At 33.7% G+C, this 72,089-nt stretch overlaps 2 protein-coding genes across 2 annotated transcripts in view; one reads left to right on the top strand and one right to left on the bottom strand.

Annotated features, from left to right (window-relative positions):
- The window catches only part of LOC115718560 (uncharacterized), a 1,472-nt gene extending 1,201 nt beyond the window's left edge, over window positions 1-271 (top strand). The window contains exon 1 of the mRNA XM_030647361.2: window positions 1-271. This exon is cut by the window's left edge and continues 1,201 nt beyond it. The gene's annotated coding sequence lies outside the window, so the exon portion shown is untranslated.
- Window positions 272-44,265: 43,994 nt separating this feature from the next.
- On the bottom strand, window positions 44,266-48,823 carry LOC133032900 (F-box protein At2g26850-like). Its single transcript, XM_061107364.1, has 5 exons — window positions 47,024-48,823; window positions 46,750-46,829; window positions 46,380-46,558; window positions 45,775-45,849; window positions 44,266-44,751 (listed from the first exon to the last, which is right to left on the bottom strand). The coding sequence occupies exons 1-5, from the start codon at window positions 47,711-47,713 to the stop codon at window positions 44,564-44,566; spliced, it is 1,212 nt and encodes a 403-aa protein (XP_060963347.1). The 5' UTR covers window positions 47,714-48,823; the 3' UTR covers window positions 44,266-44,563.
- Between the last annotated feature and the right edge of the window lie 23,266 nt (window positions 48,824-72,089).

Here is a 72,089-nt window from a genome sequence, read left to right as displayed (position 1 = left end):
GTAGATTTTATTCAATTGTGCAAAATAGTGTTTTTATTTTCATGATTTTAGGAAAGAAAAAGGTCATGTAATGGTGGTGTAGTGTGAGTGTTTTTATTGTTTGAAATGAATATATAGCGGCTCCATAATCTAGTCTTATTTGTGGATAATAAGACTTGGAAATGGCCCAAATTTCTCTGTAGTTTTTAGCGATTCATTCGAATCATTCCATGTTTGAATTGTTTTTCTATAACTGTGAAGATTTCTAAATCAACCAAATTACACTTTTCCAAATCAAAAAAAAAAAAAAAAAAACCAAATTACACTTTCTGTGTTTAAGTTATCTTTTTTTTTTTTCTTTCCTTTCCCGAATACATTAAATTAAGGAAATATACCAAAAAGAAGGATGGACAATTATGTCACGTTCAAACTCTCCCATAAAGAAATAAGCATCCTATTAATGAGTTAAGATTATTATTGTGGACTAATATAAATATAGCTTTAATACTATACACAATTATTAATTAGGTGCCTAATGTTAAGATTTATAAAACACTTAAAATCATAAATATGTCTTTGCTAAAATAAAGAAGAAAAAGATGATAAAAGATAAACAGAAACACTAACCTGAAGTCATTGTTGGAGATTGCGGGGAAAATTTTGATCTTCCAAGAATACACTATTTTCTTAGGTATTTTTTATGATGAAGGAGAGAATACATAAACCTAAGTGTTTCTTGGAGACCACTACTTATTTATAGACTCATCTTAGAATGAGTTTTGGATATTTATAATTTGGCCCCTCAACAAATTATAAATTAACTTATAGTATCTACACATTATTTTCATGACAATTTATTACTCCTTTGATACTCATAACATAATTGGTCACTTAATTTTGTATCACACTTTATAATAGCATATACATTATACATATGTGCCCACAATAAGATTTTAATCCAATAATCTCCCAGTTGAGCAACATATGTTACCTTATAAATGTATAACCTTATGAGCTCAAAATTTGCTATTATGTAAAGGTATTCACAACAATCTTATTCATTAACTATACCCATATAGGATCAAAGCGATTTTCGTCATATCAATCATGACTAAACCCATCAGTGGTCACATATATAAATATAGCCAAATGACATAAATCAATCATAAATGTGTAGCATGGAAATTACATGCAATGTGAACTGAACATGCCTATTTCCAGCTGGTTCTCCTTAAAATAAAGTGAGGTCAGACTTAAACATAACAAAACAAAGATCAGAAAATAACCAAATACATAAATGTCTTAAACAAACATAAAGCAAAGAAAATACAAAATCCTACTAAATCATGATATCCTCAAGCAATACTACACCCATATGGGCAGTGTGCCCATGAAAGACCTTGGGTGGTAATTGTTTTGTGAGCGGATCCGCGATCATGGAGTTTGTCCCAATGTGCTCTATGGATATCTGTCCACTCTGCACTCTTTCTTTCACAACTAGGATCATCATGTCAATATGCTTTGACTTGGATGAGCTTCTATTGTTATTGGAATACAACACTGCTGATTTATTGTCACAAAATATCTTGAGTGGTCTTTCTATATTCTCCAAAATACGTAGCCTAGTGATAAAGTTTCTCAGCCATATTCCTTGATTTGATGTCTCATAACATGCTACAAATTCTGTTGCCATAGTGGAAGAAGCTATAAGTGTTTGTTTGACACTTTTCCAGGATATAGCTCCTCCAGCTAACAGGAAAATGTAGCCTGATGTAGACCTTCTGCTCTCTTGGCATCCAACGAAATCAGAATCAGAATACCCTATGACCTCCAAATGGTCTTGATGGAAATTATTTTACCAGGATCTTAGATCTACTCACAAGTATGTTGATTAACACCCTAAATATGAACTTCTAAAACGATTACGAAATAAACACATATAAAGTTTAGTAAACCTTACACTGGGTGCAGCGGAATATAATGACTCCTTCTGTTCAGATCTCTAACCCTTGTATCCTTTCTGTCGCAGAGTATTATCAAGATCTGAACCTGGATCTCTTTCTCTCCTTCTTTACTGTTGAAACTCCTTCTTGCTGAAAGTCTTTCTTCACGATCTTCCTCACTATGATTGAGGTATCACTTGCTGTGTGTGGGCACTACTCTAATCACTAAGTGGTTCGAAATTTCAAGGAAGAAGAGAGAGAAGAAGGTGGCGGCTAGGTATAGAGAGAGAAGGCTCGGGTTTTTCTCTGAATGAAAAGTAGAAAGTTAAGTGTAAATTTCCTGAAGCCTTCACTATCTATTTATAGCATTCCACTAGGATTAGGTTTGAATTATTTGGCATTAAAATAATGAAAATATCAGATGAAAAACCCTATAAAAGTGGCCGGCCCTAAGCAATGTGGATTTGGGCCTCACTTTTTGCAATTTTACAGTTTTATCATTCTACATCTCATTTTCTCAAAAACGTCAATTTTCAAATTCAACCATTTAAATGCCAATTCTAATTATTTAATAACTATAAATAATTATTAAATAATATTGTCATTTATCATATTTATTAATTGAACCATACAAAGTATCATAATTAACAAATATGCCCCTAAAACTCTTTCTTTATAATTTCGCCCTTACTTAGTGAAAAATTCACAAATAGACATAGTCTAAATTGAGAATTATAATTGATTAATCAAAACCAATTATATGAGTCTTACAAGCAATATTATCTCAACTAGTGGGGGGACCATGGGTCTATATAACCGAGCTTCCAATAAGCAGATCAAGAATTTATAACCTAAATTCACTGACTTATTAATTTTTCGTTGAATCCACGCATAGAACTTAGAATTGCACTCTCAGTATATAGAATGCTCTATATGTTCCACCATATAGACACATCATTAGTTATCCATTGTTATAATCCTAATTTGATCAATGATCCTCTATATGAATGATCTACACTGTAAAGGGATTAGATTACCGTTACACCCTACAATGTATTTTATCCTTAAAACACTTAACCCCGTATAAATGATATTTCAGCTTATGTGAAATGAGTACTCCACCATTTATTTTCGTTTGGTCAAGCTCGAAGGAGATCATCCTTTACTTACTATTCGCTAGGTAGAAGCTATAGATTCCATGTTTATGTTAGCGCTCCCACTCAATTGCACTACCGTGTTCCCAAAATGTACGTATCACCCTGACCCAAAAGTAGGCTTAACTAACAAATCAAAGAGCACGAATAGCCTCTTGAGATTGAGCCTAATCATAACAGGATTAAGATCATTTGATCTAGGATCAACTAGGCGATATTGACTTGAATAGATATTACGGTAAGTTTAATAAATCTAAGTCAAAGTTCAATATCGGTCCCTTCCGATGCATACTCCATGCACCCAACCTGAGCTTTACTTTAACCAATGCTCTGGAAAGAACATAGCATTTCTCCAAATGCAAGTAAACTCTGTTGTAGATTATCATATCAGTAAAACCCTGTGTCTGATAAATCTAGGAAACTTTATTCACATAGTCATGTTTACTTTCCAATGTGTTGACAACACAATAAACAGGATCAAGTATGTGAAAAGGGTTTCAGATGAATTCATACATTATGTACATATAATCATGAAATAAATCATGTGAACCATGCAACGTTAAATGTTATTTCTGATCTATATTAATAAGTAAATCTGATTATATTGAAATGAGTTTTATTTAGGGCATAAAACCCAACAAACTCCCACTTGCACTAATATAAAACAAAAAGTGCATTTCAAATAATCTCAACATCTTGATATACAAATCAAGTGTAGTAGTAGTAAACTCCTCGTAATAGGATCTGAAAGGTTGAATTAAACACAACCTTTTCTCCACCATTACTCTTCCTTAATCACAAAATCATTGATAATGTGAAATTCCTCTCTATATGTCTACTCTTTTTGGGATACTGGATTCTATATCTTTGGCAACTACTTTTGGTTAATCAGGAAATAACACTAGTAGTTAAGGCAATTTGGAATGGTGCCAAAAATGTATAGAACTTTCCTTAGACTGAATAAGTACCTTTCCTGCAACTTTAACATTCAGTCCCTTTCTGGTAGATCTAGAGACTTCAGATAGGTTTTTACACTTCTCCAAAATTACTATTCCACCCCCAGAGTAATCACCATCTTATCAGAAAGATTTTTTAGCACAAAGGCAAATCTCGAAATCTGATGTAGTGTAGTCTAAGAGTTTTAAATACACCCTTATTAACTAACATATAGTTCCTCTTCTTAATCTTAAGATTTACTTGACTGTCTTCCAATGTTCTTCTCCTGGATTAATCTGATACCTACTCATTACTCCCACTCAACAGCAGGTGTCTGGTCTAAGGCATACTAAAGCATATCTGAGACCTCTCACTGTTGATGACTTTATCTTTTCAGGAATAGTTGAGGCTTTTCCTTAGATAAATAAAATATATGCCTAGAAGTCGAGAAGCTTCTATAGATTGCCATTAGAAAGAAAATGCTTCAGCATCTTACTAAAGTAAGTTGCTTGCATTAGAGTAAGTAATTACCAGGTATACCACAAGCCATAGGTTTAGATAAACTCAAACCTATACTACTAGGAACAGGAAGTTTTGTTAAGTCCATTGAATAGACTTATACACGAAATTTCCTTTTATGTCCTTGTAATAGAAAGTTTAGGTTACTCCATGTGAATGGATTAAACCATAGTTCTATTGGCTTTTCTTCTTAGTTTCTTATCTTGACAATCTATTACTTGTTTAAACTCACAATGGATTTTAATCACTAGTGTCTTCCAAGTCATAAGAAGGTGAGTTCCTAGAAACTCTCCCACTACGACAAGGTACCGTGAATTATGTCTAAGAAAACTAAATGGTATTAACCTCTTCAGTTGTGACAAGACAACAGAGGCAGTGGGATCATCATATGTCATATAAGATGATAGAACACTTTTTGAATCAAGAAAAATATCTCCTTTATTTTCTACTTTATTTTCAGACTTAGTCATTATCTTGGAAAAGTAGTATTTGTTTAAACAAACACTTTCTTATCTATTGACTATGGGATGGTCCACCCCTAATCACTTAGAATAGCTAACAAACATGCAAACCATGGTTAACAGTTCTAGCTTTTCTTAAGATTTTGATTAGGTCATCCATGAATCTAGTAATGATTTACATTAAGTATACAACCATTACATCATTCTGAAATTGTATTACCATAGAAGGTCTTAGGCAACAACTAGTAACTAATCATCAATATGCAAATTGAAATTTCTGGGGAGGTAAGTTTGGATATAGTTCAAAAATCAATTTAATGATCTTTGAACTACATATCTACTAACTATTTCTGCACGCCTATCAGTTCAGAAGATCTTTAACCACTTACCTTAATGGTTTCTACCATTGCTAGAGATCAGAAATTTTTCAAACATTTCAAATTTCTTTGCATAAGGTATAATCTAGAGTTATCGTTTTAAGAATACAACGAAAAACTCATATCCACCCCTGAATGCACATCCATCTACGAATGAGATGAACAACTTTCAGTGGATAAAGGCATATTAACTCTTTGCAGAGATTGATCGTGTCAAAACCACTATGAACAAGATACAAATGCCATAGATTAAAAAAATGTGGTTGTGTCTTTTTGATGACTTATGTTTAGTTACATTAAAAAGTTCTTAAAATAATGCAAGTGGATCCTGGTCACAGAATACTAAACTCATATTCCATACAGTTTGAATCCATTGATAGAAAAATGGTTATTAAACACTTGTGAAAGTGTAACTGTATTGTATTCTGGAAATAGAAATATAAGAAAATTTCTGTTTGGAATCTAAAATTAAAGTCAAATACTTAAATTTATACCAAATATAATGAGTAATTCTTCTTGGACCACCACTACTAATTTAAACTCTAAGTCAGATTTGCCCATACAAGTAGGATATTTCTAAGATTGAGGACTTATATCATTGTGGGATAGAATTTCGGGAAAATAATCAAAAATGTCATTCAATTTCTTAAGAGAAAAAATAGAATGACATGAAATGATATATATGTTGGAATATTTTTACCAGGATCTTAGATCTACTCACAAGTATGTTGTTTAAACACCCTAAATATGAACTTTCTAAAACGATAAATTAAACACATATAAAGTTAAGAAAACCTTACATTGATGCATCGGAATTAATGTCTCCTTCTACTCAGATCTCTAACCCTTGTATCCTTTCTGTAGCAGAGTATAATCAAGATCTGAGCCCGAATGTCCTTCTTCTTCAAGTTTGATCCTTCACAGTCTTCCAATCTATGATTGAGTTACTGCTTGTTGTGTGTGGGCACTTACTCTTTCACTAGGGTCGAAATTGATGAAGGGAAAAGAGAAGAGAGAGGGTTTCGGCCAGGTATAGAAAGTGGGGAAGGCTCAGTTTTTCTGAAGAGAGAAATTTCCGTCAGAAAAGGTTATTGAAAACTTGTGAAAGCATGTGTTGTGACTGAGCCATCACTTTCTATTTATAGCCAACTACTAGGTTTAGGTTAGGAATTATTTGACATTAAAATAATGAAAATATTAATTTGAAAAACCTATTTAAGTGGCCGACCATGGTGTGTTATTGGGCCTCACTTAATTTTGCAGTTTTATCAAATTTTATCTCTATTTTCTCAAAAACGCCAATTTTCCAATTCTAACCTTTTAAATGCCAAAACTAATTATTTAATAACTAAAATAGATTATTAAATAATATTGTCATTTAATTTAATTATTAATTAGACATATAAAGTCCATTAATAAATAAATAAACCTAGAAACTCTTTTCTTTACAATTTCACCCCTGCTTAGTGAAAATTCATAAAATTAGACATAGTCTAACTTTAGAATTATAATTGATCAATCACGAATCAATTAATGAGTCTTACAAGCAGAATGTTCTCAACTAGAATGGGGACCATGGATCTATATGCTGAGCTTCCAATAAGTGAACCAAATTTACCAAGTAAATTCCTACTTATTAATTCTTCGTTGAATCCACTCTTAGAACTTAGAATTGCACTCTCAGACTTATATAGAGCATATTGTATGTTCCACGATATCAATATGCTATCTCATTTAACCATTGTTATAATCTTATTGTGATTTAAAGATCCTCTATATAGATGATCTACATCGAGATGGGATGTCTTTACCGTTCTCACCCCTCAATGTATTTTGCCCCTTAAAACACTTAGCTACCTGTAAATGGTGTTTAGTGATCTAATAATTAGTCAGTTAAACAAGAGCTCATCCATTTACTTCTATTTGCTAAGCTCGAAGGGAATCATCACTTGACTTCTATACACCAGTAGAAGCTATAGATTCCATATTTATGTTCAGCACTCCCACTCAATCATACTATCATGTTCTCAAAATATACGTATCACCCTGACCCAAAAGTAGGCTTAACTAATAAATCAAAGAACATGAATAACACTCCTGAGTTGAGCCCAAGCATATCAGGATTTAGATTCTTTTAATCTTAAGATCAACTACTGATATTGACTTGGAAAGATATGTATAACGGTAAGTTTGTAATATCTTAACTTAGTTGCAATATCGGTCCAGTCCAATGTATACTCCATACATTCGAAACTAGTATACTTTACTAATGTCCTGGAAAGAACATAACACTTACTCCAAGTGTAAGTATACATCATCGCTGATTATCACATTAGTGTAAATCCAATAACACTGATGAAACAGGGACCAAAACTTTTGATTCATATGATCACAATCACATTCCACTGTGTTGACGATACTGTAATTGTGAATAATCATATGATCTGGATTTAACTGATTTTGTGTGTATGAATGTAATAAACATATTAAACCATTAGCATGTAGAATTCATGCAAACATCAATCACTTCAAATTTCTTATATTGATAACTAATCAGATTGCAAAGTGTTTTATTTAGGACATAAAACCCAACAATATAGACCATTCATCCAATGATATGTTATTGAGCTAATTCGAAATGAATAAGCTAAGAGGAATTAGGATAATTTCGTTTATAAATAAGAATCCAATGATGCTTCGATTAGCGAAAGTCAAATTAATCTTATTTATACAATCTTCTTGTTTCATATCGTAAAAATACTAGTCTAAGGTGTCATCAATTGATGAACAGCTAGATGTCGCATATACAATATTTATCTTTCGAGATCTAACACTATTATGTATGTCTAATGGTGAAAATCCATTAGGAATTTATCTCATTAGATAAACAAACCAAGTTAGACCAACAATGAAGATTCGAAATTAAACTACAATATAATAACAGAAAATAACATGGTTCAATATAAATTCATACACAATTCAGAAATTATTAAACATATAGCAAGTAGGAATGACAAGTGAAAATACTAAAACATACAATCCTAAATAATTTCCAAGGTTTCCAACAAACTGATACAGTGTCCCGTTTAGGCGAGAGTCAAAGATACCATCCATTGAATAGAGTTGTCAGCTCATCTAAAATGTTAAACATTCTAGCAACCTTTTATTCGATCAAGATTGGAATTCAGTGTTGTCCGGTTTAGGCGAGAGTCAAGGCAATTCTATCTTATGAGCTTCTACCATTGTTTCATATTTTGTAAGTCAAATATGGTCGCAACCATTAGGGTGATCCATACCATATAAAACACTTACAAAGCTACTTATCTTTCGAGATTAAACGGTGTGAACTTGCTAATGAACGTTCCTCCATTAGGGAGGATTACTCACTAAAACAAACGCTATGTAAAACCAACAATGGAGATCGAATATCTTAATAATAAAGCTCATTCTTTGAAAATGTATTTTCATTATTATTTATAATAAAATATATTCATTAAATATCGAATTTAGAATTACAATTCTAAATTAGAATTTAATTTAATATCTATAAAATTATACTTAGATGGTGACTGAAATAAATTGAATTATTTCCATCTCAGTAGTAATTTTGATATATAAATATTAAGAAAATTATTTAAGTTGTATTAATTTAAATTAATTTGCAACTCAAAATAAATTTTCATGAGAATATATTTATTGTATTTTGAAAAAAAAAGTATAAAATTATACTAATTTTTTGAAAATACTAAAAATAATAAATACTTAGAAAAATACTTCAAGCAAAAATATCACCTATCTAGATTTTCCTTTGACTAATTAATTCAATTTCTAATAATATACTTTAATTCATTTATTTTAAATTAATCAATAAATGAAAAAATCATTGATTTAAGTTGGTCCAAGAATTAATTAAAATAAATAATTAATTTACAACTTAATCTATTTTTGAAGATAAATTCAAAATCATCTTGCATTATGAAATGCAATTTCAAAAATTGATTAATAAAATAAAGAATAAATATATTTTGAAAATTATTTAAATTTAAGTTGAAAAAATAAATTTCAACTAAAAATAATTTTTTATTTAATTAAGTGTCATGAAAAAGAAATATTTAAGTATCATGATGAAAATCAACTTAGATATTTAATTTTCAATTTAATTAAATGTATTAAATTCAAGAAATAAATAATTAAGTGTAGAGAAGGCTTAATTATTAATCTCTAGTTTAATACTAGGAAAAAATATACTTAAAATAAATTGTACCAAAATTAATTATTTAAATAATTAATTTCACAATGTATAATATTTTCCTATTTAATATTTGAAATAATAAGTAGTTTAGAAATAACTATCTAGAAAATATCTTATTTGACTAAGTATCATTTCCACAAAATTTGAAAAAATATCTAATTTAAGTTGTATTAGAAAAAATATAGAACTTAAATATTTTCAAATTTAAATTTAACTAAATATCAAAAATTAAGTTGTAACCACTTAATTTGAAAATATTCCATTTTAATTTAATATTTGAAAAAATATCAACTTTAAAAAATATCTAAAGAGTCTTAATAACGAATTCCTAAAATTCCTCAACTTAATTTTGAAATTTTAAATCTAAAAGATATTCAGGTTTAAGTTGATTAGTTAGAGATAACTAAATATCAACTTAAATAGGAATATTTAATGAAAAATTTAAATTAAGCTTCAGAAAGAATCTAGATGGTTATAATTCTATATTTAATTAAATACAAGAAAATACATATATTTTAGCTTAGAATAAAATTCTTTAAACTATGGTTTTCTTAAATTAATTTCAAAATAAATGAAATTAATTATGTTTCTAATCAATTTTATTAGGTTAAACTAATTTAATTAACCTAGTACAGTTATTCAAATCAGGCAAATGGGCCTTCACAATTGGGGTGGTTCATGTGAGGGGGTGCTGGGTTCAGTATGTCGTACCCACTTCTATGGCTCCCAACTCTCACACAAGGCCCAAAAGAGAAGAATTTAACCTTAAAATGAACAACTGTTATTAATTGAATAGGCACAAAACTAAATGGGCCTAAATAAAATCTATCAAAAACTATGATTATTTTATTTAGCAACAACAACCTATATGCATCTATAACAAAATTAAACATATAGGCTCACACAGGCACAGAATTTGGATGGATCCTATCATGTTGCTAGGTCATACACAGATGAAAGAAGATTGTGAAAATTACCTGTTACAAATTATTTACTTGACCAAGGGAACCATGAGTTAAAATCAGATCATTGGATCTGTCAACAAGTTAACCATGGCTATTTGCAATCAAGCAATAATAGGTTTTATAAAACTTACAAGCAAGCTAAAATACATACTCCTGCAACAAGGTTAGCTGGATAGTTGGATGTAAGATTTATTGAATTTTAAATAATTAAATTTCAAAAAATAATTAAATAAAAAAATATTAATTTTCGAAAAAATATAATAAAAAATATATATATTTTCGAAATTAATAAAATAATATTTAAAATTAAACCTACAATTTTGAAAAATTAGGTTTCAACTAACCTAAATATCATTTCAAAATTTGCTAACTACTTTTAAAAAATTTAATGTTATTTTATAAATTAAATATTCAATAAAAATAAAAAAGATAAATAAATATCTTTTTCAGATTTTATGATTTAATTTAAATAAATAAAATAACAAAATTTAAAAGTTAGCAAAATATCTTACTTCTATTTAAAATTACATGATTATAGTTATCTTATTTTAAATTTAAATAAGGTCAAATTATTTAAAAAAATATTTAATTTAAAATTTAAAATCTGACCTTAAATTTAAAAATAAGATAAGATATAATCAAATTTAAAAATAAGATAGATAATTAAGCAAAAAAGATAGATATTTACTATTTTCAAATTCAAATTACACTAATATCATGAATTAATTTTAAAAAAAAAATAATTAATTTAATTATGATATTTAGAATTGAATTAGGAATAGTAAATGTCTAAATACAAAACTACACAAAAAATCGGAAGTTAAATCCAAGAAATAGCATGAAAAATCGAAGAAAAACGAAAAAATTGCGAGCTGTATGGACAGTATGCATTGCATACTGTCCATGGGCGCGAATGGGAGTGCTTGGGCGAGGAAACACGGCGCAGCAAGGGTGCTGCATGATTTCCACGCGCGCGTGGTGCAGTGACACCACCCCGATATTTTCGAAATTTCAAAAAATCATAATTAATTCAAATTAAATCGAAATTGAAGTCTGTAAAAAAGTAAATTGCTTAATTTTTTCCATACTATCCAATAAAAATAATTCCAGAAACAGAATTTCAATTATTTTTCACGAAAATTCACAAACATCAATCAATCATCATATAACACTCAACACAACATGATACCATCCAAAACATCAAACAAATCGTTTTAAGTCCAAATTTCTTGTAAGCAAATCAATTACCATGGCTCTGAGGCCAGTTGATGGAAATTATTTTACCAGGATCTTAGATCTACTCACAAGTATGTTGATTAACACCCTAAATATGAACTTCTAAAACGATTACGAAATAAACACATATAAAGTTTAGTAAACCTTACATTGTGTGCAGCGGAATATAATGACTCCTTCCGTTCAGATCTTTGACCCTTGTATCCTTTCTGTCGCAGAGTATTATCAAGATCTGAACCTGGATCTCTTTCTCTCCTTCTTTAGTGTTGAAACTCCTTCTTGCTGAAAGTCTTTCTTCACGATCTTCCTCACTATGATTGAGATATCACTTGCTGTGTGTGGGCACTACTCTAATCACTAAGTGGTTCGAAATTTCAAGGAAGAAGAGAGAGAAGAAGGTGGCAGCTAGGTATAGAGAGAGAAGGCTCAGGTTTTTCTCTGAATGAAAAGTAGAAAGTTAAGTGTAAATTTCTTGAAGCCTTCACTATCTATTTATAGCATTCCACTAGGGTTAGGTTTGAATTATTTGGCATTAAAATAATGAAAATATCAGTTTAAATTCCCTAAAAAAGTGGCCGGCCCTATACAAGTGGATTTGGGCCTCACTTTTTGCAATTTTGCAGTTTTATCTTTTCTGCATCTGATTTTCTCAAAAACGCCAATTTTCTAATTCAACTATTTAAATGCCAATTCTAACTATTTAATAACTATAAATAATTATTAAATAATATTTTCATTTATCATATTTATTAATTGAACCATACAAAGTATCATAATTAACAAATATGCCCCTAAAACTCTTTCTTTACAATTTCGCCCTTACTTAGTGAAAAATTCACAAATAGACATAGTCTAAATTATGAATTATAATTGATTAATCAAAACTAATTATATGAGTCTTACAAGCAATATTATCTCAACTAGTGGGGGGACCATGGGTCTATATAACCGAGCTTCCAATAAGCAGATCAAGAATTTATAACCTAAATTCACTGACTTATTAATTCTTCGTTGAATCCACGCATAGAACTTAGAATTGCACTCTCAGTATATAGAATGCTCTATATGTTCCACCATATAGACACATCATTAGTTATCCATTGTTATAATCCTAATTTGATCAATGATTCTCTATATGAATGATCTACAGTGTAAAGGGATTTAATTACCGTAACACCCTACAATGTATTTTATCCTTAAAACACTTAACCCTGTATAAAAGATATTTCAGCTAAGTGAAATGAGTACTCCACCATTTCTCTTCGTTTGGTTAAGCTCGAAGGAAATCATCCTTTGCTTACTATTCGCCAGATAGAAGCTATAGATTCCATGTTTATGTTAGCGCTCCCACTCAATTGCACTACCGTGTTCCCAAAATGTACGTATCACCCTGACCCAAAAGTAGGCTTAACTAACAAATCAAAGAACACGAATAGCCTCTTGAGATTGAGCCTAATCATAACAGGATTAAGATCATTTGATCTAGGATCAACTAGGCGATATTGACTTGAATAGATATTACGGTAAGTTTAATAAATCTAAGTCAAAGTTCAATATCGGTCCCTTCCGATGCATACTCCATGCACCCAACCTGAGCTTTACTTTAACCAATGCTCTAGAAAGAACATAGCATTTCTCAAAATGCAAGTAAACTCTGTTGTAGATTATCATATCAGTAAAACCCTGTGTCTGATAAATCTAGGAAACTTTATTCACATAGTCATGTTTACTTTCCAATGTGTTGACAACACAATAAACAGGATCAAGTATGTGAAAAGGGTTTCAGATGAATTCATACATTATGTACATATAATCATGAAATAAATCATGTGAACCATGCAACATTAAATGTTATTTCTAATCTATATTAATAAGTAAATATGATTATATTGAAATGAGTTTTATTTAGGGCATAAAACCCAACAGATCTGACTTCCTGTATGTGAGCATGTAATCTCTTCTTCTCTAAAGATACCTCATAATCCTCTTAGCTGCTATCCAATGGTCCATACCAGGGTTGCTTAAATATCTGCCTAACATCCCAACAATGTACGCAATTTGGATGCGTACATACCTGAAGATACATTAGACTCCCTACAACTGATGCATCGGGAATCTTTTTCATTTCTTGAATTTCAAGGCTACTTTTTACCCATTGACTAAGACAGAATTTGTCCCCTTTAGCAACAAGGGTATCACCTAGTCTACAATCTTACATGCCAAACATTTTAAGTGCTTTATCGATATAGCTCTTTTGTGATAATCCAAGAATACCCTGAGAACGATCTCGACGTATTTGAATTCTTAAAATAAAAGAGGCGTCGCCAAGATCTTTCATGTCAAATTGGTTAGATATAAATCTCTTGGTTTCGTTCAATAAGCCTATATCATTAGTGGCAAGTAATATGTCATTAACATATAGAACCAGAAATATGTATTTACTCCCACTGAACTTGTGATATACACAATCATCAGTAATATTCATCTCAAAACCAAATGAGATAATTACTTGATGAAACTTATGATAGCATTGATGTAACACCCTAACTATCTTAGGCGTATTACGTGATTTTTAAACGTACTGTGCAGCTCGTTGCTAGTCAACGAGGTTTATGGAAAAACGTGATTAATTAAAATTTTGCTTTTTCATTAAACTTATAAACCATTTTGCAAAAAGTCTCGGGATCCCGATTTATAAAAATATTTACAAACGTTTTTACTGTTCAACTTTTACATCAAAATTAAGTCGTCTAACGACAGTTACAAAATCTCAGCCCTGCTGTCCCGAGGATCGTACGCTCCAGGCCTAACCGCCCCGACATGTACAATCTCATATGCTCGATCACGGTCCATCAGCTACAGCCTTGCCTTTACCTACACATGAACGTAAACTGTGAGTCGACAGACTCAGTAAGAAAAGCATAATAATATCATACATAAAACTGACTGCCGTGTCCAACACGATACTGAGTCCCGCTACTGCCATGTCCAACATGGTACTGAGCACTACTGCCATGTCCAACATGGTACCGAGTTTTGAACGTTCGGGGGACGTACTATTGACAAGTATCCTCCCGATCGGTCGAACCGGTCATACTCCGCTGCTGGTCATACTCCGGCCTGTACCGACGGGATAGGTCAACAAAGCACCGAACCACCAACCAAGTGTCACTGACGGCCGCAAACCTGGCCATACTCCCATCGCGGTCATGCTCCAATCGTACCGACGTGACAGGGTTGGATGGTTCGAAGCCTAAATACATATCTAATGTAATCTAGCAGGCTTCCTACATGCACGCTAAACATGTAATCTACATATGCATACTGTTATACTAATCTTACCTGGATTCCGATTTCAGGTGTGCCGGTCAACCTGACTGGAACTGAAGCTGAACGGCGGATTACTGGCTCCTAAACCATAAAAATCACAACGCTATAAGTGACATGCTAAATCACTTCCCGGGGACTAAAACTTGAAACTAAAAGTTTCCCTATCGATAAAAAGCATGGCAATACCCCTAAAAACCCAAAAACGAGGAAAACTAGGGTTCTGAAAAATCCCCAACCCGCAGACCGGTTGCCCAACCGGAATTCCGGTTCTGGGAAATTCTGAACCCCCCATCCGAATCGGATGCTCAACCGAATCGGTTCCTCGCAGGCAGCAACCACAAAATCTCATAACTTGACCAATTCGACCCCAATTGGTCCCAAACTTTCCAGACCTGTTCTAAATACCCTAAAGAACAAATCCAAGGCAACAAACCTACCCAGAAACCACAATTACAAAATTTGCCATTGGAGCTCAAGCTTTGAGTTCCAAACTCAAGCTTGAGCAAACCACCTAAACAAGCAATCAAACTAGCTTAAAACCTCTTAAACTAGCATATTATAACCTCTGAAAACAAACCACAACATCCAGCAATTCACAGAAACAAAACATCACATTTTCTTTCAAATTTCATAACTTTTAACAAAGAAACTAAAAGCTTGGAACACCCTATATGTTAGTCTATAAGGGTGTGTTTAAAACTCTTAGACTACACCATATCAGATTTCGAAATTTGCCTATGTGCTAGTAAATATTTCTGATAAGATGGTGGTTACTCTGGGGGTGGAATAGTGATTTTGGAGAAGTGTAAAAACCTATCTGAAGTCTCTAGGTCTACCAGAGATAGACTGAATGTTAAAGCTGCAGGAAAGTTACTTATTCAGTCTAAGGAAAGTTCTATACATCTTTGGCACCATTCCAAATTGCCTTAAACTACTAGTGTTAATTTCCTGATTAACCAAAAGTAGTTGCCAAAGGTATAGAATCCAGTATCCCAAGAGAGTAGACATATAGAGAGGAATTTCACATTATCAATGATTTTGTGATTAAAGGAAGAGTAATGGTGGAGAAAAGGTAGTGGTTAATTCAACCTTTCAGATCCTATTACGAGGAGTTTACTACTACTACACTTGATTTGTATATCAAGGTGTTGAGATTATTTGAAACGCACTTTTTGTTTTATATTAGTGCAAGTGGGAGTTTGTTGGGTTTTATGCCCTAAATAAAACTCATTTCAATATAATCAGATTTACTTATTAATATAGATCAGAAATAACATTTAATGTTGCATGGTTCACATGATTTATTTCATGATTATATGTACATAATGTATGAATTCATCTGAAACCCTTTTCACATACTTGATCCTGTTTATTGTGTCGTCAACACATTGGAAAGTAAACATGACTATGTGAATAAAGTTTCCTAGATTTATCAGACACAGGGTTTTACTGATATGATAATCTACAACAAGAGTTTACTTGTATTTGGAGAAATACTATGTTCTTTCCAGAACATTGGTTAAAGTAAAGCTCAGGTTGGATGCATGGAGTATGCATCGGAAGGGACCGATATTGAACTTTGACTTAGATTTATTAAACTTACCGTAATATCTATTCAAGTCAATATCGCCTAGTTGATCCTAGATCAAATGATCTTAATCCTGATATGATTAGGCTCAATCTCGAGAGGCTATTCGTGTTCTTTGATTTGTTAGTTAAGCCTACTTTTAGGTCAGGGTGATACGTACATTTTGGGAACACGGTAGTGCAATTGAGTGGGAGCGCTAGCATAAACATGGAATCTATAGCTTCTATATGGCGAATAGTAAGCAAAGGATGATCTCCTTCGAGCTTGACCAAACGAACATAAATGGTGGAGTACTCATTTCACATAAGCTGAAATATCATTTATACGGGGTCAAGTGTTTTAAGGAATAAATACATTGTAGGGTGTAACGGTAATTTAATCCCTTTTACAGTGTAGATCATTCATATAGAGGATCATTGATCACATTAGGATTATAACAATGGATAACTAATGATGTGTCTATATGGTGGAACATATAGAGCATTCTATATACTGAGAGTGCAATTCTAAGTTCTATGCGTGGATTCAACGAAGAATTAATAAGTTAGTGAATTTTAGTGCTAAATTCTTGATCTACTTATTGGAAGCTCGGTTATATAGACCCATGGTCCCCCCACTAGTTGAGATAATATTGCTTGTAAGACTCATGTAATTGGTTTTGATTAATCAATTATAATTCTCAAATTAGACTATGTCTATTTGTGAATTTTTCACTAAGTAAGGGCGAAATTGTAAAGAAAGAGTTTATAGGGGCATATTTGTTAATTATGATACTTTGTATGGTTCAATTAATAAATATGATAAATGACAATATTATTTAATAATTATTTATAGTTATTAAATAGTTAGAATTGGCATTTAAATGGTTGAATTAGGAAATTGGCATTTTTGAGAAAATCAGATACAAAAGGTGTTAAAATTGCAAAATTGCAAAAAGCAAGGCCCAATCCACTAAGTGTAGGGCCAGCCACTTTTGTAGGAAATTTAAACTGATTTTTTCATTATTTTAATGACAAATAATTCAAACCTAACCCTAGTGGAATGCTATAAATAGATAGTGAAGGCTTCAGGAAAATTACACTTAAATTTTCTATTTTTCCTTCAGAGAAAAACCTGAGCCTTCTCTCTCCCTATCTTTAGCTGTCACTTCTTCTCTTCCCTCTTGAGAATTTCGAAATCCTTAGTGATTAGAGTAGTGTCCACACACATCAAGTGATACCTCAATCATAGTGAGGAAGATCGTGAAGAAAGATCATCAGCAAAGGAGTTTCAGCATCAAAGATTCGGAGAAAGAGATCCGAAGTTCGGATATTGATAATGCTCTGCTACAGAAAGGAATCAAGGGCTAGATATCTGAACGGAAGGAGTCATTATATTCCGCTGCACCCAATGTAAGGTTTCCTAAACTTTATATGTGTTTAATTTATCGTTTTAGAAAGTTCATATTTAGGATGTTAATAAACATACTTGTGAGTAGATCTAAGATCCTGGTAAAATAATTTCCAACAACTGGCCTCAGAGCCATGGTAATTGATTTACTTGCAAGAAATTTAGACTTTAAAACGATTGTTTGTATGTTCTTTGGATGGTATCATGTTGTATTGAGTGTTATTTGATGATTGATTGATGTTTGTGAAATTTTCGTGAAAAATAATTGCGATTTTATCTCTGGAATTATTTTTATTGGATAGTATGAAAAAAATTAAGCAAGTTAGCCTTTTACAGAACTCAATTTGGATTTTATTTGAATTAGTTATGATTTTTTGAAGATTTGACAAAATCGGGGCTGTGTCTTGATAGTTTCTCGCGATCGCAACTGTCCGTACAGTTTCGAATTTTTCCTATTTTCTTCAATTTTTCATACTTTTTCATGGAATTAGCTTCCAATTTTTTGTATGGTTTTGTATATATACTATTACTATTCCTAATTCAATTCTAATTATCATTTTGAATTAATTTAATTTTTTTTTAATTTAATTCAAGATATTAGTGTAATTTGAATTTGAATAGAATTAGTATTTATCTTTTTGCTTAAAAATCTATCTTATTTTTAAATTTGATTATATTTTTTTTAAATTTAAGGTCAGATATTTTAAGATATTTTAAAAATATTTTATTTTTTAAGATTTTTTAATTAAATCTTTTTAGATATTTTGACCTTATTTAAATTTAAAATAAGATATTTATAATCATGTAATTTTAAATAGATGTAAGATATTTTGCTAATTTTTTTTTAAATTTTGTTATTTTATTTATTTAAATTACATTTAAAATTTGAAAAAGATATTTATTTATCTTTTCTAATTTTTTATTTAATTTTTATTTATAAAATAATATTTAAAATTTAAAAGTAGTTAGCAAATTTTTGAAATGATATTTAGGTTGGTTGAAACCTAATTTTTCAAAATTGTAGGTTTAATTTTAAATTTAAATATTTAATTAATTTTCGAATTTTTTTTTTAAATTTTTTTTATTTTTTTTCGAAAATCTTTTTTAATAATATTTCGAAATTAATTATTTAATTTAAAATTAAATAAATCCTACATCCAACTATCCAGCTAACCCTGTTGCAGGAGTATGTGTTTTAGCTTGTTTGTAAGTTTTTAAAACCTATTATTACTTGATTGCAAATAGCCATGGTTACCTTTTGCCAGATCTAATGATCTGATGGCTCCCTTGGTCAAGATAATAATTTGTAACAGGTATATTTACAATCTTCTTTCATCTGTGTATGACCTAGTAACATGATAGGACCCATCCAAAGTGTGCCTGTGTGAGCCTATGTGTTTAATTTTATTATAGATGCATATAGGTTAATGTTGCTAAAATAAATTATCATAGTTATTGATAGAATTTATTTAGGCCCATTTAGTTTTTGGGCCTTATTCAATTAATAACAATTGTTCTTATTAAGGTTAAATTCCTCTCTTTTGGGCCTTGTGTGAGAGTTGGGAGCCATAGAAGTGGGTACGACATACTGAACCCAGCACCCCCTCACACAAACCACCCCAATTGTGAAGGCCCATTTGCCTAATTTGAATGACTGTACTAGGTTAATTACACTAGTTTAACCTAATTAAAATTGATTAGCAACATAATTAATTTCATTTATTTTGAAATTAATTTAAGAAAAATATAGTTTAAAGAATTATTTTTTATTCTAAGCTAAACTATATGTATTTTCTTGTATTTAATTAAATATAGAATTATAACCATCTAGATTCTTTCTGGAACTTAATTTAAATTTTTCATTAAATATTCTTATTTAAGTTGATATTTAGTTATCTACAACTAACCAACTTAAATCTGAATATCTTTTGAATTCAAAATTTCAAAATTAAGTTGAGGAATTTTAGGCATTGGTTATTAAGATTCTTTAGATATTTTTTAAGTTAATATCTTTTCGAATATTAACTTAAAATGGAATATTTTCAAATTAAGTGGTTACAACTTAATTTTTGATATTTAATTAAATTTAAATTTGAAAAATATTTAAGTTCTAGATTTTTTCTAATACAACTTAAATTAGATATTTTTTCAAATTTTGTGGAAAAGATACTTAGTCAAATAAGATATTTTCTAGATAGTTATTTCTAGACTACTTATTATTTCTAATATTAAATAGGAAAATATTATAAATTGTGAAATTAATTATTTAATTAATTTTGGTACAATTTATTTTAAGTATATTTTTCCTAGTATTAAACTAGAGATTAATAATTAAGCCTTCTCTAAACTTAATTATTTATTTCTTGAATTTAATACATTTAATTAATTTGAAAATTAAATATCTAAGTTGATTTTTATCATCATACTTAAATATTTTTTTTTCATGACATTTAATTAAATAGAAAATTATTTTTAGTTGAAATTTATTTTTTCAACTAAATTTAAATAATTTTCAAAATATTTTTTTTATTTTATTAATCAAATTTCGAAATTGCATTTCTTAAATGCTGGAATTTCGAATTTTATTTAAAAAATAGATTAAGTTGTAAATTAATTATTTTAATTAATTCTTGGATCAACTTAAATCAATGATTTTTTCATTTATTGATTAATTTAAAATAAATTGAATTAAAGTATATTATTAGAAATTGAATTAATTAGTCAAAGGAAAATCTAGATAGATGATATTTTTGCTTGAAGTATTTTTCTAGTGTATTTAATTAAATAGAAAATTAATATTTAAGTTGATTTTCATCATCATACTTAAATATTTGAAATTTTTCTTATATATTTAATTAAATAGGAAAATTATATTTTTTTGTTGTAAATTAATTTTATTAATTAATTTTGGGCCAACTTTAAATTAGAATAATTTTTCCAGGATTTATTTTTTATTTTAATATGCATTTTTCGAAAATTGTATTCTTAAATACTTTAATTTTTCGAAATGCAATGTATATTTATAGAAAATTAAATTTGAGTTGTAAATTAATTTATATTAATTTTGTAACAACTTAAATTGAATATTTTTCTAAATATTTATTGGAAATTATTACTAAGATGGAAATAATTCATGTTATTTTCATATCCATCTAAGTAAAATTTATAAATATTAAATTAAAATTTATATTTAGAATTTTTCATTCTAAATTGGAAATTTTAAATAAATATATATTTAAAATAAATAAATTAAATAAAGAGAATCAAAGAAAATACAACTCACTTTAAATAATGAGCTTGATTATTATTAAGATATTCGATCTCCATTGTTGGTCTTACAAAAGTTAAATGTTTTCAATATAACCTCGAGACGCTAGACTTCGTCCCCCTATGGATGGTTATTCGTTGAATGCATTTAACACCGTAAGATTTCATTTGATAAGTGTTTTGTAAGTTTTCGTCTCTATTAGACTCTCCCCTACGGTGACTACTTAGAGATAAACTTATGAAACATGAAACAATGGTGGAAGCTCATAAAATGAGAATAACCTTGACTCTCGCCTACCGGGACAACGTTGGATTCTTATTTTGATCGAATAAAAGGTTCTTTGGAATGGTTTCTATTTTAGATGAAGTGACAACTCTATTCAATAAATGATGCTTTGACTCTCGCCTACGGGACCTTTGTATCAGTTTATTGAAAACCTTGGAAATTATTTAGGATTGTATGTTTTAGTATTTTCACTAGTCATTCCTACTTGCTATATGTTTATAATTTCTGAATTGTGTATGAATTTATATTGAACCATGTTAATTTCTGTTATTAAGTTGTAGTTTAATTTCGAATCTTCATTGTTGGTCTAACTTGGCTTGTTTATCTAATGAGATAAATCCCTAGTGGATTTTCACCATTAGACATACATAATAGTGTTAGATTTCGAAAGATAAATATTGTACATGCGACATCTAGCTGTTCATCAATTGATGACACCTTAGACTAGTATTTTTACGATATGAAACAAGAAGATTATATAAATAAGATTACTTTGACTTTCGCTAATCGAAGCATCGTTGGATTCTTATTTTAAACGAAATTATCCTAATTCCTCTTAGCTTATTCATTTCGAATTAGCTTTCAAAACATATCATTGGATGAATGGTCTATAAATCATTTCATGTCATTTTATATGACGCATATGATTATAATCCCGAAATTCTATTCCCAATTGATATAAATCCTCAATCTTAGAAATCTCCTACTTGTATGGGCAAATCTGACTTAGAGTTTGTATTAGTAATCTTTGGTCCAAGATAGAATTACTCATTATATTTGGTATAAATTTAAGTCTTTGACTTTAATTTTAGATTCCAAATAGAAATTTTCTTAAATTTCTAATTCCGAATACAATACGGTTACACTTTCTCAAGTGTTTAATATCCATCTTTTATTAATGGATTAAAGCTTGTATGGAATGTGAGTTAGGTATTCCGTGACCGGGATCCACTTGAAGTATTCTAAGAACTCTTTGATGTAACGAAACCTATATCATCCAAAGACACTACCACATTTTTTTAATCTATGGCATTTGTATCTTGTTCATAGTGGTTTTGACAAGATCAATCTGCAAAGAGTTAATATGCCTATATCCACGAAAGTAGTTCATCTCATTCGCAGATGGATGTACATTCAGGGGTGGATATGATTTTTTCGTTGTATTCTTAAAACGATAACTCTAGATTATACCTTATGCAAAGAAATTTGAAATGTTTGAAAAATTTCATCAATTTCTAGCAATGGTTAAACACCATTAAGGTATGTGGTTAAAGATCTTGCGAATCGATAGGGGTGGAGAAATAGTTAGTAGATATGCGGTTCAAAGATCATTACATTGATTTTTGAATTATATCCAAACTTACCTCCCGTAAATTTCGATTTGCATATTGATGATTAGTTACTAGTCGTTGCCTAAGTCCTTCTATGGTAATACAATTTCAGAATGATGTAATGGTTGTATACTTAATGTAAATCATTACTAGATTCATGGATGACCTAATCATAATCTTAAGAAAGGCTAGAGCTTGTTAACCATGGTTTGTTAGCTTTTCTAAATGATTAGGGGTGGACCATCCCATTGTCAATAGATAAGAAAGTGTTTGTTCAAACAAATACTACTTTTCTAAGAAAATGACTAAGTCTGAAAAACAAGTAGCAAATAAAGGAGATATTTATTCTTGATTCCAAAAGTGTTCTATCATCTTATATAACATATGATGATCCCACTGCCTCTGTTGTCTTGTCACAACCGAAGAGATCAATACCATTTAGTTTTCTTCGACATAATTCACGGTACCTTGTCGTAGTGGGAGAGTTTCTAGGAACTCACCTTCTTATGACTTGGGAGACACAAGTGATTAAAATCCATTGTGAGTTTAAACAAGTAATGGATTGTCAAGATAAGAAACTAAGAAGAAAGCCAATAGAACTATGGTTTAATCCATTCACATGGAATGACCTAAAGTTTTCTATTACAAGGACATAAAAGGAAATTTTCGTTAATAAGTCTATTCTATGGACTTAACAAAACTTCTGTTCCTAGTATTATAGGTTTGAGATTATCTAAACCTATGGCTTGTGGTATACACAGTAATTACTTACTCTAATGCAAGCAACTTACTTTAGTAAGATCTTTGAAGCATTTTCTTTCTAATGGCAATCTATAGAAGCTTCACAACTTCTTAGGTATAGATTTTATTTATCTAAGGAAAAGTCTTAACTATTCCGGAAAAGATAAAGCCATGAAAGAATTTCTTACATCAACGGTGAGAGGTCTTAGATATGCTTTTGTATGCCTTAGACCGGACACTGCTGTTGAGTGGGAGTAATGAGTAGGTATCAGATTAATCCAGGAGAAGAACATTGGAAGACAATCAAGTAAATCTTAAGATAAAGAAGAGGAACTATATGTTAGTCTATAAGGGTGTGTTTAAAACTCTTAGACTACACCATATCAGATTTCGAAATTTGCCTATGTGCTAGTAAATATTTCTGATAAGATGGTGGTTACTCTGGGGGTGGAATAGTGATTTTGGAGAAGTGTAAAAACCTATCTGAAGTCTCTAGGTCTACCAGAGATAGACTGAATGTTAAAGCTGCAGGAAAGTTACTTATTCAGTCTAAGGAAAGTTCTATACATCTTTGGCACCATTCCAAATTGCCTTAAACTACTAGTGTTAATTTCCTGATTAACCAAAAGTAGTTGCCAAAGGTATAGAATCCAGTATCCCAAGAGAGTAGACATATAGAGAGGAATTTCACATTATCAATGATTTTGTGATTAAAGGAAGAGTAATGGTGGAGAAAAGGTAGTGGTTAATTCAACCTTTCAGATCCTATTACGAGGAGTTTACTACTACTACACTTGATTTGTATATCAAGGTGTTGAGATTATTTGAAACACACTTTTTGTTTTATATTAGTGCAAGTGGGAGTTTGTTGGGTTTTATGCCCTAAATAAAACTCATTTCAATATAATCAGATTTACTTATTAATATAGATCAGAAATAACATTTAATGTTGCATGGTTCACATGATTTATTTCATGATTATATGTACATAATGTATGAATTCATCTGAAACCCTTTTCACATACTTGATCCTGTTTATTGTGTCGTCAACACATTGGAAAGTAAACATGACTATGTGAATAAAGTTTCCTAGATTTATCAGACACAGGGTTTTACTGATATGATAATCTACAACAAGAGTTTACTTGTATTTGGAGAAATACTATGTTCTTTCCAGAACATTGGTTAAAGTAAAGCTCAGGTTGGATGCATGGAGTATGCATCGGAAGGGACCGATATTGAACTTTGACTTAGATTTATTAAACTTACCGTAATATCTATTCAAGTCAATATCGCCTAGTTGATCCTAGATCAAATGATCTTAATCATGATATGATTAGGCTCAATCTCGAGAGGCTATTCGTGTTCTTTGATTTGTTAGTTAAGCCTACTTTTAGGTCAGGGTGATACGTACATTTTGGGAACACGGTAGTGCAATTGAGTGGGAGCGCTAGCATAAACATGGAATCTATAGCTTCTATCTGGCGAATAGTAAGCAAAGGATGATCTCCTTCGAGCTTGACCAAACGAACATAAATGGTGGAGTACTCATTTCACATAAGCTGAAATATCATTTATACGGGGTCAAGTGTTTTAAGGAATAAATACATTGTAGGGTGTAACGGTAATTTAATCCCTTTACAGTGTAGATCATTCATATAGAGGATCATTGATCACATTAGGATTATAACAATGGATAACTAATGATGTGTCTATATGGTGGAACATATAGAGCATTCTATATACTGAGAGTGCAATTCTAAGTTCTATGCGTGGATTCAACGAAGAATTAATAAGTTAGTGAATTTTAGTGCTAAATTCTTGATCTACTTATTGGAAGCTCGGTTATATAGACCCATGGTCCCCCCACTAGTTGAGATAATATTGCTTGTAAGACTCATGTAATTGGTTTTGATTAATCAATTATAATTCTCAAATTAGACTATGTCTATTTGTGAATTTTTCACTAAGTAAGGGCGAAATTGTAAAGAAAGAGTTTATAGGGGCATATTTGTTAATTATGATACTTTGTATGGTTCAATTAATAAATATGATAAATGACAATATTATTTAATAATTATTTATAGTTATTAAATAGTTAGAATTGGCATTTAAATGGTTGAATTAGGAAATTGGCATTTTTGAGAAAATCAGATACAAAAGGTGTTAAAATTGCAAAATTGCAAAAAGCAAGGCCCAATCCACTAAGTGTAGGGCCAGCCACTTTTGTAGGAAATTTAAACTGATTTTTTCATTATTTTAATGACAAATAATTCAAACCTAACCCTAGTGGAATGCTATAAATAGATAGTGAAGGCTTCAGGAAAATTACACTTAAATTTTCTATTTTTCCTTCAGAGAAAAACCTGAGCCTTCTCTCTCCCTATCTTTAGCTGTCACTTCTTCTCTTCCCTCTTGAGAATTTCGAAATCCTTAGTGATTAGAGTAGTGTCCACACACATCAAGTGATACCTCAATCATAGTGAGGAAGATCGTGAAGAAAGATCATCAGCAAAGGAGTTTCAGCATCAAAGATTCAGAGAAAGAGATCCAGGTTCAGATATTGATAATGCTCTGCTACAGAAAGGAATCAAGGGCTAGATATCTGAACGGAAGGAGTCATTATATTCCGCTGCACCCAATGTAAGGTTTCCTAAACTTTATATGTGTTTAATTTATCGTTTTAGAAAGTTCATATTTAGGATGTTAATAAACATACTTGTGAGTAGATCTAAGATCCTGGTAAAATAATTTCCAACACAGAGAACCTTGACCAATGCTATGGTCTTATTCCGAAGGACTTTATCCTTTCTATCCAGGATCTGCACTGGCTGTTCCTCATAAGACATATCTGACTGAAGCTGAAGGCTCTCATAACTGAGTATATGAGAGGGGTCTGAAACGTATTTTCTCAACATTGAGACATGAAATACGTTGTGCACTGCTGATAACGCTGGAGGCAATGCTAACCGATATGCCACTTGACCTATCTTCTCGAGAATCTCGAAAGGTCCTGTAAATCTAGGGCATAACTTGCCTCTTTTCCCGAAACGTTTAATCCCCTTCATCGGAGATACTCGCAAAAACACATGGTCCCCTACTCGGAACTCAACATCCCTACGTTTCGGATCTGCATAACTCTTCTGTCTGCTCTGGGAGGCAAGCATTCTAGCTTTAATCTTCTCTATTGCCTCATTGGTCCGTTGAACTGACTCTGGACCTAGGTATTTCCTCTCCCCTGTCTCATCCCAGTGGATAGGGGATCTGCATTTTCTACCGTACAACAGTTCGTAGGGTGCCATCCCTATCGTACTCTGGTAACTGTTGTTGTAAGAGAACTCTATCAACGGTAGATATTTACTCCATGAACCCTCAAAGTCCATAACACAGGCTCTCAGCATATCCTCCAATATCTGAATTGTCCTTTCGGACTGACCATCTGTCTGAGGATGAAATGCTGTACTGAATTTTAGTTTCGTACCCATTGCCCGTTGCAAACTCTGCCAAAATTTGGAGGTGAATTTCGGATCCCTGTCCGAAACTATAGATTTCGGTACCCCGTGAAGTCTCACTATCTCCCTGACATATAACTCTGCCAACTGATCCACTGTAAACGTTGTTCTAACCGGCAGAAAATGAGCAGATTTCGTAAATCGGTCCACCACTACCCAGATGGAATCATACATACCCGTGGTCCTAGGTAACCCGACCACAAAATCCATAGTAATATCCTCCCATTTCCATTCTGGTAGGGTTAGAGGCTGCAACAACCTGCTTGGTCTGCGATGTTCAGCCTTGATACGCCGGCACGTGAGGCATCTCGAAACGAATTCTACCAAATTCTTCTTCATACCGCTCCACCGAAGTACGGTTTCAAATCTTGGTACATCTTGGTGGTGCGGGATGCGAAGAATATGGAGTAGAATGAGCCTCCTCAAAGATCTCGTTTCTCAAGTCCACCTTTGTTCGGGACACAAACCACGGCTTTATACAAAAGCATCCCACTATACCGACACCGAAAAGTCTTTGGCTTGACCAGCCAATACCTCATCTCGGATCTTCACTAACTCCGGATCCGTCGTACCGAGCAACCTTTATTCTTTCCAACAGATCGGATTGCGGCGTTAAGTTGTGAAGTGACCTACCACAAACTCAATGCCGGATCTAACCATATCCTCTTGCTAGCCGAGGTGAGATACGAACCATGCTAGCTACTTGCCGGGACCCTTTCTGCTCAGGGCATCGGCCACTACATTAGCTTTCCCGGGATGGTAAAGGATCTCACAATCATAATCCTTCACTAGTTCCAACCAACGCCTCTGTCTCATGTTCAAATCTTTCTGAGTAAAGAAATGCTTGAGACTTTTATGGTCGGTATAGATCTCGCACTTCTCACCATACAAGTAATGCCGCCAAATCTTCAGTGCAAAAACCACGCGGCCAATTCTAAATCATGAGTCGGGTATCGCTGTTCATAGTCCTTTAGCGACGGGAGGCATAAGCGATAACCCGTCGGCTTGCATCAATACGCACCCCAAACCTGTTTGGATGCGTCACAATAGACCACGAACTTTTCCTTGTCCGAAGGCAAAGCTAGTACCCCGGGAGCAAAGAATCAACCTCTCGTTTCGGCTCACGAAAACTAGCTTCGCATTTATCTGACCAGATAAATCGCTGATTCTTCTTTGTAAGCTCGGTTAGGGGCATTGAAATTTTGGAGAACCCCTCCACGAACCTACGGTAGTACCCAGCTAACCCCAAGAAGCTTCGATCTCATCCTTGTCTTCGGTCTCGGCCAATCCCTGACGGATTCGATCTTTCCGGGATCCACCTTGATCCCATCCTTACCCACAATGTGTCCTAGGAAGGACACCTGAGACAACCAGAACTCACATTTCTTGAACTTGGCGTAGAGTCTATGTTCTCGAAGTCGTTGCAGTACCATCTGAAGATGTAACTCATGCTCCTCTTCTGTCTGAGAGTACACGAGGATGTCGTCGATAAACACAATCACACAGATATCGAGGAAATCCTTGAATACCCTATTCATCAGGTCCATGAATGCTGCAGGAGCGTTGGTTAGTCCGAATGACATAACCAGGAACTCGTAGTGTCCATACCTAGTGCGGAAAGCCGTCTTTGGAATGTCCTCCTCTCGGATCCTCAACTGATGATAACCCGAACGAAGATCAATCTTAGAAAAGACCGTCTTCCCCTGAAGCTGATCGAACAAGTCATCGATCCTAGGTAATGGATATTTATTCTTCACCGTCAGCTTGTTCAACTCTCTGTAGTCGATGCACATCCTCATAGATCCATCCTTCTTCTTGACGAACAAAACCGGGGCTCCCCAGGGTGACACACTGGGTCGAATGAACCCTATGTCAAGCAACCCCTGGAGCTGAATCTTCAATTCCTTAAGTTCAGCTGGAGCCATCCTATACGGGGCTTTAGAAACCGGATCCACCCCTGGTGCCAAGTCAATCACGAAGTCAATCTCCCGATGAGGTGGTAACCCTGGAAGTTCTTCGGGAAAAACGTCCAAAAATTCCCGAACCATTCTGATGTCCTCTGGCCGAATGGTGTCTGGCCGAGTGGTGTCCACCACCACGGCCAGAAACCCTAAGCACCCACCGTGCAATAATTCTCTCGGCCCGACATAGCCGAGATCACCGGATCCGAGATCCCCGAACCGAACCCACAAATACGAACGGTTCTTCACTTTCGGTTGAAAGACCACCATCTTCCTCTTCTGAGTCAATGCTCGCCGAATATTTAGATAGGAAATCCATTCCTAAAATAATATCGAATTCGACTAAGCTCATCTCTATCAGATCAGCGCTTAACTCTCTACCGTCTATCCTGATCGGCATAGACCTAATCCACCTATTGGAGATAACCAATTCTCCGCGGGTAACAGGGTTCCAAACCCTGATTCATATCTATCAAAGGGTCTACCCAACTTACTAAAGACTCTGGCCGCCACATAAGAACGTGTAGCCCCAGAATCAAACAGCACTGAATAAAGCGAGTCGTTAATAAAAATCTGACCTGTAACAACTGATGGGCTGGCATCTGCATCAGCCTGCGTGATAGCGAACACCCTGGCTGGAGTGGGTATCGCTGGAGCTCTCGGTGCCTACGGCGGGCCGGGGACATTCCCTCTTGAAGTGCCCGGGCATGCCACAATGAAAGCATCCCTGCCCCTTGCACTCACCCCGATGGTGCCTCTTGCAGCTAGGGCATTCGGGATAGGAGAATCGGGTCTCATTACCACCAGGACGACTCCCTCTGTTCTGGTTCCCCCGGAACCTCTTGTTCTGGCTCGAGCCGCCGGAAGCAGTGGGTGCCCTCTTCCTCTGATCAATGGCCGAACCACTACTCCCCCTGCTGAAGCCTGATGCAGGAGGGGTAGGAGCTCCGCCACTAACCGGATCTTGGGCCGATTCCCGACATGCACCCCACTGCGCCCTCAGCTCGCAGTGCCTTCTCCACCATCTGAGCATAGGTGGTGCTGTCGTCCGTGGTAATCATCAGGTCATGCCTGATCTTGGGATTCAACCCGTCCAGATACTTCTCCTTCTGCCGAAGTCGGTCGGCACAATTCCCGAGGCTAACCTCGCCAACCGGTCAAACTGAGTAGTATACTCAGTGACACTCATGTTCTCCCGCTGGGTCAGGTGAACGAACTCTTTCCTCTTGGCGCTTCTGACCGCCTCATTATAGTATTTTGCGTTGAAGAGTTCCTGGAACCTTTCCCAGGTCATGGTGGTGACATCGTGAATCTGAGACACCATGTCCCACCATACCAGGGCATCCTCACGAAACCGGAATGTGGCGCACACCACTGCTGTCGTTACCGGTGACACCCATAAAGTTCAAGGTGCGAGTGATCACGCCAAGCCCGCGCTCGGCTTTCGACACATCTGGACCTCCCAGGAATACCGGAGGTGCTTGCTTCCGGAACCGCTCATACAACGGTTCCAATCTATGGGCCGCCACCACTATCTCGGCACAGGCGGCGGGGCGGTGCCACTGGAATCTACGGCACTGAGGCTGCGGGGAGCACCCCGCCGTCTCAACCTCGAATCTCGAGGTCTTGTTCTTCGATCCGGGCTTGCATCTCCGCAAACCGCAACTCCCGATTCGGGGCTCCACGATCGGCCGGGGAGCACAGGCGACTGTGGCGGGTCCTCAACACCCCGACCACGGGCCCTGCCTCGGGGACCTCTACCTCGGCCCCTAGCAGGTGGGGGAAACCGAGCTCCCTCTCCCTGATTCGACCCCACGGAGTTGCCCCGACTCCTGGTAGTCCGCCTGGCGTCCATCTAGTTAGAACCGCCTGCGAAACCAAGAGTTGGCATATCAGGTCGTATTCAAGGCGAGCTTACTAATGCCGCTTAATTTGGAAATTAGAAATGAAACATGCGCCTATTCTACTATCAGGCTACTAACATGCTTCCTAACAGGCTTTTCTTTTTCATAACTGAATAAAATAAACTACTAAAGCAATAAAGGCTTACTGAACCGTGAACCGAGCTAACTGCTGATGATGATTGTACATGTCGTGACGATCTTCGGAAGACAACACAGCGGCTACGATACCAAATTGTAACACCCTAACTATCTTAGGCGTATTACGTGATTTTTAAACGTACTGTGCAGCTCGTTGCTAGTCAACGAGGTTTATGGAAAAACGTGATTAATTAAAATTTTGCTTTTTCATTAAACTTATAAACCATTTTGCAAAAAGTCTCGGGATCCCGATTTATAAAAATATTTACAAACGTTTTTACTGTTCAACTTTTACATCAAAATAAAGTCGTCTAACGACAGTTACAAAATCTCAGCCCTGCTGTCCCGAGGATCGTACGCTCCAGGCCTAACCGCCCCGACATGTACAATCTCATATGCTCGATCACGGTCCATCAGCTACAGCCTTGCCTTTACCTACACATGAACGTAAACTGTGAGTCGACAGACTCAGTAAGAAAAGCATAATAATATCATACATAAAACTGACTGCCGTGTCCAACACGATACTGAGTCCCGCTACTGCCATGTCCAACATGGTACTGAGCACTACTGCCATGTCCAACATGGTACTGAGTTTTGAACGTTCAGGGGACGGTACTATTGACAAGTATCCCCTGATCGGTCGAGCCGGTCATACTCATTTACTGTGGTCATACTCGGCTTTGTCACAGAGCGGGATAGGTCAATAGCATGAACCACCAACCAAGTGTCGGCTGATCGGTCAAACCGGTCATACTCATTCTTGGTCATACTCCGGCTGTACCGAGCGTGACAGGGTTGGATGGTTCGAAGCCTAAATACATATCTAATGTAATCTAGCGAGGCTTCCTACATGCACGCTAAACATGTAATCTACATATGCATATCTTGTTATACTAATCTTACACGGATTCCGATTTCGAGTGTGCGGTCAACCTGACGGAACCGAAGCCGAACGGCGGATTGCGGCTCCTAAACCATAAAAATCACAACGCTATAAGTGACACGCTAAATCACTTCCCGGGGACTAAAACTTGAAACTAAAAGTTTCCCTATCGATAAAAAGCATGGCAATACCCCTAAAAACCCAAAAACGAGGAAAACTAGGGTTCTGAAAAATCCCCAACCGGCAGACCGGTTGCCCAACCGGAATTCCGGTTCTGGGAAATTCTGAACCCCCATCCGGAATTCCGGATGCTCAACCGGAATTCCGGTTCCTCGCAGGCAGCAACCATAAAATCTCATAACTTGACCAATTCGACCCCAATTGGTCCCAAACTTTCCAGACCTGTTCTAAATACCCTAAAGAACAAATCCAAGGCAACAAACCTACCCAGAAACCACAATTACAAAATTTGCCATTGGAGCTCAAGCTTTGAGTTCCAAACTCAAGCTTGAGCAAACCACCTAAACAAGCAATCAAACTAGCTTAAAACCTCTTAAACTAGCATAATATAACCTCTGAAAACAAACCACAACATCCAGCAATTCACAGAAACAAAACATCACATTTTCTTTCAAATTTCATAACTTTTAACAAAGAAACTAAAAGCTTGGAACACCCTATCTAACATGCTTCAAACAACTCAATTATTCATCACATAAACATGCTTTGATCCTCATAAATCAACAACAAAAGACAGCAGCAACAATCACATAGAAATCCAACATGCATCATCACATTTCATCATTTTTTTCAAGAAATTTAAAGAGGAAGGAACTAGGAAGCACATACCACAACAAGGGATCACTAAAGTTGCAATCTAGGGCTTGAATCACCAAAGAAAATCCAGCCTTTGCACCCCCAAGGTTCAGCCGAAAGTGGAGAGGAAAAGAGAGTGTTTTTGAAAAAAATCAATTTTCTATTCTAAGTGTTTTTGTGTGAAATTGAAATAAATAAAATATCCCACTTAACATAACCATTAATCAAATCCATTTCAGCCAAAAGCAATTAAATAAATAAACATTTATTTCATTTAATAAACTCATATAAGACAAAACACTAATGGGGCAAAAAGACCATTTTGCCCCTCCACCATAAAATCATGAAAATCATACTAAAGGGGTATTTTTGGGACATTCTAAATTCCCGGCCATTCCCGACATTCCCAATGTCTAAAACCCGTCCCCAAAATACTAACATACTAAGTTGTGATTTCTACTGAGCCAAACGCCGCGTTCCAAAATACCGGACACCGGAAATGCGAAATATAAAAGCTACTGATAACATACACATGCATATCTGAATCCCATAAATATCCAAAATAAATTATTTAAATGGCTATAAATAATTTCATGATTAAACATAAACAACTGCTAATTTCCAAATTAACTAAGCGGGCTTTACAATTGATGAGAAGCTTGCTTGAGTCCATATATGGATTTCTTTAATTTGGAAACCATATTCTTTGGGTCACCAACCACAAAGTTTTCTGGTTGCTCCATATAAATTGTTTCATCAATGTCGCCATTGAAAAACACTATTTTAACATCCATCTGATGTAGCTCAAGGTCAAAATGAGCAACAAGTGCCAATATTATCTTAAATGAGTCTTTCGATGAAACCAGAGAGAAAGTCTTTGTATAATCGATGCCTTGTTTCTAAGTAAAGCCTTTTGCTACAAGACGTGTCTTAAATCTCACCACATTACCATATTTATCCTTCTTGGTTTTAAGTATCCACTTACAACCAATTGGTTTTACACCTTCTGGTAATGGCACAACTTCCCAAACCTTATTGTCTTGCATAAACTTATTCTCTTCATTCATGGCATCAATCCACTTTTGAGAGTTAGAACTTTTCATGGCCTGATGAAAGTTGATTGGATCATCTTCCATCATTCTAATTTCATCTTCATGTTCTTGAAGAAATACAAAATAGTCATCTGAAATAGCATTTCTTCTCTCTCTTGTGGACCTCCTTAATGGCTCTTATTCTTGAGGATGTTAAATTTGTTCTTCAGGAATAATAACCTCATCCTGATTGGGAGTTGTTCAACATTGACTTGTTGAGGTTCCAGATTCATTTTTTGATCAATGACAAGTGTGGAAGCTTAAACATTGTCTAAAATGATAGTAGGACTGAGGTCGAATTCAATTCCTCCTCAAAAGCAATGTCTCTAACCTTATTTATCCCCCCAAATTCAACATCGTCAAAAAATGTTGTGAGTCCCGTCTCAAAAATATTTCTAACAGTGGGATCATAAAACTTATAGCCCTTAGATCGCTCAGAATAACCAATAAAGTAGCTACTAACTATTTTGGAGTCCAATTTATTTTCATGTGGCCTATAAAGCCTTGCCTCAGCTGGATATCCCCAAATGTGGAAATGCTTTAGACTAGCCTTTCGACCTGTCCAAAACTCATAAGGTGTTTTTGCAGCTGCTTTACTTGGTACTCTAATCAGAATGTAAGCTGCTGTCTTTAATGCTTCTCCTCAAAGAGACTCAGGTAAGGTAGAATGAGCAATCATGCTCCTTACGAAGAGTCCTATTTCATCTCTCAACAACACCATTCATGCTAGGTGATCCTGGCATGGTGTATTGTGGGACAATACCACATTCCTTCAAGAATTTAGTAAATGGTCTTGGACGTTGTTCACCTGAGCCATCATATCTACCGTAGTACTCACCACCACAATCAGATTTGACGTTCTTAATCCTTTTGTTGAGTTGATTCTCAACTTCAGCTTTGTAAGCTTTGAACACGTCCACAGACTGAAATTTTTCATCAATGAGATATAGGTACCCATAACGTGAGTAATCGTCTATGAATGATATAAATTATTGTTGACCATTCCAAGATGCCGTAGGGAATGGCCCATAAATATCTGTGTGAATTAATTCTAAGACTTCTGAAGCTCTGTTGGCACCTAATCTCTTAGTTTTGGTCTGTTTTCCCTTGATACAATCTACATAGACATTGAAATCTGCGAAATTGTTCTCAATTAATTAATTAATTCTTTAAATCTTATTACAAGAAAAATTCACATAATAATAATACTATATTCTCAATCTAATAAAATTTTAATTACAAAATAATATATACTTTATATATATCACACAAATTCATAAAGTTTAATACTATCTAATTCTTGTACTAAGGAACAACTTTTGAGCATTTCACTATAAAACAAACACTTAAAAGTGTAAAAATTAATCATAATAACATATATAACTATAAAATATATCTAACTACAATTAATAAATTAATGCGCACTTCGCATAATATGAAATTCTATGCATTCATGTAATCATTGGCTCTCAAGACTATTTGAGAAAAATTGAGATCTCACAGCGGAGTTCATAAATCTAGCAGCCATTGGAAAGGAGGTTGAATAGTTAAAAGATATTTTGGTTGAGATACCAATAATCAAAGAGAATGTATTTACAATTTTGATACATTATGGTAGCCAAGCAACATTGGCTAGATCTTATAGTGAAGTATAAAATGAGAAGTCTAGACATATTAGTCTAAGACATGGGTATGTGAGTGAGTTGATTCAAATAGGAGTTATCTCAATATCCTATATGATATTAAGTTAAAATTTGGCAAATCCGTTTACGAAGCCACCAGCTAGAGATCTAGTGGAAAAGACTTTTAAAGGGATGAGACGAAAACTTCCTAAAGTGGTTCACAATTGAGGGTAACATATATATCTTAATACTAGTAACTTTATTAGTGTTAGGTTCAATAGGTAAGAACAAATCAATATGTGGACAAATGTGATAAGTAATAATTATCCCATCCTAAAATGATGTGTAGTACCTAGTGAGTTACCAATTTTAAGGGTTAAGACTTTTAAAGTCTTTAATAGAATTTAGTTTCGAAAACAAGTATTTTGATAACAAATACTATAAGAATTCTACCTATGTTGACATAAGGGTAGTGTCGCCCTAGATGAGAATTAAGAAGTATAATTGTCTCAAAAAGGCCAACGAATGGAAAGTACACAAGGCCATTAACAGTGCAAAGTGAGACATTGAGGTCTTGGGTAAACTTAGAAAGGTGTGTGTGTCATCACTATTATATTATAAAGAAAAGTTGGTTCAATGCTTTTTCAATCAAATTTTTGTCAAAATTTATGGTGATTACACTATGGTAAAGTTCAAGTTGAAAGAAACTTTACCTTATGCACTTAAGCAAAGAATCTATAGAAAATGTTGATTTATTAAATAAGTATTTCAATGAGATGTCACAAATTTTAATCTGGTGGTGAAATATTATACTATTTGTTATTTAACAAATAATATAATATACAATTAAAAGTGACATATGATATATTAATGATAGGTTAATATATTGGTGATTATATTATATGATATATAATGTAATCAGTGACGGACCCAAAAATTTTATTTTGTGGGGGCTTATTTATTATTAAAAAATATTTATACATATATTATAAATACTTGAGTAGTTACAATAACTCAAGTGGGTCCGTCCCTGAATGTAACTACACATAGAATTATAAGATATGAGTAGTTACAAATTTAAAAATGGGATTTGCAACTCATGGATCATACTTGATTATATATTATTAATATGTGAGTTATTACACAATAGGTTATGGGATTGATAGCTATAAGTTTATAGCTGTTGGAAAATGTTCATATCTCATTTATATCATTAAAATAAAGATTGAAACGTTTGTGGAAAAGTTGCCTCAAGAAGAGTTACAAAAAATAAAAAAGAGTTGGCTGAAATTGTACCAGTCGACATGTTATGTCGCCTAAGGGTTACATTATGAGATTTTTAAGGTTTTGTGATGTTTCTTGATGAAGGGTTTGAAGGTATCACTCCAAGCGACATGTCGCCTGGAACTATTTCTTTTTTAAAAACATTGCAAAACGTTCATCTCTTTAATAGGAATGTTTCTTACTTTCATGTTAACGTTTTTTATTCTATTTAATCCCTCTTACACACCTAGTAACAACCAAAATAAATGTGGGATTGGATTTTTAAGTTTGGTTCTCCAAACACTATAAATAGAGGCTTGTGGTTCACTCTTAGAATACACTTATTTTCTATCTAAAAGCACTAGCTAGAAAATATTATAAGACTTGTTCATTCCCAAAAATATTTTTATCTAAACCCTCAGTGCAGTGCTTGATTGTAGGAGAAATAAATATTTTGGACAAATGTGTAAAAAGTTTATTCAAGCTATTGGTGATCTGTGTATTCTATTTTTTACGTTCTTATTCTATACTATATATTCTATTATTATTTCCTCTTATTATATAACTAGGGAATAGGCCAGGGTTTCGCGCAGTTTTAAATATCTTTTTAATTTTATATTAAAATAAATAAATTTTTTATTATGAATGTAATTTAAAATATAATATTTTCTATTTTTTTTAATTATATATAAAAATTATGATTAACGAAAAATAATTTATAATACAAAAAAAATACCTCTTACATTAAATTATGCATAATAATTAAATAAATCTTCACTTTTTCTTGTTTTACACTTGAAAAATATATCACAAATATGATTTTTGTAATAAGCTAAATTTAATAATAAATTACTTTTAAAAAATTAAAAATGTCATTTTATAATTATTAAAAATTATATTTTACCTTACAAAATTATTACATTAACAATTTTATACATCATTCACAAATTTAATATTTTTTTTATATAAATTAATAAGATAAATAATTGTATGAAACTAATTATCAGGCAACCAAGTGAACCATTTTTTGTCAACTTTTTGAACTAAATCAAAAGTTTATATTCTGATAATGACATAATTTTCTCCAAATATTAAAAATAATATAATTTTATGATAATTTAAATTTATATATTTTGCCTTAAAAATATTATACATTTTCAATTTTAAACATTACTTAACATATTTATTATTTATTTTTTAAAAACAAATATATAAATAATTAATAAAAACAAACATTTGACCCTAGAGTGGAGGCAAAATATAGTCTTTCACATGATATTATTAGATATATCAATTGTAAATGATTATTATATTATTTTTTTTTTAATTATTGTTACTTTTTTTAAAATGCTTAATTTTATGGATTAATGTTAAAATAGAAAGATTAAATATTTCATGAAAAGAAAAAAAAAATTAAATGGCATTCTATAAAATGAAAGGACACCACCACTCACAGTTTAATTACAATGTATATGATGCAATTTAATTTAATTTTATAAATTTACTATTACTATAATTAATGATCTTGTATTATCAAACAATATAATATATAATAAAACTAAAATATTAATAATAATATAAAAGCCTTTTATTATTCTATATTAATTAAATGAGTTAGTCTATTTTTATTCTTAATTAAGTACTTCTATAACAACTTTCTATTGTGCAGGAGACATTTCATATTCTTTCTCCTAATAGCATTAATTAAAAAATAGAATGAATAGAGTTGCTATGTATACAAAAGAGACACTCCATGGTAAACTATATTCTTTATAACAACTTTCGAAATTCTATAACATATCTAAATAAATTTAAATACTTAATCCATAATATTTAAATAAATCAAGAGATATAATTGTATGGTACACACTAAATAACAACATGTCTTTTGAATTTCCTATGAGAACTGAAAATATTGATGATAAAAATAACAAAAAATATTAAATAAATAAGAGAATGGAGAAAAAATTAAAAAAAAAAAAAGAATAATAATTCATAATCTTATTATCAAATGGAAAAAAATTACTATTAATATTAACAAAAAAAACGTAGGCATAAATGACAATAAAATGAATTAGAAACATGTAGCACAAATTAATAATAATAGAATAAGTTAAAAAAAATAATATAATGAATAAATAAAATGGAGAAAATATTAAACTTATGATGGAGTACTATTATTAAACAATAAAACAATTAAAAAAAATATTAATTAAATATCTTATATAAATTATTATATCTTCTTATTATGTCCACTCATTTTTAAGTGAATAATTATTAATACTGATAACTAATAATTAAAATAAAGGCATAAGTAAAATAACTCAATTTTAAAAAAATCACAAAAAAAAAAAAAACAATCCTAAAAAGATAAAATGTCTTCTCACCTCTTAATTGTATTTATAAATATAATTATATCACATATTAAAATAAATGAGTCAACTTAATTAGCTAAAATATACATATATACATATAATATTATAGATATTTAAAGTATCATGAAATAGAGAATAATCAAACAAAAATAGAAATTAAAAAATAAATAATTTAGAGATATGATTGTATAAGAATTTTTTTTTTATAGAGATAGTTTTTGAATATAAACTCAAAAATAATTATATATGTAATTTTATTATTAATATATTTATTATATTTCATTGAAAAATAAAAAAATTTGTCTACACAACAAAATTAAATTATAAAATATATATATATATATTATATATATATAATAATAAAGTGCATAGGCAATGAAATGAAAAATAAAAATATATATTAGAATTAGTATGGCATGCATAACATATCATGATTGTAAAAGAGAAGAATAGTGATAAGAAAAAGGGAAATTTGATTTTCTATACCTACATATACTTAATATTTTTTTTTAAAACACATAACATTTAATATTTGTGGGATATGACACATTTTAGAATATCCCTAAAATACCCCCATTTACATTACCGCCTCCCCACTCTCTTCTTCTCTCTTTGTTATAAAAAAAAAAATAAATTAAAGTGGGCATCGGGCCCTACATCGGGCCCATCGGGCCAGTCATCTGACCATCGGGCCCTACATCGGGCCCATCGGGCCAGTCCTATAAAATGAAAAAAATTAAAAAAAAAATAAAGTGGGCACCTGACCATCGGGCCGACCATCGGGCCCTACATCGGGCCCATCGGACCAGTCCTATAAATAGAAAAAATTTTAAAAAAATCCAAAATGGGCATCTGACCATCGGGCCGACCATCGGGCCCATCGGGCCAGTCCTATAAAATGAAAAAAAATTAAAAAAAAATAAAGTGGGCACCTGACCATCGGGCCGACCATCGGGCCCTACATCGGGCCCATCGGACCAGTCCTATAAATAGAAAAAAATTTAAAAAAATCCAAAATGGGCATCTGACCATCGGGCCGACCATCGGGCTCTACATCGGGCCCATCGGGCCAGTCCTATAAATAGAAAAAAAAATTAAAAAATCCAAAATGGCATCAGACCATCGGGCCCTACATCGGGCCATGCATCGGACTATCGGGCCATGCATCGGGCCTTCATCTTCAAGCTCATATTAAACTAGAAAATCGGATTTTCTTGCCCAGAAAGATCACAGACCCTAGATCTACTCCATCTAACCCTAGATCTAATCAAAAATGCACATATCCAACCTAAATCTATCAACTAACAACATTTTCACCATAATCAATAAGAAAAAAAAAATTAAAAAACCGAAAGGGAAAAGGCTCGTCGCGTGCTCAGTGGATGGGTTCCCTCCGTGGGGTGGTGGGTTCTTCGTTCGAGTGGGGAATCGTGGTGGTGCAATTTCAAACGAGAGAGAGAGAGAGAGAGAGAGAGAGAGAGAGAGAGAGAGAGAGAGAGAGAGAGAGAGAGAGAGAGAGAGAGAGAGAGAGAGAGAGAGAGAGAGAGAGAGAGAGAGAGAGAGAGAGTTTAGAAATGAGGGGGGTAAAATTGGATTTAAGTAAAAGTTATCCCATTTTACAAATTATGCATAGTTTTAGATTAGGATACCAATTTTAATCCCTAATATGCATATAATTTCAAATTTCCCTAAGAAAAATAAGAAAGAATTCATAATTTTACTTATAGATCACTACATAAATAAAATTTAAATCTAATATTTTTATATAATTCACAGAAAGACATTACAAAGAAAAAAAACAGTAATTATACCTGATCATATATGTATCTTTGTATTTAACTTTTGTTGTTATAATATGATTATATATATGAATTATGTATAATAATTCATTAGAAAAATGATAGAGATATATATTTTTGTATTTCAATTTTTGTTGTGATTATTGTTACCGCTTACTATTATATACATCTTCTTCAAATTTATATTCCTATATATATAGTGAGTAATATGCAAGAATCAAAGAGTTGTAGGGAAGTGAAAAAGTTGCAATTGATTTTTTTAATTTTACTTATTTATGTTAGTGATAAATATGCAATAATAATAAGAAGGTTATGAGTAAGTGAAAAAGTATTGAATTATTATTGTTGTTATTATTAAGTATTTTTTTATAAATAAATATAAAATAGATAAAAATATAAATTTTTAACAAAAAAAAAAATAGATAGAGTGAATGGATTGTAAAATGCTACCTCAATGCTTTAAAACTCTCTTTTATATATTGATATATTGATTAGATAGAGATAATGGGTAAAGGCAAGAGAAAATGATATTCTAGTAATTAATTTGTGATTTTAATTAATATAATATGTTATTAATTAATAAATTATAGAGAAGATGATAGGTTTTTAGATAATAATATTAACTTTTTTTTTTAGAATAGATAATAGTATTAACTTTAAATATTAATAACTAGGGTATAAATCCGCGCTTCGCGCAGTTTTAATAATTTTTTAAAATTTTATATCAAAGAAATTAATTTTTAGTTACGAATAAAATCCCACGTCTAATAGATAAATAGTAAAAAAATGTTCATAAGACATCTCATTTGATTTATAAAAAATAATATTTAGTTTCATTTAAAATAATTTAGTTTGAATATTTTTGTGGGTTAATAAAAATATAGAATTATATATATATATAAAATCTTAAAATAAAATCAACTCATAATAAATTATATATTATTATATATTACATCAAATATAAAAAACTTATAAAATAAATATTTATTAAATAATTATTTTTAAAAATATAAATAATAAAATGTATATTAGATGAAAGATTAAAAACTATAAGATATTAAAAATAAAATAATAAAAATTTATAAGGTAAGAAATTAATCAATTACCCATAAATAAAAGTACTTTGGCATGAATTAATATGGTATAAAAAGAATAATATTTATAACCTACATGGATGATACCTACATAATTTATAAATAATGTGGGACATTTAGTTCATATATTTTTGTAGTTGTTTTTTAAACAAAATAGAAAAAATTCACAAAAATTTAAAAATAGAATAAAAAAAATCTAAGATGCCACCTAAACTTATTTTGTGCTTTCCTTTATATTATATATAGATTACATACATTATATAGATGTGAATTATATGTTTTACAATTATTATATACATTACATATGGGTCATTAAATAAAAAAAAAAATTAAAAAAGAGATAAAACAACAATTTAGAGAAAGTAGAAGAATAGAAAGAGAAGAAGCCACTTCACCTCTTAAAAAGTTTCCTTTATATATAATGATGATTGATACTATATATTACATGTATATTAATATAAACACTCTTATATAAATACACATATATATCTATTATATTATCTTATATTATATACATACTATATTATATATATTTATATTGTTTTTGTTATTATATATATTGGGACACGATTTTGTCCCGTTATGTACTTTCACAGAATGTATTCCGTGATGTACGACAACCGTTAGAGGGAGGAGTTATTTGATCTGAGGGCTGAGGTTGATTTAGGGGTAATTAGAGTTAAAAAATGGTAACGTACCCTGAGACCCATCTAATGTAACCTGAGACCCATAAAATACCACGAAATACATTCTGTAAAAGTACATCACGGGACAAAATCATGTCCCTATATATATTTTATGCTTTGAGTTGTAATTCTAGTTTTTTTTTAATATTTTCTACTTACTTGTATTTTGTGTTCTAGAGTTGTAACACTTATTTTTTAATGGATAAATACTATTTTGAATTCCGTATTTTGCAAAAGTTACTGATTAGACTATCTATTTTATTAAATCACAAATTAGACCTTATATTTTCTGAAATTGTACAACATAGTATTATGAATTGATTTTTTTTTTTGTCAAAATAAAAATTAATAATAATTCGGTCTAAAATTGTTATGACAAAAAATATTTGTTCGTGCTAAAAATTGTCTTCAAGTTTGTTATATTAAAAAAAAAATTAAAATTTGAGTTCAGTGTACTATTTGGTACCATTTTAAAAAATACAGAGTCCAATATATCATTTTACAAAACAAAGAGTCTGATTAATAAATTTTACAAAACACATGATCTAAAATGGTATTAACCATTTTCTAATCCTTGTATTTGCTGCATACAATTATATTTTCTTGGTCATATTATTCCTCTTTTATATTTCTTTCATTTGATATCTTATATTTTCCAACACTATTTGATCTTGATAGAAAATTAACAAGTAGACACTTAGGCTCTTATTTTGCAGTGGCTAAATGTTATAAAGTCACCAAGTTATCATATTTATATTTGTGAAATTAAGTATGGAATCTCATATGATTTAATGTAATAACATTTATAGGACTAATCGCAAGGTGTCACCTTTAAATGATATTAGGCACTACTAATACTTAATAACAATACTAACAAAAAATGAATATCCACTAATATATATTATTTTCACTCTTATAAGCATGTGTGAAAGAGGAAAAAAAAAAAGAGCTAGTTACAAAAAGGCTATTGAGGCAATACACTACACATTTTGAGACCATTTGGTTGTTAAAGATGTTTGCATTTCATTCCTGCATGCGTAGTAACAAACTTTAGCGTAAATAAGGCTCTGTTCCTTGTTCAAATGTAAAATTTCTAGTAATCAAAATAAATAAATAAACAAATCTAAAGAGTCATCATAAAATAAATAAATAAATCATATAATTATTATAATTTTTATAGGCTAATCGTAGAACTAGTTCTTGTTATGCTGTATACAATATAAATGTTTTTCTCCCTTCACATATAATTACATGTTTAGTGTAAAGGCACTTGCTTTGCTTTAAATTCTCATTAATTTTTTCAGCAAATCCATAGAAGACAGATGAATTTAAAAGTTGATGCACATTATATGAACAAGAGAAGATAGTGTAAAAGTACAACTTTCTATTATGAAGTGTTATAGTACATCAAATCATCAATGTTGCACCAATTTGGAGCAATATACATATGGATCTTAACTTCATGGAATATGAGTAAATAAGAATGTATGGCATTTTAATTCATTCAATTGCCTCACATATCTCGATTCAAATCTTATCTTCTATCAAGTAAGATTGAATGAGAGGTCATTTTGATCTGAATAAAAATGGATCTTGTACATTGATCAAGCGTGGGAAGTGGTAGTATATCCTTTTCTCTCCTAAAATCCTAATGCCAAAAGCCTAATCCAACGTTTCAGCAGGCCAAATTTTCTTCCATGTCGAAATTTCTTCCTCTTTGTTAAGCTTCCGTATTCCGCCATAGAAACCATCAGCTTCATTTCCTTCCTCTCTATGGTCTTTTCTACTGACTGTTGTATGTCTCCATCGCGAACCTGGTGTGTACTGGTTGAAATCGAGCACCACAGTGTCTGAAAATAGATGTTCAATGTCAGCAAAACTTTTAAGTTTGTTAACATGAAACCACTTAGAGAAAAATGAGACAATGTATCACCACAGTTGAACAGAAAAATGTCAAGATTTCCTAATTGAATTTAATAATGAAAGAAATGTACAAATAATATAAAATTGGGACAATGAAAATTTGGGGATGATGGCTGAGATTTACATGTGCAACAATCTATGCAAAAGGTCATATTACTTTATTATTTGTTTTTTGGGCAAAAGATGATTTCATCCACTGAGTAGAGTTCCCTCAACAGCTGTTGATGGTTTTGGTAAACCAACCAGTTAAAAAGAATAAACACTGTATTGGGTAATTAAAAAAGATAGAGAGACAAGTAATAAACAACGATTTATAAGCTTAGGACAAGTAGTTGAGCCCCACATAGCACGAAGATTCCATTTTATCAAAAAAAAAAAAAAAACAGACTTGAGAGGGAACACTAAGTTCTATCAGTGTGGTTGGCCATAAATATTCTGCTGAGACAGAAGTTATCACAATGTTTGTGGAAATTACGACATACTGACAATGATATGTCTAGGGGTCCAATGAAATAGCTCAAAGAAAAGTGGTCCACCAATTGAAGAAATGGGCATCAAGAAAAGGACCAGGCCAAACCAAAACTGGGTCTGCCCTTTGAAAGTAAACTTTACATTCACGTCATCCACAACTTGAAACACGTTAATGGTGTCTTCCAAAAAGAAATGAAAGGATTTTTTTTTTTATTTTCAGAAACAATATAAGCTTTAGCAGATATCTCTCTCTCTCTCTCTGTCTTTCAATAGTGGGTTGGTTGGTGTCAAATGCACATGAGACTGAGAGAAAGTGAATAAGGAAAAACATGAAGAGAATAAGGCTTGGAATCTAGCTATAATTCTTTCAGCTATACTATTCAATAATTCAAAGGATAAATCCTACTTGCAAAGAAAAGAAAAAGAATTTTCAATTTTTGTTTTCTTTCAAAGCTAAGAGATAATAATGAACATCTCACCACTATCATGGCAGCGGCAGTAATTTTCATTCCCATCACATGATTCCAAGTGACCAACAACTCCATACCACCAACCTATAACATATACATAGCAAAGCATGTCATGATGTTAAATCAATCACTGAAAATTGATTATACAGATACATATACCTTGGTAGAATAATACAAGTGATATGCATAGGATGAGTGTGTTAATGAAATTTCAAATTGAAGAATATTTTGAACCATTAGAACAATGATTATTGTATAAATCAACACCATACCATACTTTAAAAGAGTCAACAATGGAATAATCAAATCATAGTATGAGTTTTCTTGGTGCAAACTAAGTTCCCTTCTTTTCACTTTAAAAAATCCAAATATATGTTACGTGTAGTGCAGAATCATCTATCTGGAAACTGTAGCCAAACTTTCCTACATCACTGTTTTCTGCTTTACAACATCCCCAACCCCCAAAAACTATGATAGAAAGAAATCAAGAAAACCAAAAATGGAAAACATACTTGGAAAATAAAGCCCAGATCCTCAAAAGAAACTGAACAATAATTTTGCTAAAAAAACAATAAGATGAAAAAGCCAAGAGTTTGGTAAAACCAGAGACTAACCGTAAGGAAACTCTTTGTTTCTTCTCCACTGAATCTCAATATGATCTCCAGGGCATAACTCATGCAAACAGTCAGAGAGGTGAAGATCATGAGGAGGAGTTTCAACAGGTGGTGCTCTAAGCCTTTCCCATGGTACACCAGTCTCAACTGCCACTGCCCTCCTTCCGTGTGGTGGGTACCTAAAATAAAGGAGCCTAAAGTTAAAAGAACAGCACCAACTTAAGCACATACTAATTGTGGAAAGCAAAGAGGGAAAAAAACTAATAGGAAGAAACTCTTGAACCCAAAAAGCTAAACAATACAAGTAACAAGATTTCCATTGGAAAAAGTTCAAATCAGTTTTTATATAAAAAAATAAGCTTCAATTTACCTGGCTTGGAAGGTGTCAGTACGAGGGTCGTAGCTAACCTGAGCATCATAGCATGACAACATAAACCCAACATGACCATTCTGCATAAAATACAGACATGAAGAACAATAGATATCAATAAACAGTGTGGAAACCTCTGAATACCAATGAAAAACCAAAGCACAAACTCTGAAGCTTGGAAGAAAATGACATCAGATGCAGAAGAACCCTTTTTTTTTCCTCAGTTTTCAAAGATGGAAATAAATTACTCTAATGAATATATGTATATATATACCTCACGATTGTAGACCTGAGCTGGGAAAAAGAAATTGCCGGTTTCAAGAGCAAGATACCAAGCCATGATGGAATCAACAGGCAAAGTACTCCTCTGCTTACTAGTAATATCGTCAACCTTTGATCTAACAATCCATGAAAAAGGCCAACCAAGAGAAAGAATTCTCATCAGGCCTCTTTGTTTCCCTTGTTTGAGATTGCCCATATCATTTTTTGAAGCAATATGCCATTGCCACTCTCTGTAAGCAGCTTGGCCAATGAGACTACCCCATTTCAGCTTCATGTGTTTCTCCCAAAGACGATCGCTCATACACCTCTCTCTCATAGAAGTACAAACACCTGCCATGCTACATAAAGCCTCAGGTGGAAGTCTCTCAAGAATGCAGTCCAACACCAACTCTGGCAAGTCAAGAAACGACATCTGTCCCATCTCCTCGACATTCTCCACCTTCGAACTCAGATTAGTCTTCCTCTTCAGAGACATATTTTGAGAAAGAAACAAACTTGAAAAGATATGGGTTTGCTTCTTCTTCTTGTTTGTGAGCTGGGATTTGTTAAAGAAGGACAAATATTTCCAGAACCAGGTTGACAACAATCTCATCTCACTTGCCCATGGTGGGAGTGGTTTTAAAGAGAGAGACTTTAAAAAGAGGAAGAAGGGAACACAAGTTATTAACAAGTAGAGTAGCATGAGAAAAGGTGAATATTTTTTCTCTTACGGGTCAAACTCAAGTTTGGCATAAATGATAAAAAAAATAAAAAGTTTAACAAAACCAAAATGGTAAAAATATATGTATTGGAAGCTTGAACTTGTGTTTCGTTCCTCTTTCCACCACAAATAATCAGTGAAAAAATGAAAGAAAATATGGAAAATGTGGGATCTTAAACAGAACCCAACTCCCCACTTTGATTAAATTTGGGTTTAATTTATTGAATTAGTTTAACGAAGCCCACCAAACCCAATGGTGGGCCTCCTCTTCCAATTTTATATCAGAAGATAGAAAAAAGGGTAAATTTTAGACAAATTTGGTGGGCAGTCAGCCACCTTAACCAAGCTACAAATTAAAGGAACTTAATAGTTAATACGTGTTTATTTGATCTTTATGATATGCTCTTCTTTAACAAGAACCCAATCGTACAGACACCTTAAACAGCTGTCATTCAAAGACAGGAGAAAAAAAAATAAGTAAATGGGGTTTAATTGGATGAATCAAGGAAGCTAATGAAGAGAGAGAAAGAGAGGTGGGGCACTCAGATCTGATATGGGTTTCTCTGACACCTGGAGTTCCCAATAAAAGGATATGAAGATAAGTCTAGATTCAAAGACCCATATCTTCAAAATCTCTTGAAATTTCAATCTTTTGAAACAAACAAAATTTTGGAAATAATAAGGTATTAAAAGAAAAACAAATACCTGATGGGTTGGTGTTAAATCAAAATAAGCTGAACCCAACAGTTAATATGAGTAAAACCAAGGAAATGACCATAAAAATTAAAAGGAAGAAAAAATCAAGAAGGAGGAGGATCTTAAGGTGGTGGGTTGGTTGGTGATATAATATTCTTTTAAGTTTTACAGAAAGAAACGAAAAAAAGAAAAGAGGGGATAGATAGAATAAAGATTTGATGAAGAAGATGGTGAACGTGATATGTGGGGTCCTCTCCTCACTTCAGTCCAACATATTCTTCATCACAAAGCTCGTTTAATCTATCCTCCTCCACCCACAGAGCTCTCAATCTTTCTCTATCTCTCTTTCGTTTTCCTTTCTTTCTTTCTGTCTTTTCTCTCTAGCAAATTAACAAACAGGTAGTAGGAGAGAGAGAAGTCAAAATTTTATTTATACCTGCTACAACAAGAGGTCATTATTTAAAATGGGCATTTTCTAGAGATTTCAATCAAAATTCTATAAAATAGAAACTCTGTTATCATAAACAAGTAGAGGAAAATCCGTCCAACCAGAGGTGTGGTGGTGTTTAAACATAGGAATGAGATAAAAGAATAATGAAATATTTGGATATTGGTTGGTTTGTTAGTTATTTGTTAAGACCTGTTATTGTAAATATGTAATAGGGTTTTTATTTTTTTAGGTTGTTGCTGTCTTCTCCTGTTATATGATATTTACATAAATATACATGTAAAATAATTATATCTTGCTATTATAAAAGTTGCTTATTTGTGTGATATTTATAGACTATTTTATCCTTATAAGTTTAATTTTATTACAATTCTATTTTTTTTTTTGTCTTTACCCTTATAATTACAAGTCAAACTTCTTTCAAACCTACAATACTAATCTTTTTCTTCAACCCTTATTTCTAATTACATAAATATCCTTTCAATGTTGATATTGAAAAAAATATTGTGCACTTACAATTATCAATAGGATTATTCCTTTGTCTTTTTTTTTCTTGCTATTATAAAAGTGGCTTATTTGTGTGATATTTATAGACTATTTTATCCTTATAAGTTTAATTTTATTACAATTCTATTTTTTTTTTTTTTTGTCTTTACCCTTATAATTACAAGTCAAACTTCTTTCAAACCTACAATACTAATCTTTTTCTTCAACCCTTATTTCTAATTACATAAATATCCTTTCAATGTTGATATTGAAAAAAATATTGTGCACTTACAATTATCAATAGGATTATTCAAGACTTATTCAACCCTTCTTTTCTGAATTGATATTTTTCCTTGTAAAAATCTACAAAATATAGCCTTTCAAAGAAGAAGAAAAATTCCATGGCGATTTCTAGAACCCTCAAGAGGCATGTTTCCCTTCCTCCGTCCGGTACCCAAAATGGGTTTTTGGTCCACCCTCCACGGTGGTGTGGTGGCAGTTGGGTTTGGAATCCTCCATCCTCCCCTCATCATTTCTTTGTTCAGAGCATTAATTGTGGAATTAATGCTTCTGATGGTTATTATCTCCCAAAGATCCTCTCTGCTGTAACTGTTCATGGTATTAATTGCAAATTACTCTTCCCACAAAGCCTTAAGCCTTGTTTGTCAACCCTTTGTCTCTCCATAACCCTCATTTACTCTCACCATCAAATCAATAATCTATCTGAAGATATCTTCTCTCTAATAGAAGAGGCGGCGTGGAGGAGAAATGGTGATGATGAAGCCTGGGGGAATGTAATGGCCTGCAAAACTACTCAAGAGGCTAATGCTAGGGATCAACCAAGAGTCTTCTTGAAAGGTCTGATCTTTTTCATCTATAAATCTCGTTTTCGTTATCTTTATTTTTCCATTTCTGTTTGGTTTGTGTTCTTGTCTGGGTTGCCTAACTTTCTTGCTTTCAAAATGAATTCTCTAAGTACCTCAACTGTTCCCCCTCTAATGCTTACTCCTGATGAGAACATGGTTTATACCATGAATGAAACTCAGGATGAAGCTTCCCCTGATATTAGCCTTCTCCTCAAACTCTGCACTGTTAAACATTTTAATCGTGCCTCCCTCATTAAAACTTTAGGCCCAATCTGGACCTCTCAGTGCCGTTTTCCTGTTACCATTTCTGAACACTCTGATGGTCTTTTTCTTGTCACCTTTCTTTGTGAGGGGGATAAGCGTAGAATCCTTGATGGGCAGCCTTGGCATTTTGCCCAAAGCCTCATTATCTTTGCAGCCCCTGATATTTCCTTCCCTATTACCCCTGATCAAATGCATTATGTACCATTTTGGGTACAGGTGTATGGGATCCCCTTTAGGTGTAAATCATATGATTTAGCAAAGCTTATTGCTGCTGGGGTGGGAGATTTAATTCAGGTTGATAGCACTACTCTTAAGGATGGGACTGGGCCTTATCTTAGGGCTAGGTATCTGTTAGATGTTAACAAACCTATTAGGAGGGGAATAAACATTTGTTTTATCAAAATGGGTAGAGAGTTCACTAAGTGGCTAGACTTTAAGTATGAACGATTGCCTGTCTTTTGCTTCTACTGTGGTAAGCTTGACCATACTAAAAAATACTGTCATGCTTATTTACAGAAATGTGATGAATCCATGGCCCCACCTCATTGTCCTTATGATAGGTTGCTTTGTGGAAAAGAAAAACTTTCTGAGAAACCCCTCCCATTTGAATACCCTCATGCCCCAGCTATTACCATAGCTGACTTGGATGTTACTGATTTTCCTCATGATGGCCAGTCTAATAACCCTTTCCTTGCTCAATCGGTTGGGTTCACCTCTCTTCTTAACTCTCAAATGGCCTCCCTTTCCAATTTGAGTGCTTCTGGGCAATCTTCTAGTGTTATGATCCCTACTCATATGAACCCAAACCTCTTTGTAAGCCAACCTGTGGTAACTGACTCCACTATTGTCAGTGACACTCCTGCTTCTGTCACTCCTGACATGATTCATGCTGCTCATTCTTTGGCTGCAGCTATGCCAAGCTTGGGTTTGGGTCATGCTGAGGGTGCTTCTCAGGCTGCTGAAGAGGAGGCTCTGCAGCCTGATTTGCAGGTTAGAGGAAAAGGGTTGGCCTGTGCTTCTGGGGTTAAAAGGCCTTGCTTTCAGCCTTTTCAAGCTCAGGTTGGTGGTTCTCTGCGGTCGATGCTTAAGAGGGCCCGTGCTGGTGAGTCTGATTCTGGTGGTGTTTCTTCTGTTGGAACCTTTGAACAGGCGGGTGATGCGGAGCACACCCGCCCAGAAAAATGAGTTTTATAAGTTGGAATGCTCGTGGATTGGGGAGTCCTCGAGCATTCAATCGCCTCTCCCAAATGGTCAAGAATCATCGACCTAATGTTCTTTTTTTGATGGAAACTCGACTGAAGGCTTTGTCTGTGGATAGGTTTAGACAATCTTTAGGTTTTGTGTCTGGTTTTGAAGTCCCAAGACAGTATTTTGGTGGGGGGCTTCTTCTTTTGTGGGATAATGATGTTAATATTACTGTTATAAACTCTTCTCCTCATCATATAGACTGTATTGTAAATATTAATGATAATATATGGCATTTTACGTGTTTCTATGGTTCTCCTGTTAGTTCTTTTAAACATGTTACTTGGAGATTGTTGTGTGATTTGTTTTCTAATGCTCCTAATCTTCCATGGTTGGTCATGGGGAACTTTAACAGCTATTTGTATAGTTCAGATAAAATAGGAAATGATCATCGTGACTCTCCTTCTATGTCTTTATTTGCTGATTTCTTGGCTAAGTTCAATATGTTCCCTGTCCAGTTTTTAGGAAATAGGTATACTTGGTCTAATAAAACAATTTCTGAACGCTTAGATTGGGCTGTTGTGTCTGAGTCTTGGAGTGAGCTTTATCCAAACCATAATCTTCAGCATCTTAGTTATTATGGCTCTGATCATCGTGTACTTAAGCTTAGCCTAGCCCCTTCTAATGTTAACTATAATGTTAATAGGACTAGGCGCTTTAGGTTTGAGAACACTTGGCTGGAGGACCCCTCTTTTTATGATGTGGTTAAAAATGTCTGGACTAGTCCGTGTGTTTCTAATTCTGATTCTGTTCAGCCTAGCCACCTTATAGGTGGGTATAAGAGCTTCCTTAAGAAGCAAGGGGCTTGCATCTCTTCCCTAAAAAATTGGAATAGGGACAATAATCTCCTTTTTAAAACTAGAATCCAACACCTTACTCATGAAATTAACATGCTCCAGGATCAGTTGATTTTAAATAATGAGGATAGGGCTCGGTTGGGTAGACTACAATCTTTACTTGATGCTTTGCTTTATAAGGAGGAGATCTATTGGAAACAGAGGGCTAGAGTTAAATGGCTTAGTGCTGGAGATAGAAATACTAAGTTCTTTCATAAGCATGCCACTTCGAGACGCAAAAATAACCATATTAAATATCTTAAAACTGATAACGGGGAGATTATCAACTCCTTGGAGGGAATTATGGGTTTAATCACTGATTTTTTCTCCGATCTTTTTACCTCCCAAGGAAGTGATATTGAGGCTGCTGCCTCCATTTTTGAATGCTTAGGCCCTGGGCTTCCTGATCATAGTGTAGAGAGTCTTTCTCAGCCGTTTGTTGCTGATGAGGTTAAAAGGGCTGTGTTTCAGCTTTCTGGGGACAAAGCTGTAGGGTTGGATGGCCTTAATGCTTTTTTCTATCAGAAGAATTGGTCTGTTTTAGGTAATGATTTTACTACTGCTGTCTTGGACTGTCTCAATAAAGGTGTTGATTTTTCTGAAATCAACTCCACTCTTGTAGTCTTAATTCCCAAAAAAGCTCGTGCTAATATGCTTAAAGACTTTCGGCCTATCAGTCTGTGTACTACTTTTTATAAGGTTATCTCTAAAATTTTAGCTAATCGTCTTAAGCATGTTTTGGATAATGTTATCTCCCCTTTTCAAAGTGCATTTGTGTCTGGTCGTATTATTTATGATAATATTATTTTAGCTAATGAGTTAGTTCATAATATAACGAATAGGAAAGTTGGTAAAAGGGGTTGGGTTGCTTTAAAGCTTGATATGGCCAAAGCTTTTGATAGGGTTGAATGGGACTTTTTAAAGAATATTATGTTTCATTTGAACTTCCCTGTTAATTTTGTTTCTCTTGTTTTTAAGTGTTTAACCTCGGCTGCTATTTCTTTTGCTGTAAATGGTGTAGTTAGTGAGCCTATTAAGCCTTCTAGGGGTTTACGTCAAGGGGATCCTTTGTCACCTTACTTGTTTATTCTTGTTTCTGAAGGCCTTTCTGCCATTCTTAATTCTTATCAAAGTAGTGGCCTTCTTAGGGGTCTTGCAATCGCTAGGAATGCCCCTCCCATCTCTCACCTTTTGTTTGCTGATGATAGTATACTCTTTTGTTCTGCTGACCCTACCTCTTGTGCTGCCCTAAATCAAGCTCTTACACTTTATTCCAAAGCTTCTGGACAATTGATAAATTTTAATAAGTCCTCTATTTTGTTTTCCCCCAATACTCAGTCTGCGGTCAGAAATCTCTTTTTTGACACCTTTCATTTGGAAGATAAGCCTTTCATTACTAAATACTTAGGTTTGCCCCAATGTTTGTCTAGGTCTAAGTATCCTGCTTTTGTTTTTCTCAAAGATCGAGTCTCCAATATTATTCATTCATGGCATCACAAATGGTTTTCGAGAGCTGGTAAGGAAACCCTCATTAAAGCTGTTCTCCAAGCCATTCCTACTTATGCCATGTCCTGTTTTAGATTGCCAACTAAACTCTGCAAGGATATTGAGTCCCTCATTGCCAAATTCTGGTGGGGCTCATCGGGGGATAATGCAAAGCTTCATTGGAAAAACTGGGGAGCTATTTGTCAATCAAAATTTATTGGGGGGCTGGGTTTCAGATCTTTAACTCATTTTAACCAAGCCATGCTTGCCAAACAAGCATGGAGGGTCCTTACTTGTCCGCACTCCTTGCTCAGTCAGACTTTAAAAGCTAGGTATTTTCCTAATTCATCTATCCTTGAGGCAGGCCCTGGTTTTAGTCCTTCTTATTCCTGGCGTAGTCTCCTTTGGGGATGTGATTTAATGAAGAAAGGGTTAATCTGGAAGGTTGGTGATGGCTCTAGTATACATACAATTCAGGACCATTGGATCCCTGGGCTTCGCTATAAGTCTTATGCCTTCCCTCCCCCTCCTGACTCTACTCTTTTTTTCTTTCTTTCTCCCTCAGGTGGCTGGGACTTAGCCAAACTCAATCAACATTTTGATTCCTCCATGGTTGCCAATATCCTCCATGTTCCAATCTCTGGCATTAGTGGTTCTGATAAACTCATCTGGGGGCAGGATTCTTCAGGAATTTTGAGTGTCAAGAGTGCTTATCACCTAGCCTTAACCAATCGTAGCATAGCTTCGGGTTCCTCTTTTCAAAATAGCAAACGATTTTGGAATAAGGTCTGGTCTTCCAATGTTCCACCTAAAGTCAAACATTTAATCTGGAGAGTCTTATCTCATTCAATCCCTGTTGCCTCCTCCCTATTTTTTCGACATATCATCCCTTCTCCTGTCTGCCCAATCTGTCATCAAACCACGGAGTCAGTGAAACATGCCATCTTGGAGTGCAAATATGCTAGGAAAGCCTGGAAAAATTCAACTTTCATTAATTTCTATACTAATAATTTGTCTAGTTCTATAGATACTTTTGTTGCTGCTGCTTTTGAAACTTTTGATTCCCATCAAATAAACTTAATGTTTTGTTTTGTTTGGGCTATTTGGAACTATAGAAATAAAGTCTTTCATCAACATAAAAGGTCTTGGCCTCAAGATATTTTTCAGTCTGCTTGTAATTTTTTGGATGAATTTCAGTTAGCTCGTGTCAAGAACCTCAAGCAGGGGGCTGTAACTTCAGAGGATCAGGCTCTAATTCCCATCCCGACAGCAGGAACCTGGCAGGTCCATACGGATGCAGCTATTGATGTGGCTACTCAAAAAACCAGTTTAGCTTCCATAGTCACGGACGAGTGTGGTACCATTAGAGCTGGTTTTATGCTACCATTGCAGGGAGTCTTTCCTCCGGATGTTGCTGAGGCTAAAGCCATTTTGACTACAGTGCAATGGTTACAGGCTACTAAACTGCCAGTTTTTCTCCTTTTATCGGACTGTAAAGTTGTGGTAGATAAAATTAATAATGGTTTTTGTAACAATTCTATTTTAAGTGATGTAATTAATTGTATCATTTATACGGGGTCAAGTGTTTTAAGGAATAAATAATATAAAATAAAAAACTTAGAGAAAATTTGTAGTATTTTATATTATTCTTAACAAAAAATAAATAATTAATGGTTTTTCTCTAAGTTTTTTATTTTATATTATTTATTTAAAATGATTACATGTTAAGAATTTAGTAGTAGTATATATCGTAGAAAATATCTACGGTGTAATTCTTAAAAATGGGTGCACCAATACACCCTTTACTGCTTTAACATTCAGAAGAATTTTTTAACTATCATTTTTTTATAATTGTGGACATTATATATAGTTAATAAAGATTTGTTCTTACTCTTGTATCTCCAATATAAAAATAAAATATGTATTTATAATTTGTATTACAATTAAGATGTAAAATTTATATTATTAAAATTATTTATAAAATAAAAATTAAGCAAAAATATAAATGATTTAGAACAAGAAAAACTATACACGTGCAAATGCACGTGGTATACTCACCTAGTACATATAAAAAACATTAATTACAAAAATATCATCCCAATTTAATTTTATTTTATTTATTCATATTCCAAAATAAACCTTGTAGTTACTAGCAATTTATGTTAGAATTACTATTGTAGACTAAAATAATCATAATTTTAATACTACAAACATAATTATTAATTATGTGTCTAATATATGTCAACAACCATAATGGAATGGTTAATAATTATTTATTATGTTAGAGGCACATAAGAGTACATTTAAAACTATATTGACCCATTAAATTATAATATACCATTATAAAATCACTTAAGTACAATTAGTGTATAACCCTTTAGGGTTATAAGGGTATGGCATATATGTTATGTATATAAATATATATGTCTTAAGTGGAAAATTTTATGGTTAATGGTAATAAAAAGAAAAGAGATGATAGCTCCACATTGTGCTCCTCTCTAATATCACTCTAATCTTGATTTTGTGTTGATTCATGTTGGAGATTCTTCGAATCAAAATGGCTCACATGGATGGATCATCAATAGGAGGTATTTGTGTGTTTCTTATATTGGATGCTCTAAATAAATGTTGGGTTTTATGCCCTAAATAAAACTCATTTCAATATAATCAGATTTACTTATTAATATAGATCAGAAATAACATTTAATGTTGCATGGTTCACATGATTTATTTCATGATTATATGTACATAATGTATGAATTCATCTGAAACCATTTTCACATACTTGATCCTGTTTATTGTGCTGTCAACACATTGGAAAGTAAACATGACTATGTGAATAAAGTTTCCTAGATTTATCAGACACAGGGTTTTACTGATATGATAATCTACAACAGAGTTTACTTGCATTTGGAGAAGTGCTATGTTCTTTCCAGAGCATTGGTTAAAGTAAAGCTCAGGTTGGATGCATGGAGTATGCATCGGAAGGGACCGATATTGAACTTTGACTTAGATTTATTAAACTTACCGTAATATCTATTCAAGTCAATATCGCCTAGTTGATCCTAGATCAAATGTTCTTAATCCTGCTATGATTAGGCTCAATCTTGAAAGGCTATTCGTGTTCTTTGATTTGTTAGTTAAGCCTACTTTTAGGTCAGGGTGATACGTACATTTCGGGAACACGGTAGTGCAATTGAGTGGGAGCGCTAACATAAACATGGAATCTATAGCTTCTATCTGGCGAATAGTAAGCAAAGGATGATCTCCTTCGAGCTTGACCAAACGAACATAAATGGTGGAGTACTCATTTCACATAAGCTGAAATATCATTTATACGGGGTCAAGTGTTTTAAGGAATAAATACATTGTAGGGTGTAACGGTAATTTAATCCCTTTACAGTGTAGATCATTCATATAGAGGATCAATGATCAAATTAGGATTATAACAATGGATAACTAATTATGTGTCTATATGGTGGAACATATAGAGTATTCTATATAACTGAGAGTGCAATTCTAAATTCTATGCGTGGATTCAACGAAGAATTAATAAGTTAGTGAATTTTAGTGCTAAATTCTTGATCTACTTATTGGAAGCTCGGTTATATAGACCCATGGTCCCCGCACTAGTTGAGATAATATTGCTTGTAAGACTCATATAATTGGTTTTGATTAATCAATTATAATTCTCAAATTAGACTATGTCTATTTGTGAATTTTCACTAAGTAAGGGCGAAATTGTAAAGAAAGAGTTTATAGGGGCATATTTGTTAATTATGATACTTTGTATGGTTCAATTAATAAATATGATAAATGACAATATTATTTAATAATTATTTATTTATAGTTATTAAATAGTTAGAATTGGTATTTAAATGGTTGAATTTGAAAATTGGCGTTTTTGAGAAAATCAGATGCAGAATTGAGAAAACTGCAAAATCCAAGTAAGGCCCATTACTGTACATGGCCGGCCACTTGGTTTGAATTTTTAAACTGATATTTTTATTATTTTAGTGCCAAATAATTCAAACCTAACCCTAGTGGAATGCTATAAATAGATAGTGAAGGCTTCAGGAAAATTACACTTAAATTTTCTATTTTTTTTTATTCAGAAAAAACTGAGCCTTCTCTCTCCCTATCTTTGGCCGAACCCACTCTCTCTCTCTTCCTCATTGAGATTTTGAAATTCTTAGTGTATGAGTAGTGCCCACACACAGCAAGCAATACCTCAATCATAGTGAGGAAGATCATGAAGAAAGACTTTCAGCAAGAAGGAGGTTTCAACATCAAAGATTCAGAGAAAGAGATCCAGGTTCAGATATTGATAATGCTCTGCTACAGAAAGGAATCAAGGGCTAGATATCTGAACGGAATGAGTCATTTATGTTCCGCTGCACCCAATGTAAGGTTTACTAAACTTTATATGTGTCTATTTCATCGTTTTAGAAAGTTCATATTTAGGGTGTTAATCAACATACTTGTGAGTAAATCTAAGATCCTGGTAAAATAATTTCCAACAACTGGCCTCAGAGCCATGGTAATTGATTTACTTGCAAGAAATTTGGACTTTAAAACGATTGTTTGTTTGGTTTTGGATGGTATCATTTTGTATTGAGTGTTATTTGATGATTGATTGGTGTTTGTGAATTTTCGTGAAAAATAATTGAATATCTGTTTCTGGAATTATTTATATTGGATAGTATGGAAAAAATTAAGCAAGTTACTTTTTTACAGAACTCAATTTCGATTAATTTGAATTAATTATGATTTTTTGAAGTTTCGAAAAAATCGGGTTGTGTCGCTGCACCACGTGCGTGCGCGGAGAGGCCGCAAGCAGCCCCCTGCACCCATGGACAACGTACAGCTCGCAATTTTTTTGTTTTTCTTCGTTTTTTCATGATTTTTCATGGAATTAACTTCCAATTTTTTGTGTAGTTCTGTATTTATACTATTACTATTCCTAATTCAATTCTAATTATCATAAAGAATTAATTTAATATTTTTTAAATTTAATTCAAGATATTAGTGTAATTTGAATTTAAAAATAGTTAGTATCTATCTTTTTTGTTTAATAATCTATCTTATTTTTAAATTTGATTATATCTTATCTTATTTTTAAATTTAAGGTCAGATTTTAAATTTTTAAATTAAATTTTTTTAAAAAATAGTTTGACCTTATTTAAATTTAAAATAAGATAACTATAATCATGTAATTTTAAATAGATGTAAGATATTTTGCTAGCTTTTAAATTTTGTTATTTTATTTATTTAAATTACATTTAAAATCTGAAAAAGATATTCATTTATCTTTTTTAATTTTTTATTTAATTTTTATTTATAAAATAACATTTAAATTTTAAAAGTAGTTAGCAAATTTTGAAATGATATTTGGGTTGGTTGAAATCTAATTTTTCTAAATAGTAGGTTTAATTTTAAATTATTTTTTTTTAAATTTCGATTTTTTTTATTTTTTTTAAATTTTCAAAAATAAATATTTTATTTATTTAATTAAAATTTCGAAATTATTTATTTATTTAAAATTAAATAAATCCTACATCCAACTATCCAGCTAACCTTGTTGCAGGAGTATGTGTTTTAGCTTGTGTGTAAGTTTTCAAAACCTATTATTGCTTGATTGCAAATAGCCATGATTAACTTGTTGACAGATCCAATGATCTGATTTTAACTCATGGCTCCCTTGGTCAAGTAAATAATTTGTAACATGTATATTTACAATCTTCTTTCATCTGTGTATGACCTAGCAACATGATAGGACCCATCCAAAGTGTTCCTGTGTGAGCCTATGTGTTTAATTTCATTATAGATGCATATAGGTTAATGTTGCTAAATAAAATGTCATAGTTTTTGATAGATTTTATTTAGGCCCATTTAGTTTTTGGGCTTATTCAATTAATAACAGTTGTTCATTTTAAGGTTAAATTCCTTGGGCCTTGTGTGAGAGTTGGGAGCCATAGTAGTGGGTACGACATACTGAACCCAGCACCCCCTCACATGAACCACCCCAATTGTGAAGGCCCATTTGCCTGATTTGAATAACTGTACTAGGTTAATTAAACTAGTTTAACCTAATAAAATTGATTAGCAACATAATTAATTTCATTTATTTTGAAATTAATTTAAGAAAAATATAGTTTAAAAAATTTTTATTCTAAGTTAAATTATATGTATTTTCTTGTATTTAATTAAATATAGAATTATAACCATCTAGATTCTTTCTGAAGCTGTAACACCCTAACTAGCATAGGCGTATTACGTGATTTTTAAACATACTGTGCAGCTCGTTGCTAATCAACGAGGTTTATGGAAAACGTGATTAATTAAAATTTTTGCTTTTTAATTAAACTTATAAAATAATATTACAAAAGACTCGGGATCCCGATTACAAAATCATTTACAAAAAGATTTAACTGTTTATACAAAATAAGGTCGCCTAGCGACTAGTTACCTTATTTAAATTTAAAATAAGATAACTATAATCATGTAATTTTAAATAGATGTAAGATATTTTGCTAGCTTTTAAATTTTGTTATTTTATTTATTTAAATTACATTTAAAATCTGAAAAAGATATTCATTTATCTTTTTTAATTTTTTATTTAATTTTTATTTATAAAATAACATTTAAATTTTAAAAGTAGTTAGCAAATTTTGAAATGATATTTGGGTTGGTTGAAATCTAATTTTTCTAAATAGTAGGTTTAATTTTAAATTATTTTTTTTTAAATTTCGATTTTTTTTATTTTTTTTAAATTTTCAAAAATAAATATTTTATTTATTTAATTAAAATTTCGAAATTATTTATTTATTTAAAATTAAATAAATCCTACATCCAACTATCCAGCTAACCTTGTTGCAGGAGTATGTGTTTTAGCTTGTGTGTAAGTTTTCAAAACCTATTATTGCTTGATTGCAAATAGCCATGATTAACTTGTTGACAGATCCAATGATCTGATTTTAACTCATGGCTCCCTTGGTCAAGTAAATAATTTGTAACATGTATATTTACAATCTTCTTTCATCTGTGTATGACCTAGCAACATGATAGGACCCATCCAAAGTGTTCCTGTGTGAGCCTATGTGTTTAATTTCATTATAGATGCATATAGGTTAATGTTGCTAAATAAAATGTCATAGTTTTTGATAGATTTTATTTAGGCCCATTTAGTTTTTGGGCTTATTCAATTAATAACAGTTGTTCATTTTAAGGTTAAATTCCTTGGGCCTTGTGTGAGAGTTGGGAGCCATAGTAGTGGGTACGACATACTGAACCCAGCACCCCCTCACATGAACCACCCCAATTGTGAAGGCCCATTTGCCTGATTTGAATAACTGTACTAGGTTAATTAAACTAGTTTAACCTAATAAAATTGATTAGCAACATAATTAATTTCATTTATTTTGAAATTAATTTAAGAAAAATATAGTTTAAAGAATTTTTATTCTAAGTTAAATTATATGTATTTTCTTGTATTTAATTAAATATAGAATTATAACCATCTAGATTCTTTCTGAAGCTGTAACACCCTAACTAGCATAGGCGTATTACGTGATTTTTAAACATACTGTGCAGCTCGTTGCTAATCAACGAGGTTTATGGAAAACGTGATTAATTAAAATTTTTGCTTTTTAATTAAACTTATAAAATAATATTACAAAAGACTCGGGATCCCGATTACAAAATCATTTACAAAAAGATTTAACTGTTTATACAAAATAAGGTCGCCTAGCGACTAGTTACAAAATCAGCCTCCCTGTCCCGATGATCGTACGCTCCAGGCCTAACCGCCCCGACATGTACAATCTTCACAAACTCGCTCACGATCCATCAGCTTTAGCCTTGCCTTTACCTACACATAAACGTAGAACTGTGAGTCGACAGACTCAGTAAGAAAAGCATAATAATACTCATACATAATCCTGGTTATGATCAGACGCCCATACCCCTGATCATAACCCTAACTGCCGTGTCCAACACGATACTGAGTCCCGCTACTGCCGTGTCCAACACGGCATGCGAGCCACTCTTGCCATGTCCAACATGGTACCGAGTTCCGAACGTTCATAGGGACGGTACTATTGACACGTAACGGCTGATCGGTCGAGCCGGTCATACTCCATTCTTGGTCATACTCCGGCTGTACCGACGTGTTACTATATCCACACGATCGGTCGAACCGGTCATACTCCGCCGCTGGTCATACTCCAGCCTGTACCGACGGGATACGTCAATAGTACGGAACCACCAACCAAGTGTCAGCCTGATCGGTCGAACCGGTCATACTCCAGCCTGTACCGACGTGACAGGGTTGGATGGTTCGAAGCCAACATACATAACTAATGTAATCTAACAGGCTTCCTACATGCACGCTAAACATGTAATCTACATATGCATACTGTTATACTAATCTTACCTGGATTCCGAATTCAGGTGTGCCGGTCAACCTGAGTGGAACTATCAGCTCGGCGGATTACAGGCTCCTAAACCGTAAAAATCACAACACTGATAAGTGACACGCTAAATCACAACGGGGACAAAGGTTTTAAAACCAAACTTAACCTACTGAAACTTAAAACAAAAAGACCCCAAACTAGCAGAAAACAAAGCGCCCGAAAACCCGAAACTAGCACGAAACGACCGAGTTGAGAAAACCGGTTTCTCACCCTATCCGCAAAATCCGGATGTAACCGGTTTTACAACGATGTAAAACAGGTTAGCCGGTTTTACCGAAAACCCACAAAAATCAATTCTCCAACCAAAACGTTTCCAAACTCAACCAAACTTTCCAGACCTGCTAATTAGACCCTAATAAACATTTTCCAAGTGATAAAACGAAGCTTCATGCATAAAATCAAAATCCACCATTAAAGCTCCAAGCTTTGAGTTCAAAACTCAAACTTGGTTAAATCTAACAAACAAGCATCCAAACCAACTCAAATCTTCCTAGATATGCATAAAATAATCTCAGAAAACAACAACAAGCAACAACAATAAGAGCAAAGAATCGATTCATCAATTTCTTTGAAAAAACATAGTTTTGAGTAAAAATTTCATAGCTTGATAAAACCAACAAATCATCAACACAATCATGCTTGAATCAACATTCTAAATCATATTCTAACTTCAGAGATCAACAACAAACAACCACAGCCACAACAGCAACTAAACTCCATTACATGCATGATTTCTTTTCTTACAATTCAAGAAAATAAGAAGGAAAGAGCTAAGGACCTTACCTAGATTAAAGATCACAAAGAATTTGATTGAAATCCATAGATGAAGCAGCAAATTCACCAACCCTAGCTGGGTTCTTAAGGGAAAAACGAGAAAGAGAGTTTGAAGAGAGAGAGAGAGAGATAAGCTTCTTTTTTTCAATTTCTTATTTTTTGAAAAAGTGGATAAAATAATGGTTTTATTAACTCATTTCAGCCAACACAATAAATAATAAACCCACATAATCACATATTTTCACAACATAAAGTCCACAAAAGGACAAAATAACAATGGGGCAAAATGACCATTTTGCCCCTTCTCACTAAAATAGCATAACTAACACTAAAGGGGTATTTTGGGAAATTCCAAATTCCCGGCCATTCCCGACATTCCCAATGTCTAATAAACCGTCCCAATCTACTAACATACTAAGTTGTGATTTTACTGAGCCAAACACCGAGTTCCATGTTACCGGGCACCGGAAATGCAAAATTATGAAAACTACTGAATAACATAATCATGCATTTCTGAATTCCATAAATAACAGTATAATAAATTATTTAAATGGCTATAAATAATTTCATAATTAATCATAATTAACTGCTAATTTCCAAATTAAACTAAGCGGGCTTTACAACTATCCCCCCCCTTAAAAGGATTTCGTCCCCGAAATCTAACCTGAATAACTCTGGATATTGAGCTCTCATATCTGACTCTAGCTCCCAGGTGGCTTCCTCCACCTTGCTGTTTCTCCAGAGAACCTTGACCAATGCTATGGTCTTATTTCGAAGGACTTTATCCTTTCTATCCAGGATCTGCACTGACTGTTCCTCATAAGTCATGTCTGGCTGTAGCTCAAGGCTCTCATAACTGAGTATATGAGAGGGATCTGAAACGTATTTTCTCAACATCGAGACATGGAATACGTTGTGAACTGCTGATAAGGCTGGAGGCAATGCTAACCGATATGCCACTTGACCTATTTTCTCGAGAATCTCGAAAGGTCCTGTAAATCTAGGGCATAACTTGCCTCTTTTCCCGAAACGTTTGATCCCCTTCATCGGAGATACCCGTAAAAACACATGGTCCCCTACTTGGAACTCAACATCTCTGCGTTTCGGATCTGCGTAACTCTTTTGTCTGCTCTGTGAGGCAAGCATTCTAGCTTTTATCTTCTCTATTGCCTCATTGGTCTGCTGTACTGACTCTGGACCTAGGTATTTCCTCTCCCCTGTCTCATCCCAGTGGATAGGGGATCTACATTTCCTACTGTACAACAGTTCATAGGGAGCCATCCCTATTGTACTCTGATAACTGTTGTTGTAAGAAAATTCTATCAACGGTAGATACTTATTCCATGAGCCTTCAAAGTCCATAATGCAGGCTCTCAACATGTCCTCCAATATCTGAATTGTCCTTTCGGACTGACCATCTGTCTAAGGATGGAATGCTGTACTAAATTTCAGCTTTGTACCCATTGCTCGTTGCAAACTTTGCCAAAATTTGGAGGTGAACTTCGGATCCCTATCCGAAACAATAGACTTCGGTACCCCGTGAAGTCTTACTATCTCTCTGACATACAGTTCTGCCAACTGATCCACTGTAAATGTTGTTCTAACCGGCAGAAAATGAGCAGATTTCGTAAATCGATCCACCACTACTCAGATGGAATCAAATAAACACGTGGTCCTAGGTAACCCGACCACAAAATCCATCGTAATATCTTCCCATTCCATTCTGGTAGGGTTAAAGGCTGCAACAACCCTGCTGGTCTCTGATGTTCAGCCTTAATCTGCTGACAAGTGAGGCATCTCGATACGAATTCTACCAAATTCTTCTTCATGCCGCTCCACCAAAAGTACGGTTTCAAATCTTGGTACATCTTAGTGGTGCCGGGATGCAGAGAATACGGGGTAGAATGAGCATCCTCAAAGATCTCATTCCTAAGTTCCACACTATTCGGAACACAAACTCTGGCTTTATACAAAAGCATCCCACTGTCTGACACTGAAAAGTCCTTGGCTTGACCAGCCAACACCTCCTCTCGGATCTTTACTAAATCTGGATCCGTCATCTGAGCGACTTTTATTCTTTCCAACAAGTCAGATTGTAGCGTTAAGTTGTGAAGCTGACCTACCACAAACTCAATGCTGGATCTAACTATATCCTCTGCTAGCTGAGGTGAGATCCGAACCATACTAGCTACTTGCCCGGGACCCTTTCTGCTCAGGGCATCGGCCACTACATTGGCTTTTCCGGGATGATAGAGGATTTCACAGTCATAATCTTTCACTAACTCCAACCAACGCCTTTGTCTCATATTCAAATCCTTCTGAGTAAAGAAATACTTGAGACTTTTATGGTCGGTATAGATTTCACACTTTTCCCCGTAAAGATAATGCCGCCAAATCTTCAATGCAAAAACCACTGCGGCCAACTCTAGATCATGAGTCGGGTATCGCTGTTCATAATCCTTTAACTGACGAGAGGCATAAGCGATAACCCGATCGACTTGCATCAATACATACCCCAAACCCTGTTTGGATGCGTCACAGTAAACTACGAACTTCTCCTTGTCTGAAGGCAAAACTAGCACTGGAGCGGTAATCAACCTCCGCTTTAGCTCTTGAAAACTAGCTTTGCACTTGTCTGACCAAATAAATCGCTGATTTTTCTTTGTAAGTTCGGTTAGGGGCATTGAAATTTTTGAAAACCCTTCCACGAACCTACGATAGTACCCAGCTAAACCCAAGAAGCTTCTGATCTCTGTTACTGCCTTCGGTCTCGGCCAATCCTTGACGGATTCGATCTTCTCGGGATCCACCTCGATCCCATCTTTGCTCACCATGTGCCCTAGGAAGGACACCTGAGATAGCCAAAACTCACATTTCTTGAACTTGGCATAAAACTTGTGTTCTTGAAGCTGTTGCAGTACCATCTGAAGATGTAACTCATGCTCCTCTTCTGATTGAGAGTACACGAGGATGTCGTCGATAAACACAATCACACAGATATCGAGGAAATCCTTGAGTACTCTATTCATCAAGTCCATGAATGCTGCAGGAGCATTGGTTAGTCCGAATGACATAACCAGAAATTCGTAATGTCCATACCTAGTGCGGAAAGCCGTCTTCGGAATGTCCTCCTCTCGGATACTCAACTGATGATAACCCGAACGGAGATCAATCTTAGAAAAGACCGTCTTCCCCTGAAGATGATCGAACAAGTCATCGATCCTAGGTAAGGGATATTTATTCTTCACCGTCAGCTTGTTCAATTCTCTGTAGTCGATACACATCCTCATAGATCCATCTTTCTTCTTGACGAATAAAACCGGGCTCCCTGTGGTGACACACTGGGCCGAATAAACCCTATGTCAAGCAACCCTTGGAGCTGAATCTTTAATTCCTTAAGTTCAGCTGGAGCCATTCTATACGGGGCTTTGGAAACTGGTTCCACCCCTGGTGCCAAGTCTATCACGAAGTTAATCTCTCGCTGAGGTGGTAACCCTGGAAGTTCTTCGGGAAAAAAACATCCAAAAATTCTCGAACCACCTTGATGTCCTCTGGCCGAATGGTATCTGGCCGAGTGGTGTCCACCACCACGGCCAGAAACCCTAAACAACCGCCAAGCAATAATTCTCTAGCTGACATGGCCGAAATCAGCGGAATCCGAGATCCCTGAACTGAACCAACAAACACAAATGGTTCCTCACTTTCCGGTTGGAAGATCACCATCTTCCTTTTATAATCAATACTCACCGAATATTTAGATAGGAAATCCATTCCTAAAATAATATCGAATTCGACTAAACTCATCTCTACCAGATCAGCACTTAACTCTATACCATCTATCCTGATCGGCATAGGCCTAATCCACCTATTGGAGATAACCGATTCTCCACCAGGTAAAAGGGTTCCAAACCTTGATTCATATCTATCATACGATCTTTCCAATTTTCTAAAGACTCTGGCTGCCACACAAGACATCCTTGACCTAAACACTCACCCAGAGGATGCCTCTTACTAATGAGACACTCCCGTAGGAATAACGGGTCTCAACACTACCCTGACGACCGTCTTGATTCTGGTTCCCTCGGAACCTCTTGTTCTGCCTCGAGCCACCAGATGCAGTGGATGATTTCCTCCTCCAGTCCATGGCCGAACCACTACCTCCCTTGCTGAAACCTGACGCAGGAGGGGTAGGAGCCCCGCCACATTCCGGAGTCCTAACTGCGCCCTCAGCTTGCACTGCCTCTTCCACCATCACAGCATAGGTGGTCCTGTCGTCGGTAGTAACCATAAGGTCATACTTGATCTTCACATCAAGTCCATCAAGATATTTTTCTTTCTTACTGAAATCGGTTGGCACGAATCCCGAGGCTAACCTTGCCAACCGGTTGAACTGAGTAATATATTCCGTCATGCTCATATTCTCTCGCTGGGTCAGGTGGGCGAACTCTTTCCTCTTGGCGCTTCTGACCGCCTCGTTATAACATTTAGCGCTGAAGAGTTCCTAAAACCTTTCCCAAGTCATAGTGATGACGTCATGGATCTGAGACACCATGTCCCACCAGACCAGAGCGTCTACTTGAAACTAGAAAGTGGCACACACCACTCTGTCATTACCGGTGACACCCATGAAGTTCAGGATCTTGGTAATCACCGTCAGCCACTGCTCGGCTTTCATCACGTCCGGACCTCCCAGGAAAACCGGAGGTGCTTGCTTCCGGAACCGCTCGTACAAAGGTTCCAATCTATTGGCCGCCACCACTATCTCGGCCTGGGCAGCAGGGGCAGGTGGCACTGGAACTACGGGCACTGGAACTGCGGGATCACCCTGCTGTCTCAACCTCTGAATCTCGAGGTCTTGCTCTTCAATCCGGGCTTGCATTTCAGCAAACCTAACTTCCCAATTCTGGGCTTCCTGATTGACTTGGGCAGCCTGCGGCGAGTTAACATCACCCCGACCGCGAACCCTGCCCCTGGGATCTCTACCTCGGCCCATAACACTTGAGGGGAACTGAGCTCCTCAACCTTGATCTCACCCGACTGAGATGCCCTGACTCCTAATATTTCGTCTGGCGTCCATCTAGTCTGAACCGCCTCGAAATCCCGAGTTGGCACTTAAGGTCACGATCATCGAGAGCTTACTAATGCCGCTTAATTTGGAAATTAAAAACGAAACATGCGCCTATTCTACTATCAGGCTACTAACATGCTTCCTAACAGGCTTTTCTTTTTCATAACTGAATAAATAAACCACTAAAGCAATAAAGGCTTACTGAACCGTGAAACGAGCTAACTGCTGATGATGATTGTACATGTCGTGACGATCTTCGGAACACAACCTGGCGGCTCTGATACCAAATTGTAACACCCTAACTAGCATAGGCGTATTACGTGATTTTTAAACATACTGTGCAGCTCGTTGCTAATCAACGAGGTTTATGGAAAACGTGATTAATTAAAATTTTTGCTTTTTAATTAAACTTATAAAATAATATTACAAAAGACTCGGGATCCCGATTACAAAATTATTTACAAAAAGATTTAACTGTTTATACAAAATAAGGTCGCCTAGCGACTAGTTACAAAATCAGCCTCCCTGTCCCGATGATCGTACGCTCCAGGCCTAACCGCCCCGACATGTACAATCTTCACAAACTCGCTCACGGTCCATTAGCTTTAGCCTTGCCTTTACCTACACATAAACGTAGAACTGTGAGTCGACAGACTCAGTAAGAAAAGCATAATAATACTCATACATAATCCTGGTTATGATCAGACGCCCATACCCCTGATCATAACCCTAACTGCCGTGTCCAACACGATACTGAGTCCCGCTACTGCCGTGTCCAACACGGTACTGAGCCACTACTGCCATGTCCAACATGGTACTGAGTTCTGAACGTTCATAGGGACGGTACTATTGACACGTAACAGCCTGATCGGTCGAACCGGTCATACTCCGCCGGTCATACTCCAGCCTGTACCGACGTGTTACTATATCCACCTGATCGGTCGAACCGGTCATACTCCGGCTGCTGGTCATACTCCAGCCTGTACCGACGGGATACGTCAATAGTACGGAACCACCAACCAAGTGTCAGCCTGATCGGTCGAACCGGTCATACTCCAGCCTGTACCGACGTGACATGGTTGGATGGTTCGAAGCCAACATACATAACTAATGTAATCTAACAGGCTTCCTACATGCACGCTAAACATGTAATCTACATATGCATACTGTTATACTAATCTTACCTGGATTCCGAATTCAGGTGTGCCGGTCAACCTGAGTGGAACTATCAGCTCAGCGGATTACAGGCTCCTAAACCGTAAAAATCACAACACCGATAAGTGACACGCTAAATCACAACGGGGACAAAGGTTTTAAAACCAAACTTAACCTACTGAAACTTAAAACAAAAATACCCCAAACTAGCAGAAAACAAACTGCCTGAAAACCTGAAACTAGCACGAAACGACCAGTTGAGAAAAACCGGTTTCTCACCCTACTGCAAAATCCGGGTAACCGGTTTTACAAGCAGTGTAAAACCGGTTAGCCGGTTTTACCCAGAAAACCCACAAAAATCAATTCTCCAACCAAAACGTTTCCAAACTCAACCAAACTTTCCAGACCTGCTAATTAGACCCTAATAAACATTTTCCAAGTGATAAAACGAAGCTTCATGCATAAAATCAAAATCCACCATTAAAGCTCCAAGCTTTGAGTTCAAAACTCAAACTTGGTTAAATCTAACAAACAAGCATCCAAACCAACTCAAATCTTCCTAGATATGCATAAAATAATCTCAGAAAACAACAACAAGCAACAACAATAAGAGCAAAGAATCGATTCATCAATTTCTTTGAAAAAACATAGTTTTGAGTAAAAATTTCATAGCTTGATAAAACCAACAAATCATCAACACAATCATGCTTGAATCAACATTCTAAATCATATTCTAACTTCAGAGATCAACAACAAACAACCACAGCCACAACAGCAACTAAACTCCATTACATGCATGATTTCTTTTCTTACAATTCAAGAAAATAAGAAGGAAAGAGCTAAGGACCTTACCTAGATTAAAGATCACAAAGAATTTGATTGAAATCCATAGATGAAGCAGCAAATTCACCAACCCTAGCTGGGTTCTTAAGGGAAAAACGAGAGAGAGAGTTTGAAGAGAGAGAGAGAGAGATAAGCTTCTTTTTTTCAATTTCTTATTTTTTGAAAAAGTGGATAAAATAATGGTTTTATTAACTCATTTCAGCCAACACAATAAATAATAAACCCACATAATCACATATTTTCACAACATAAAGTCCACAAAAGGACAAAATAACAATGGGGCAAAATGACCATTTTGCCCCTTCTCACTAAAATAGCATAACTAACACTAAAGGGGTATTTTGGGAAATTCCAAATTCCCGGCCATTCCCGACATTCCCAATGTCTAATAAACCGTCCCAATCTACTAACATACTAAGTTGTGATTTTACTGAGCCAAACACCGAGTTCCATGTTACCGGGCACCGGAAATGCAAAATTATGAAAACTACTGAATAACATAATCATGCATTTCTGAATTCCATAAATAACAGTATAATAAATTATTTAAATGGCTATAAATAATTTCATAATTAATCATAATTAACTGCTAATTTCCAAATTAAACTAAGCGGGCTTTACAGAAGCTTAATTTAAATTTTTCATTAAATATTCCTATTTAAGTTGATATTTAGTTATCTATAACTAATCAACTTAAATCTGAATATCTTTTGAATTTCAAATTTCAAAATTAAGTTGAGGAATTTTAGGCATTGGTTATTAAGATTCTTTAGATATTTTTTCAGTTAATATCTTTTCGAATATTAACTTAAAATGAAATATTTTTTTAAATTAAGTGGTTACAACTTAATTTTTGATATTTAATTAAATTTAAATTTGAAAAATATTTTAAGTTCTAGATTTTTTCTAATACAACTTAAATTAGATATTTTTTCAAATTTTGTGGAAAAGATACTTAGTCAAATAAGATATTTTCTAGATAGTTATTTCTAGACTACTTATTATTTCTAATATTAAATAGAAAAATATTATACATTGTGAAATTAATTATTTAAATAATTAATTTTGGTACAATTTATTTTAAGTATATTTTTTCCAAGTATTAAACTAGAGATTAATAATTAAGCCTTCTCTACACTTAATTATTTATTTATTGAATTTAATACATTTAATTAATTTGAAAATTAAATATCTAAGTTGATTTTCATCATGATACTTAAATATTTCTTTTTCATGACACTTAATTAAATAGAAAATTACTTTTAGTTGAAATTTATTTTTTCAACTAAATTCAAATAATTTTCAAAATATATTTTTTTCTTTATTTTATTAATCAAATTTCAAAATTGCATTAAATGCTGGAATTTCGAATTTGATTTGAAAAATAGATTAAAGTTGTAAATTATTTATTTTAATTTTGGACCAACTTAAATCAATGATTTTTTCATTTAATGATTAATTAAAATAAATGAAGTAAAATATATTTTTCTTTATTTTATTAATCAATTTTCGAAATTGCATTTCATAATGCAAGATGATTTTGAATTTATCTTGAAAAGTAGATTAAGTTGTAAATTAATTATTTATTTTAATTAATTCTTGGATCAACTTAAATCAATGATTTTTTCATTTATTGATTAATTTAAAATAAATTGAATTAAAGTATATTATTAGAAATTGAATTAATTAGTCAAAGGAAAATCTAGATAGATGATATT

The sequence above is a fragment of the Cannabis sativa genome, unplaced genomic scaffold, assembly GCF_029168945.1.
Source record: "Cannabis sativa cultivar Pink pepper isolate KNU-18-1 unplaced genomic scaffold, ASM2916894v1 Contig1, whole genome shotgun sequence".
NCBI lineage: Eukaryota > Viridiplantae > Streptophyta > Magnoliopsida > Rosales > Cannabaceae > Cannabis > Cannabis sativa.
Note: the sequence above shows the minus strand (reverse complement) of the source record. Positions and strands in the feature narration are given on the sequence as shown.

Bases quoted from the DNA above. Each gene is read 5' to 3' on its own strand.
- LOC133032900 (XM_061107364.1), bottom strand. From the start codon at position 47,713: ATGCTACTCTACTTGTTAATAACTTGTGTTCCCTTCTTCCTCTTTTTA. The intron at 45,850-46,379 runs GTTAGTCTCTGG...TATATGTTATAG, and splicing joins AAACAAAGAGTTTCCTTACG to GTTGGTGGTATGGAGTTGTT. The intron at 44,752-45,774 runs GTGAGATGTTCA...ATCTATTTTCAG, and splicing joins CTGCCGCTGCCATGATAGTG to ACACTGTGGTGCTCGATTTC.